General features: G+C 42.7%; 3 protein-coding genes and 1 pseudogene across 6 annotated transcripts; 3 read left to right on the top strand and 1 right to left on the bottom strand.

Moving 5' to 3' along the window:
- Nucleotides 1-7,503: 7,503 nt before the first annotated feature.
- Nucleotides 7,504-21,473, top strand: LOC118571645 (cytochrome P450 4F4). 4 transcript variants are annotated; one of them, XM_036170833.1, is made up of 14 exons: nt 7,507-7,680; nt 7,875-8,073; nt 9,745-9,889; nt 11,461-11,514; nt 11,607-11,734; nt 13,602-13,723; nt 15,721-15,728; nt 15,876-15,991; nt 17,847-17,913; nt 18,108-18,237; nt 19,963-20,096; nt 20,185-20,249; nt 20,406-20,488; nt 20,859-21,473. In XM_036170833.1, the coding sequence occupies exons 2-14, from the start codon at nt 7,876-7,878 to the stop codon at nt 21,028-21,030; spliced, it is 1,422 nt and encodes a 473-aa protein (XP_036026726.1). In that variant the 5' UTR covers nt 7,507-7,680; nt 7,875; the 3' UTR covers nt 21,031-21,473. The 4 variants fall into 4 exon arrangements, with proteins under 4 accessions (XP_036026728.1, XP_036026726.1, XP_036026725.1 ...); XM_036170832.1 differs by having other exon boundaries at nt 15,721-15,991; XM_036170834.1 differs by lacking the exon at nt 7,875-8,073 and having other exon boundaries at nt 7,508-7,680; nt 15,721-15,991.
- A 7,362-nt stretch (nt 21,474-28,835) lies between these two features.
- On the top strand, nt 28,836-29,412 carry LOC118571463 (annotated as a pseudogene).
- A 23,248-nt stretch (nt 29,413-52,660) lies between these two features.
- LOC118572028 (40S ribosomal protein S20-like) lies at nt 52,661-52,918 on the top strand. The gene has a single exon (XM_036171433.1). The coding sequence runs from the start codon at nt 52,661-52,663 to the stop codon at nt 52,916-52,918; it is 258 nt and encodes an 85-aa protein (XP_036027326.1).
- Nucleotides 52,919-58,876: 5,958 nt separating this feature from the next.
- On the bottom strand, nt 58,877-59,827 carry LOC118572010 (olfactory receptor 10H2-like). Its single transcript, XM_036171410.1, has one exon. The coding sequence runs from the start codon at nt 59,825-59,827 to the stop codon at nt 58,877-58,879; it is 951 nt and encodes a 316-aa protein (XP_036027303.1).
- Nucleotides 59,828-72,089: the final 12,262 nt, after the last annotated feature.

Raw genomic sequence — 72,089 nt, forward strand, 5'->3', positions numbered from 1 at the left:
GTTCAAACTACTCCACTCTCTGGCACTTACAGGCATATGGCCATAGAATAACACAAAATGCATTTTGTCCAACTTTAAAGTCATCATAGTCTTTAACAGTCTTAAATTCAAATCCAGAGTCCCTCTGAGACTCAGGGCAATCTCTTAATAGCAACCCCTTGGAAAATCAAAAGGCAAACCATATACTTCTGATACAGAAGGGCACAGAATACACCCCACCATTCCAAAAGAGAAAAATAGTGGCATAGTGAGGAACACTGGATCGAAGGAAGATGGAAACCCAGCAGAATAAACCCCAAGTCCTGTAGCTCCGTGTCCAGTGTCAAAGGACGTAGACAGCTGTTCAGACCTTCCATTCTTTCCAGCTCTGTTGACTTCGGCACACTTCTCTCTTGGCCTGGTTCTCTCACTGTCTGCAGCCTTCATTGGCAGGTAACCCATGGCTGTGGCATCTCCAACATTCTGGGGTTTCCAACACAATCCAGGTTTCATTTTCAGAGCTTCACTCAATGGCCTCTCAGGGCTTCCAAGAAGAGACTCCTTGCTACATGCCTGGCTTCAGTGGTTTTCCACAACCATGGAGGAAGATTTCACAAGCCCCTTAGTCCTGCATCTTTCTGGACTCTGCCTGCTTGGGATGGAAACTGCCCCAGCCCCTCATTGAATTACATTTGCATAAACTTTGATTTCTGGTTATTTTTTAGGTGGAGGAAATCCCTTGGGCCTTTCTTTTTTACACTGTAGGATTAGCTGTGTGGAGTCTTGCCCCGGGACACTACTTCCTGTACTCCATTCAGCATCAGGCCTTTCTTTTAACTTCTCATCTCTTTGAGCACTAGTCTTGGCTCCGATATTATATTTCCTGGAGCTCCTTTCCTCCTCCAATTGTACGTTCTGTATTTCTTTTGCCCTGTTTGCTCTTTTTCATTATAGACCTACGTAAGAATGATCATTAATAACTAAGTGACTTAGCCAACATTAGGCTATCTTGAAATTTCCTCTGTCAATGAAATTAGTTCAAAATTTTTCTATTTAGCATCAAGCAGATTCTTAGACAAGGGCAAAAAGCAGCCACATTCTTTTCCAAGGTCTCATAAGAATGGTCTCTAAGCCAGTTGCTGATATTGCTCCCCTCTGAAACCCTTCTAGCCAGGCTTTCTAGTCCACATTGTTCTCAGTGCTCCTGTCTTCCATGCTTCTACTAAAATGACCTATTAAGCCCTGCTTAAAGTATTCAACCACTTTTCTATTCTAAAGTCCCAAAGTATTTTATATTCCTAAAAACAAAACAAACAAAAACAAAAAACCAGGCCTGTCATAGCAATACACCATTCCTGGCACTAACTTTTGTTTTAGTTACTTTTCAGTTGTGAAGAGACACTATGACCAAGATAAGTTATAGAAGAAAGAGTTTCTTGGGGTTTATAGTTTCAAAAGTTAAGTCCATGACCATCACAGGGAGAACATGGCAGTAGGCACTCATGGCACCAGAGCAATAGTTGAGAGCTTATTTCTGATCCACAAGCAAGAGGAGGCAGATAGAGGGAGAGCTAAGTGAGAATGGTATGGACTTTTGAAACTCAAAGATCCTCCCTTAGTAACACACCTATTCCAACAAGGCCACACCTCTAAATCCTTCCCAAACAGTTCCACTAACTGGAAGCCAAGTATTTAAATACATCGAGCCTGTGGGGGCCGTTCTCATTCAAACCAACACAGTGGGGGAGGGATGATCATTTTCTCTGTTGGTCTCAACTTTGGATTCCCAACCCATACTTCTGCTGTTCTCTCCAGCATCTTCTCTACTACTGCCTACTCATCATGTGGGTGTCGTCCACTGTGCCCTAAAGTTTCTTTGGCTTGGACCTTCTATCTCTGGATCTGAAACACTCAGAGCACTTTTGTGGGGGCTGCACTTGGTCCACACTGTTGGGAGCGGTGTGAAGCACCATGTGCCAGCAGCTTGACTCCTTCTTTGCAGAGAAACTCCTATATCAGCTTTGCAACATTTCTTTCAGCTCTTACTTGAATAAGCTTATTGTGTTTTTAATCTTTTTTCCCCCCATCTGCCCTCACAGACAACAGCTCTTAATCCCTTTGAATCAGTTTACCCTTTCGAGTAGTCTTGTAGGACATGGTCATCTGAGCAAACAGCTACTACATTCATTAGCTCTGTTGTGCCTTCTAGCAAGTGGCCATCACAATGGAGCTGTGACTGTAGACATTCCATCCTACGATGGATGGCAGGGTGGGAGGGTTACTGGACCTCACTGAGGTTCCAGCCACTCCTCCTAGCACTTGTAAGCTATTCTGCCTAATTGGAAGAGGTGCTGGAGTGTACAGACTGGGGGAGGTTAACAGAAGAAGTCCACCTGTGCAGCTATGGAATATTCATCAGGGTTCTCTAAAGGAACAGAACTGATAGAAAATATGTATTAATATATATTTGTATGCATATATTTAAAAGGGGATTTATTAGAGTGCCTTACAGGCAGTCCAACAACGGCTGTATAGAGTAGTTGCTCAGTCCCTAAGGCCGTATGTCTCAGCAATCCTAATCCGGTGCTGGAGTCCTGGAGGATCCTAGGGAACTTCCAGTCTCCAGCCTGCACTGGACTCCTGAAGAAGGTTCTCAAACTGTAGCAGGAATCTTAGGTCTTATTAATAAGATCAAACCTGAGGCCAGTTATTGGGGTGAATGCTGGAAGATCAGAGAAGCAGAACAAACCACAGCTACCTAACCTCGCCACTTCCTCAGCTGGTCCTGTTTCCTCAGACTGCATGCTTCTGTGTCCTCATCCCGATCGATCTCAGCTGAACTGTGCTGCTCCAAAGCCTAAAAGCTTAACCAGCCAAATGCTTCTAACTTAGTTCCTGGTTCTCACACCTTATATACCTTTCTGCTTTCTGCTATCACTCCCTGGATTTCTGGGATTAAAGGCGTGTGTCACCATGCCTGGCTCATTCTAATGTGGCCTTGAACTCAGATCCAGAGGGATTTCTTTCTCTGGAATGCTAGGATTAAAGGCGTGTGCTATCACCACCTATCCTCATGTTTAATATTTTAGCCGTCCTGCTCTGACCCCAGGTAAGTTTATTTTGGGGAACACACAATATTTCGGGGAGCACAATACCACCACATCGAACCAGCGGAGGGGCGCCTCAGCAGCAGGACAGAGGAACTTGCCAGCACGAGTGAGGGCAAGCAGGCAAACAGCAAGAGCTTCCTTCTTCCTTGTCCTTTCATGTGGGCTGCCACCACAAGGTGTGGCTCAGATTCAGGGTGGGTTCTGACCTCAAATGATCCAGTCAAGAAAAATCCCCGACGGGCTGCCCAGCTGCTTGGATTTTAGTTGATTCCAGATGTCAAGTCCAGATGACAACCGACATTAACCATCACACGGAGAAGCAGCTGCAGAGTCACCCACAGTTCTGTGGGCAGCCCAATAAACTCCATGGTTCCTGGAGGGAACTTTGGTGGAATTGTGCTCTGGGTTCTTTATAATGTGGGGGTAGGTGTTTACACATCCTTGGACAACAAATAGAATATCCCTAAAAAAAAAAAAAAAAAAAAAAAGGAAAGGAAATCCTTCCTCTAGTTTTTCTCTCTTACCAGCTAATCTATTCTTTGCAAACTGCTTCATTTCATATTGTTATTTGGGGCCTTAAATGTCTCATTTCCTGCTTGGAACAAACAAACAAGCTTTGAAATTTTGCCTAGGATCAGGATGAGAAATGAGGGTGAATCTGTGAGTCTGAGCATGGAGGATGCTCCCCCTACTGGGCAGTCTGAGGACAGCAGGCTCCTAGGTCAGTTCAACCTCCGAGGATGTGTGAACACCTTACTAGATCTGAGCTTGGATGGGCACTGTGCAAACTTCAACACACTGCCTTAACTCCTGCTCCCCTTCCCATCCCACTTCCCCACTGCATCGCTGGTTTCCAGGGATTATCTTTTAACAGCTTGTGGTTAAAGCCTTGTCTAAGGGTCACCTCCAAAACCAGCATTTGAACTGCACTTGTTTCCATAATGGTCTGCGTATGTGGACTCTAAAGCAGGGCAAACATGGTAACTGGCTCAGGCATACATCTGAGGCATAGGATCATACCCTTAGGCTCTGAGAAGGCAGCTTGCTTGCTCAATGTCACACAACTGGTGAGTGGCAGAAGCCAGGCTTTTATAGGTTTACCCCAAGCCAGGTGTTCATAGCTTTTTCAAAAGGCTGCTAAGGTCAGAGGATGCTCAATGGGTGTTTATAGCTACCAAGTTCCCTGACGGGTGTGTGAAAGGAATCCAGAATCCTAGCTGGTAGTGCTGTGCCCAGGTCGCAAGACTCCCAAGCAAGACCGTCACAGAGCCATTATCCGATGCAAGCACTCAGAGGTTTTTATTAACAACACAAGCAAGCTTGGTGTCCAACTTCTGGTCAGTTGAGCCCATTACTCCCCATAACTTGTCTTGCCAAATCCAAGATACATAGATTTATTGTCCCAGCCTTAAGTTCAACTTCTGATCACTTCTAGAACGGCTGGTCAGCAAATACCTTTGGAGGAGGGGAGGGGGAAATGTCTTTCAAGATGGCTACTGATTTTCCCCTTTCAGTAGCCATGTCCTCATTCCATCACAAAGTAGTGATGGCAAATCCACACTGGCTGGTGCCTGTACACTGGGGGTGAGTGTTGCTTTAATTCTTGCTCAATATTGTGTATGTAATATTCATACCAACCCTCTATTTCCTCTGATGAATATGAAAAACTACAGCACAGTGATTTATAGAGAAGTGACCTAAGTCACAGCTGGTACTGACAGGTGTCATGCGGTCTGTTCTCATAGGTCACACATACGGAGTCCTATTGTGTATCAAGCATGGCACGCAACAGTTTCCTCTTTTACATATGAATGATAGTTGTACAGAATAGAAAATGTTGTTTAAAGTGCTATCTACCCTTCATATAAGAAACAGGTCTGAGGAATGATTCAGTGGGTGCATGAAATCTACTTCTAGGTGGAGACATGCGCTTGTCTCTTCCTTTAAGGGTTAATCCAGTCGGGCACGGCAGAAATCTGGCTAGAGACTCACCCATAAGAAAGTGAACTTATCTTAAGATAGTGTACTTTTCCTTCCCAGAATGCCCAGGCGCTAGTGCAATGCCCAGGGACCTCCATGGGGTTCATTGGCTCTGCTCACTTTTCTGAGTCAGTAACTTTTTCTTCTGCATACTGGTAAGAGCCCGACTATGCCTCTTTAACTTCCTGATGCTCTGGACGTCTTTACTCCTTTTCTCAAGTTCCTTCTTCATTGTGTGACTGCCTGCCTCCATGTGGCTGACCTTCCTTCATGCCAGGTTGGCTTTTCCGTTTTCCTTTGAGATCGACAGCTAATGGGCCCTGGAGATTTCCTTTGAGACTCTAAGAAATTATCCTGAATCTTCTGCTTGAGTCTGTAATTTGTCCTTGAGTTCCTATTTATTAGTCACTTTTCTGTTGCTGTGCTAAAGGCAACTCATAGAAGAAAGAGTTTATTTTGGGTTATGGTTCCAGAGGGATAGAATCCATAGTGGCAGGTGGGCGTGACGGCTGGAGTAGAAAACCAAGAGCTCACGTCTCGAACTATAAGCACCAGAGAAACCAAACTGCAAGCAGTGTGAGGCCTTAAATTCTCAAAGCCCATCCCCAGTGACATACTTCCTCCAGCAAGTCCACACCTCCTAACCCTCCCCAAACAGTGCCATCAAGGACAAAGTGCTCAAATGCTTGAGACTATGGGAGACATTTCTCACTCAAATAACCACACTTTCATTATTGTAACTAAAAACCGCATGGCAGGGGACAATTTTTCTGTTATCATATGATGACTCTTCAGAAACTCCAGTAATGCTTCTTCCTTGACTTTTAAATCTTTAATTAGCAAACAAACCAACATAACAAAACAAACAAACAAACAAAAAAGCCAAAAGCAAACAAATAAAACCCTAGAGGGTATTACATTTGCTTGCAAACATAAGGACCTGGGTTCAAATGCCCAGAACCCATACAAAGTCAGGCACAATGGCACACAAATCTATAATGTTTGTACTCTTGTAGAAAGGAAGGTAGAGATGGAAGAATCCCTGGGATCTTATGACTCATTTAGCCTGGAGCACACAGCTGCAAAATCAACAAGAGACCCTCAAAAAAGGTGGAAGGTGAGGACTGATACCCAAAGGCTGTCCTCTGACCCGTGCCTGGTACTCCTCTGCATGGATCCATCTGCTCAGGGTTCCCCTTGGCTTCACCGTCACCTGCCTGCACGCCCCCTCCCCCACTCCCCCTCATATCCAGATCAACCTAAGCGTTGTTCTTTCAACTGGGCTGCTGATTCCTAGAATCTGACCTGGGGAATAATCACAGGGCTTCATTCTTTGCTCCTGCTCCAAAGAATCGCGTCTCTATCCAGACTCTGCTTCAGAGTAGGACTTGAATTTTGCCATACTGTGTCATTGGTAGGCAGAGGTAATCCTGGAGCCTCCCAGTTTTGTGCCATGAAAGACCTCATCAGAGAAGTTTCTTTGTACCATGGACAGCACTTCACACAGACTCACAGCTGTTCAAGTGCAGAGAATAAACGGGACAACTATGTCATAACCACGCCCCACAAGACTCACAGATCCTTGAGGAATTTGGAGCAAAATGACAATAAGAGCCAGAAGTCTGGGAGAACAGGACCAAACTGTGCCTTCTACACGCATGGGTACACAGCAGCTGCAGCTGCCTGCCCAAGACCTGCTCCAGATCAAGGCAGTCAGCATTCCAGCACTGGGGGAGGATCACGGAGCCCCAATCCCTGGCTGAGGAGCTGTTGGCAGCTGATGGGGGGAGGTCAATTTTCTTTAGGGGATCTGGTGCCTGGTAGGCCTTCTACCTATTTGAATCAGGAAGTAATTAAAAAAAAAAAGGAGGTGGGGGTGAGGGGGTAGGAAGCTGATCTGCAAGGAATTAAGTGTCAGAGTAGAGGTGAATCTGATCAAAATACATTTTTATGCATGTAAAAATTCTCAACAAATTAATACAAAGTATTATGTATGCATTTTTAAAAAAGGGATGGTGTAAGCTGTCAGTGCAGTTCCAAGCAGAAGACTTGAGATGGTCTGTGACGAGCCTGGCCTGGCTCCATTCCCCTGGCACCTGAACTCCTGTTAATGATTTTTCTAGATACACTTTATTCTTGGAAGAGTAGGGGCAGCTAAAAATGTGGGGCTCAGACTTACCTCTGCTCACCTTAGAATCTTGCTCACCCCCAAATCTCACCCTCCCCCACCGTGTGAGAAGGGCCAAGTCCTAAGGATCTGGCATCCATGCTGTTTTTCCCTGAATTAATTCCACTCTGTAGCCTGCTGACCAACCCCCCTCCTCTTGGCCATCAGCCCAGGAGGGGAGGCGGCAGATGAGCCAGTGAAGGATTGGCTGGCACAGAGCCTGGCCTCCCATCACCTCCTCCAGGGCAGAAGCTAGGAGCAAAGAGGCTAGCTCTAGAGGAGGGAGAACTGTGGGAACACACTGTTCCCGAGAGGAGGTGCCAGGCTAAGGGAGGTGGAGTTGTAGGGTCCTGTACAGGGTTAGAGAGAGCTCTGAGCTCCTAGGTACTCCTTAGGTAGCCAGCTGTCTGAAGCCCAAAAGCCAGTGAACCTGTTCACTTCCAGGTAACAGCCTCTGGCAGCCTCACTCTGATTCAGATATTTGGGGACTCCTGTCTCTCCTCTTGTTCTCACTGCCTCTCTCCTCCCCGTGGACCAATTCTCCTGCCTTCACTCTCGCTACCCCTGTCCACTGTCCCCGCGGACCCCATCCCTCTTGCCAGACTCTGGATCTCCCTCTCTGTCCATCTGCCCCACAGAATGCCACAGTTGGATCTGTCCTGGTTGGGATGGAGCCTGGAGGCATCCTCACTGTGGCTGCTTGTGCTGCTCATCGGAGCTTCCTGGCTCTTGGCCCGGGTCCTGACTCAGACCTACACCTTCTATGGCACATATCAACATCTTTGTGGTTTCCCTCAGCCCACCAAACGGAATTGGTTCTTGGGTCACCTGGGCATGGTGAGTGTGGCAGCAGATTGTGGATCTCCTATTGGGGAGTGAACGCACCAGGAATGGGGTTCAGGGGGAGAGTGGCCTGAGCCCTCCAGTATCCTTCTCTAGCTTTTCTCTTCTTCCTGTCTGCCATCCTTCGTTAGCTCTGGGTTCATTTCTGCTCTTTCTTAAACACTGGTGGACACTGAGGGGCTCCCAGGGTGGATCATACAGAGGGAGGACCCGTGGTGTTCCCACATTGTCTGCTGGTGGACTTGGGGCCTCCTGAGAAGCCCTGTCCAAGGTCAGTGCCATTATTTCTGTCAGTCCATCCCTGGGTTTCTGTGTTTCACCTAGGGTGATCTTTGATATTCCTCTCCCACCACACATGGAGCAGGAGAGTCATGGACTGTCTTCCTGCCTCTGGTTCCCGAAGCATCTTTCTTTTTTAATGTCTGCAGTTCTCCCCTCAGATGGACTAGTGAGTCCTGTTGCCCAAGTGAGATGAAAGCTGTCCACTCCCCTCCCACAAGCTTTCCTTTGACCCCACCCCTTGGACACTGACCAAGCCTCTTCTCTCCTTTAGGTGCTTGGTCTTGGTTGCTTCATTTGCAAATAGCAAAGCTCACAACATACATACATGTTAGTGACATCACTCACAGGATGATGTCAAAATACTAAGCATAGGAATTCTTCAGGTCCATGATGATCTTACAGGACCAGGGTCACACACATATGCAGTGTGTCAGTGATAAGAACATCATTATGCAGCATGATTTTATTCATATAGTTATGTAAATGTATTTATGTGGATATATAGATATATACATAATTGATATGCAAGCTCTATACAACATATTATGTATATATCATTACAACACATATCACTATATACATATATATACATATATACATATATATACACATATATACACATATACATATATATATCCACATGAGAGTGAGGGTAGAGAGAGGGGGGTATATTATGTTACCATCATTGGTTTCTATAATTATGGATTCTGAGCATGCTACAATATGTCATCTACAAAGTGGGGGACTGGGAAGCCAGGCTGTAATAAATTCAATCCGAGAGACCAAAAGCTTGGCATCCTGTGTATGGGGGATCCTTGAGGGAGGAGCCATCCTGTGGGATGAGGTAGAGTCCAAAGGTCAAGGACCTGTACGGTGATGTCTGTGGGTAAAAGAAGAAGGGTTCACCAGTCTGGAAATGAGAATGAATTTTCCCTTCCTCTATCTATTGTTCTACACCAGCAGTTCTCAACCTGTGGATTGAGATCCCCTTGGGGGAGTCACATATCAGATATCCTGAATATCAGATATTTACATTATGAATCATAACACTAGCAAAATTACAGTTATGAAGTAGCAACGAAAACAATTTTATGGTTGGGGTCACCACAACATGAAGAACTGTATGAAAGGATCACAACATTGGCAAGGTTGAGAACCGTTGATCTATATGGTCTTCAGTTGGATGGATGGTGCCACTCACCCTGTGGAGGGTGGGTCATCCTGACCAAGAATATTGATTCACACAGCAATACCTTCTGGAAACGCCATCACAGAGGTATTCGGAAGCCATGTTGTCTCAGCTGCCTGAGGATCTCATAAGCATAATGCAGTTGATTCCTGACAAACCATCCCAGGAAGTGACTGCTTCTGTCTTGCTTATAGATCGCTCCCACCGAGCAGGGTCTGAAGGAGGTGACTAAGCTGGTGGCCACCTACCCCCAGGGCTTCAGGACATGGATGGGTCCCATCCTCCCCATCATCACTCTGTGTCACCCAGACATCATCCGATCTGTCCTCAATGCCTCAGGTACTTGGGGGAAGCTGGCAGTGGTGTGGCTATGGGAAAGGGAGGGCTTCTAGTCTTCACATCATGCTTCTGTGTGATTCCTGAGTAGCTCCGTCATTCTTTCTCTTGGCTTTCTCTACTTTACACTGAAGCTGTCAGGATGAAGCCCAGGCAAGGCTCAGCACAGAGGATGGATAGAATTCTCAGGGCTCATTCTAGCCCCTGTCTTGGTAATTTTTTTCTTGGAAAGGCTAGAGAATGTGGGACCCCTTTCTTCTCATCTCCATTCAGAGCTAAGAGGAAGGTATCCTGTGCACCCACGGCATGGTGTGCACCACTGGAGGTGTATGCTGCTGGTGGCTGGAGACCACATCTTCCACCAAACCTCAAAGAGGCTCCTGTTTTCTGATCCAGGTGGACATTGGACTAGACTGTCTGCCCACTGCTAAGATCTCCATGCTGCCTCCAGTGGGTGCACATGACCAGAGTGCAGGCAGATGGGCTCTGGTGATTCCCTGCCTCTGCCTCACCTCTATTTCAATATGAGACTTGACTGATGTGGCCGTCTCCTGATTACACCTGGTGGAGCAGTTCTTTTGTTGCTATTGTTAGCACAAATTAAATGAGGGGAAGACTGATTTTGATTTGTGGATCAGAGTCCATCATGATAAAAGAGAGAGAGACACATAACCATGGAAAGAAGAAGGGAGGAAACGGGGAAGAATATGTTTCCAAGGGATTACTCCAATGACCTTCTCCAGTTAAGCTCCACTTCCTAAGATTTCTAGAATCTCCCAAAATACAGGCAGCATCTGAGGACTAAATCTTTCAAAATACAAGCTGGTTGGGGTGTTTCTTACTGTCCCAGGTATGAACCAAGTGTAATCATGAATATGGCCCTATCTGGGGCTCACACAGAGCTGTGGACACTTGGAGAACATCTGTTTCTTGCCTGAGCAGTTGTTTGAAATTACCATTTTTTCCCTGTTGAAAACACCAAAGTGTTTGGGAGGTTATTTGGCATTTGTCACCTAGAGTCCCATTGAAATAGAAATATGGCTGAGATTTCTTGGTTGAGGCAGGTCTGATGTCTGATTGTACCACACCAGTGCCATATCTATGAAACTATTGTGACTATTTTAAAATCTTGTCTGGGACCTGCCTGTGGAGCACACTGAGATGTATCAGACCATCTCTATCCATTTCACAGCAGATGGGGTCATTTAGGGCAGGTCATGTGTATTTCAGCCATGTTAGCCCATATTATCCCATATATGTCCACGACTATGTCAGGAGATGTTACAGCATGCTGGGGTGGACAGCTATGCTAGGTCTGTAGAACATTGTGCTGCTCTTGAAGGGCAGACTTGATAGACTATGTTGAAGCCAACTGAAGGGATGGTGAATTGAGTTGATGCTGTCTTATCTTGTATCCCGTTTCCTCCATCTCTTCTCTGCTTCCTATGTCCGTTTCTCTAACCCTGTCATTCTGGGCTTGGGGCAGACTTGCACACAATTCGCTGAGGCCCCCACACTCTGCAAGTTCATTTCCTAGTTTCTCCATGGCCCCTGATCATCCTTGTTCATGCCAGCTGCGGTTGCCCTAAAGGAAGTAATCTTCTACACTTTCCTGAAACCCTGGCTGGGTGAGTAGCTACAGATGAAGGGCCTAGGAATATCCTTGGGGGTGGGGGTGGGGGATATGCTACCACTGCTCACTGCCATGTTGCCCTACCAGGGGACGGGCTCTTGCTGAGTGCTGGTGACAAGTGGAGCCGCCACCGTCGCATGCTGACACCCGCCTTCCATTTCAACATCCTGAAGCCCTATATGAAGATTTTCAATGACAGCACCAACATCATGCATGTGAGTCCCTGGAACCCAGCTTCTCAGGAAAAGGGCCTCAGATAGATGTGGTCCGTACTCTAAAGGGTGGTGCTGGGACCATGTTTTATTTTAGTTTCCTCTCCATTTTATGTTCAAGATGATCCTATAGCGCCATATCTTCCCACATGGTGAGTGCTTATAAAGAGTTAGTTTCTATTTTTAGAGATGGTTGCCTTGGAAACTAGATGCTAACTTGATGAGGATTACATAGACACTGGCGATAAGGAGCAGGGCCCTGCCATACTCACCAGTTTGGAAACAATGAGGTCTGATGTTGCTGATAAGGGTGTAGGTCAGGGGGCTGGTTCTTCTGGACAGGGTTTGGGTCACTCATGGCATATGATAAGCCATGGGTCAGCTTTCCTGATACCAGCATAATTTTCTGATGTTTGGGACTTGATCAATTTCAAGCTAATTTAGTGTGGTCTCAGAAGGACAGTCTGGACTCTTCTCTAAGGTTCTCTCTCTTCAGAAGGCATCCCAGGTTTCCTCCTGTGGTACACAGTTCTGTAGGAGAGAATCTGGAAGTCAGCTGAAGCTTGGGTTTCACTGAAGTTATAGCTCCTTCCGTTTTCCTAGCCTGTATTAGTCCAAGTCATAAATCTAACACAAAGGCAAAGGGTGATAGAATAAGCTCAACATTGCTGAGAACTCACATCACACGGATTGAGGAACAAGACAGGCACAGGGCAGGGTGTCATGGGAAGGGCCACCAGTTTTCTTTTCTGCTTGTTAGCTAACTGCTCAGCTTGTTTACCTGTGGATTCTGCCATACCACACAGATTCCGTGTTCAAATACAAAAGGCAGTCGGTTTCTCATTGTGCACCATTTTGGCTTCTGTTCTTTCTTGAAAGCTTCTAAATTCCATGGGGCATCACAGGTGGGTTTCAACAGATGCAACCCCTGACCAACATTATGTTGCTTAGTTTTAGGGAATTTGCTTTTATAACAAGGTGGAAATGAGTCCAGTATTTGCCCAAGGAGAGTCATCACTGGATCTCTCAAGGGTTTCTGCAAGTATCTATGAAATAGTCCAGGTTAAGAACATTGGAATGAGCTGGGAGGTGGTGGCGCACGCCTTTAATCCCAGCATTCAGGAGGCAGAGGCAGGCAGATCTCTGAATTCAAGGCCAGCCCGGTCTATAAAAAAGTTCCAGGAGAGCCAGTTCTTTTACACAGAGAAACCCTGTCTTGAAAAATCAAAAAGAAGAAGAAGAAAATAAGAAAAGAGTATACGATTTATGTTTGGAATACTTAGTAAGGGTGCTTAGAAAACATGGAGGTCAGCCATGCTTGACATAGAGATCGCTTTGAGTCCAACTTATGATACTCAAGGAATAATACCATTTGCTGCATTCATAACATGTTCTGGAACTGGGGGGCACGGCCCAATTCCATAATTTATGCTGCAAATTTTATTTTTAACAAACCTGTGAGATAGAGGTTTTTTTCCTTGTTAGGGATGAACCTGAAGTTTGGAAGCATAAAGGAAATGTCCCCCTCTATCCAGGTAGTAATTGATCTAGAAATAGTGGCACATAGACTCCATCGTGGTTTATCGGACACAGTCAAGACATGGCATGTGAGACAGAGGGCAATGAGCCGACTGAGGATTCACAGAGCATGGAGTCAGAGATGAGGCTTAAACACAGGGCCCTGATCTTCAGCTCTGAATCTTCATCTACCTAACAGTATTGCTCCCACTCAAGTCCAGTTATTCTTGGGGTCAAGTGTCTGGGGCAGAGACTTGGGAGGCTGATTTAGGGTATCCATTCCTGTGGCTGTGACTGGGCAGAGTCTCAAGGATCTGAGACCTGGTTATGACACTGCTTCTTTTCTGTAAAGGCCAAATGGCAGCGCCTGGCCTCAGGGGGCAGCGCCTGTCTGGACATGTTTGAGAACATCAGCCTGATGACCTTGGACAGTCTGCAGAAATGCGTCTTCAGCTTCGACAGCAACTGCCAGGAGTGAGTTCCCCCCACTGCCTGAGAACCTGGATTATGGACCTCAGAGAGGAGGAGTGGTGGCTGGTCAGTAGGAAAAGAGGGGCTCCCCAGAGGAGGAGACTTAGAACGAGATTCGGGGACCAGATTTAAATCATGTAAATCTGGCCTGGAGAAGGCGCCTTAGATGTGAGATCCCCAGGTTGACACTTCTGAATTAGGTCCTTTTTCCGTTGTTGCAACAAAATAACTGGTAAAAGCAACGTGAGGAAGGGTTTATTTGGCTCACAGTTGGAGAGAAGGAAGGCCAGGCACAGCAGGCTGGCTACACTGTGTCTGTAGTCGGGAAGCAAAAAGGAATGAACATTTATGCTCAACTAGTTTTCTCTTTTTGTGTGGTCTGAAACCCCCTTTGCATTGTAGATATGAAAAGGTCAGAGAGCAGTAGCCACCCCGTATTCTGAATGCTATGCTGTCTTGAAATTTTCTTCGCACAAAAGGTCTAATGCCTTATGACATGGGGAGAAAGAAACCAAATTTGTTGCCAGAAAAGTATCAAGTATGGGCTAGTTCCTGACACAGCGCTCTCTACCCCCCCCCCAAAAAAAAAACCCCCCCCACACCATCTAGGTCTCCATTAACTGCATTTCTTTTTGATATTCTACCAAACTCCCATCAGAATTTTCCTTTAAGATCCTCTTATAGAATTTAAGGGCTTTTCTGGCTCATTATTTTAGATTTTTTTCTATGTTCCTTCTACAAATAAGTTTCAAAGGCCTAAGAACCATGTATTCAGGATTATTACAGTTATGACCCCACTTCTGGTATCAATTTACATATTACTTGTGTTTCTTGTTGACACAACAAAAAATAAAGAAGGAGGGATTTGTTTTGGGTTAATGTTGAGGGGAAGTACACCAATGTGGGGAAGTCACAGGTGTAGGAGTGTGAGACTGATGGTCACATTACATCCACAGTCAGGAAGCAGAGAGCAACAAGCGGTTATGCTCAACTAACTTTTTCCTTTTTGTGTCATCTGAAAGCCCCAGGCATGGCATAGTGTTCCCTTATTAAGGTGGGTAGTACCACTTCAATTAACCCAATCTAGAGACTCCAGATATGCTCAGAAATTTGTCTACAAGGTGATTCTAGATCTTGTCAAGTTGACAATCAGTATACACCAACACAGTGACTAAACCATAAGGACATGAAAGCCAGACCAAGGTTGGAACTTTCTCCTATAGTCTCTTCCAAGGGTATTTGTTCTTGTAGCCACTTCTGCTTCTGTGACAACATTTCTGAAGGTATTGACTTAATCAGAAGATGTGTTTATTGTGCCTCATAGTTTCAGAGACTTTTGTTGATGGTTCTTTGACTTTGTTGTTTTGGTGGGAGCATGTGTTAGGGAAAATGTTTACTTCACGACAGTTGGGAAATAAAGAGAGACAGGAAAGGGTCAGGGTACTACCATCCTCTCCAAGGCACACTTAAAATGGCCTAGCGAGCCTCTATTAAGCCCTATCTCTTAATGATTCTGTCACTTTCTAATAGCCTCAGAGATGGCCATTTGGGGGACGACCCCAAACCACAGTAAATGGACATGATCTTATCAAGAGCTTTGTAGACACTGACTGACTTGTCAAAACAAGGTTGAATTGTCACTGAATGCAGGGACCCTGTGGAAGAGACTGGGTAACTGGAAGAAAATGATATCTTAACTAGTGGAAAGTGTTGGGAAGCAGGTGGGTCAGAACCAAGGTTAGGGCAAGAGAGAAAAAGGATGCACGATATCTGTGTTGCACTCCGGATGCCTTGAGACACTGAGGCTCATGAGGATGGGATACAGAGAAATAAGAGTCCTGAGTCAAATCTCACAACTAATGGCAGCCATGTATTTGTGTGGTTGTTTCTGACTACTGTGTATCCTGTTGGCAAGGAATTCCCATTTGTTGCTGAGAGGTGCTTCTTGGGCATCAGTTACATTGAGTTGTTTGGCTTCTCTTCATGCTTGACTCATGCAGGAAGCCCAGTGAGTATATTTCTGCCATCCTGGAACTCAGTGCTTTAGTGTCCAAACGGTACCAGCAGCTGCTTCTGCACATAGACTCACTTTATCAGCTCACCCCTAACGGGATGCGATTCCATAAGGCCTGCCGCCTGGTGCATGACTTCACAGACGCCGTCATCCAGGATCGACGACGTACTCTTCCCAGTAAGGATGCTGATGATGTCCTCAAGGCCAAGGCCAAGTCTAAGACTTTGGACTTCATTGATGTGCTGCTGCTGACCAAGGTGGGTTCTCAAGAGGTAGAATGGAGTTGTTTAAACTTAATTCACTGAGCGTGATGGTGCAGGAAGATCATTGTGAGCTTGAGGCCAGCCTAGTATATATATATATTGAATTCCAGGCCAGTCAGGGCTACATGGTAAAACCCTATGTCAAAATAATTGTTAATTAACTTATTGAATAGCTATTTTTGTATTTGCAAGGGTAATTTTTATATAGAGTCTCACTAAGCAGTCCTGGATGACTTTAATCTCATGTTCTTTCTGCACTCACCTTGCACATTCTGGAATTACAGATGTATGCTACATCACTTAGGTCTAGTTGGCATTTTAGAGATTAGTCTCATCGTGTTTCTAGTGAATGGTTTCTCCTGTCCCAAATTTCCAAGTCGTGGGACTATATGCTTGTACCACATTCTTGGCTTTAAGTGGTAGGATGAATAATGGAGTCAAATATGGGAACAAAAGACAGTTCAGATTTGGGCATTGGTGGAGAGATACCTACAGGCCACGGAAGGCATGTGAGGAAAAGAAAGACAAGCCAGAAGGAAATGTTAGAGAGAGAACACCAGAGTCCAGTCAGCACATCCCTGCTAGATCTGAAACCAAAGGATCTAAGGCTTCACTCTATTTGTAACTTAATATGTTGTTGAGAAATACACAGATATCTATATCTGTATATGTGCCTAGAACTGTGCACTTGCATGACCAGGGCAGCCCACCAGTCCTCCTCAACAATACCAGCAGCAAGACTATCCTCCCTTCTCAGTGATGTCATGATTTTATTTGTGTGTCCAGATAAACCAGATAGGTTTGCCATCACAGGAGAAAGACCCATACATTATGAGTCTTGCAAGTTTCACGGAAGAGTTGGCACATCTGTGTCTTCTTTGTTTCAGGGAGTATAAATAGATGGAAAAGAAGAGAGAGCTAGACAGCAGGAAGTGAATGGGAAAAGGAAGTGGAGATAAGAAGAGGAGGGGGAGTTTAGGGAAGAAGTAATGCTGGGAGAGTAAGGGAATAAGAGACAAATGAGCAGGATAGGATATTTTTAATTAGTTCTTGAGTGTGCAAACTAACTTGTTTCATTAGGGCATTTTCATGAACATAAAATTTTGCACTTTGAGAGAGGACTTTATTCTGGAATGTAAGCCAGTTTTTTTCCAACCACAGGTAAATTCTACAGGTATGCAAGCCTAAGAGCCTCCAGAGGAGATAAGATATATTTTCTGTGTGTAGCACCCCAAAATGGAACAAACAAAGGCAGTAGGAATTGGGGTGCAGGATAAAACAGTCAGGGGGGGGGGAAACACATGAAAAATATTTGAAAGTGAAAAAGAGAAAGAGAAGTCTCGTCACTGGTCATATGTAGGAGACATCATCTGTGTTCACACGTTGTCCGACCCTTCCTGTCCCAAAGTGTGCAGCACTGTCCTTGCTGACAAGGTAGACACTATTCCTATCAAACAGTCATGGAAGAATTGACAGAAAGTGTTCCACTCTCCTCCTAGGAGAAGATACAGTGTCTTGAGGGTAATGTTTATTCTCCAGTGTCAAAGGAATGCTGCTGTGCAATCATCCTATATGCAGGATTCCTTGTCCCTTTGTTTCCTAGAAATCACCTATCATAGAGAAACTGGAAAATAGCCAGGGGTCACCATTTCCTCCAACTGGGAAAACCAAATGAACAAACAAACAAACAAACACAGGAGGCAGGACAATAAAGAACTGTACCCAGGGGAAGGGACTGGTGATAATGATCAAGAGAGATGCGGTGGGCTTGGTGTATGGATCTAAGAGAGCTGTCAGGTTAGGCATAGACTCAGAACTGTTGTGATTTGGTCTCTTGCCTTGTCTCAAGGATGAAGATGGAAAGGAGCTGTCAGATGAGGACATCAGAGCAGAGGCTGACACCTTCATGTTTGAGGGTGAGGGTCCCAGTGTGGGACTACAGAGGGAGCAGAAGTCTCCATTTCGGGGACATGTTGTATGGACCCTGAAATCCCACTATCATCCATCTTCCCCTTTCCTCGTTCTTTCTGGGGTCCTTCCTGTCTGGCTGCTGCCCACTTTGTGGTGCTGAAGTAGCTCTGAGATCCAAGTCCACCTGTCTGCCCCTCAGGCCATGACACCACAGCCAGTGGGCTCTCCTGGACCCTGTACAACCTGGCGAGACACCCGGAATATCAGGAGCGCTGCCGGCAGGAGGTGCAGGAGCTGCTGAGGGGCCGAAAGTCTCCAGAGATTGAGTGGTGAGCGCAGGTCCTGGTGTGTTACTAGGCCCTTCTCCTGGCTCCGCTCCTCGGGTGGTGGAGGGGCTCTTTTTGTTGATTCTTCCATATTGCTCGGTGAGTATAGAATCTACCTCATTACAAAAGGAAGTTTTGTGCTTTGGGACAGAAAGATTTAAATTTCTGAGAGAGTTCCTGACAATATATCAGTGTGTAAGGGGAGATGATGTCACTTTGCAGATATTCATTGTATATAAACTTTCCTTCCTCTTTTTTCCTTGTCTCATGTAACATTTGTTTTCAATGTCTCCCTTCCCTGACTGTTTGCTGTTTTGTTCCCTATTTCCTGCCAAAATAGGAATTCATAAGTGACACATGGGGGCAAAAGTCACTGTCAGTGTGCTGTACAATCTGTTGCATCATCCATGCATCCATTCAGCAAATACTCCCATAATGCCTTCCCATGGCAATTTTACGGGCAGCTCCCCTGTGCTAAGGGTGCAGCTGAGGGAAGTGATGTTAGGAGATCCAAGCCTGGTGGGAGAACAGTCCTGCATCAGGACACTCCCAGGACACCCTGGCAGGGGTGAGGTTTAGAGCAAGAGAAGCAAGGCTGGGGTAAAGGATGTGTTTCAATCTAGAACCCTGAATGAGGATAAGGAGATATCTGGTTGGGGCTGAGGTCAGGGCCGTAGATCCAAGGGAGGAGAAGAAGAGGTAGAAAAGGACAGAGACAAGAGGAGTGGCGGTGTCTCACTTTTCTTGGGGAGATGTGAACAAATGTCTGTTTGCCTTCCTGGACAACAGACCAAAGAAATGAATCCATGAAAGGCTAATTTAGTGAAACAGTGAGTTTATTAGAATTTCTCACATCTGTATGGAGGAGGGGTTATTTACAGCTGTATCACTGAAAATGCCATGCTAATGTAGATCTCAAAAAAGCTACATCCCTGGAGCTCCTAGAGAGTATCTGTTATTACCTTTTTATTTAGCCTTGAGGATCTCTTAGGTTTCAGGAATTTCCTAAGACTTGTGAGTTGTTCACACTTTGAGCTGTATCAGTTTTGTGGACCTCCTGAGTCTTTTGGAGCTCCCCCTAACACAGAATGTTTTAGTCTGGACATATTTGTTACACAACGAGGTGGAGGGGAGTAGGAAAGAGGAGAAATATTGAAGAAAAGTTATGTGAGAAAAGGAGAGGGAGAGTGTAGGAGAAAGAAGGAAGAGTGATGAGGACAAGGAAGAGGAGAAAAAAGAAGTAGGAGAATGAAAGGAGGGAGGAGGAAAAAGGGAAGCTATGAAAAGAGAGAGGACAGAGAGTTTGCAGGTGAGGGGGCAGGGTGGGAACAGAGATAAAAAAGAAGACAGTGTGGAGGGAAGGGACAGAGGATAGGAGGACGCCAGGGAGGGAAGGAGAGACTCAAACAGAGGCAGCAGAAACAGAGAAGGGTGGTAAAGAATGTCAAACACCGTGTCTTTGTTGTCTCTTACTTAGTTCGTTTTGATGTTGCCCTTACCAAAGGATTTCTTTTTTAAGCAATTTTGAGTTCCTTTTTATGGTTGACATTTATATGTGTTTACTTCAGAAAAAGCGTCTAAAGATACCTGGCTAAATTCTCTCCAGTATTTTCCTACTTCTCTTCTTTCCATGGGGATGTTTTAACACCGTGGGGAAAGGTTATGTGGGCAACACAGGGGCTGGCAGCCTCTGTTTTGTTCCTGGATAATTGTGTGGTGGTTCCTCAGGGACGACCTGGCCCAGCTGCCCTTCCTGACCATGTGCATCAAGGAGAGTCTGCGGCTGCATCCCCCGGTCACAGTGATCTCCCGCTGCTGCACCCAGGACATTTCCCTCCCAGATGGCCGGGTCATCCCTAAAGGTGCCACAGGACAGGGAAGGAGGGTCCTGGGCACACAGCAAGTTTTATTCAGCAGCAGGCTTACATTCCTGGTCCCACTTCACCACAGGTGTCATCTGTATCATCAATATTTTCGCGACCCATCACAACCCAACTGTGTGGCCTGACCCTGAGGTGCTGTAACCGCTCTCCCCCATTCTTTTTCATCATCACAATGATCCTAGCAGAAGGAGCAGGTTTTGACTGGGGAAATCAGACCTTCCCTTCCCTACCACACGCAGGGCCCTGTCTCTGGCTGTGCTGCAAGATGCCACTCACTGTCTTTTTCAGGTCTATGACCCCTTCCGCTTTGACCCAGAGAACATCAAGGACAGATCACCTCTGGCTTTTATTCCCTTCTCCGCTGGGCCCAGGTGAGGCCAGAGGGCTTGAGGTGATGAGGCAAAGGTTTAGGAAAGATGGAGAGATGGTGGGAAGTTGGGACAGTCAGGATCTGGGTCTCCCTCCTGCAGGTTAAGCAAAGATGTGCAGGACCGGGGTTGGGAAAGTCCAAGAACTACAAACCTGTGCTCATGAGCCTCCCAGCCAGGCTCTGAGGTCTGACTGAGGTTCATGGGATACAGAATGTGGATGTAGATGGGATTCCGAATAAATTAGTTCCCCTTGGGTGCCCCTCCAGCTGGCTGACCAGGTGGGGAAGGTACCTAGGCAAGGTTTCAGTGATAGGTGGGTCCTGAATGGGATATAGAACACAGTCACAGTCCCCACCCCACCCCCCTGCAGGAACTGCATAGGACAGACTTTCGCCATGAACGAGATGAAGGTGGCGCTGGCGCTCACCCTGCTGCGCTTCCGCGTCCTGCCGGACCACAAGGAGCCGCGCCGGAAGCCGGAGCTGATCCTGCGCGCAGAGGGCGGGCTGTGGCTGCGGGTGGAGCCGCTGAGCGCACAGTGACCCCTGCACTTGGGCGGACCGTCGCACCCATGCGCCTACCTCGGCAGAGCCCAGAATAAACAGAGCTGTGCGGAAGGCTCCCCAATACCAGCAGGAGGCGCTGGAGGATAAGGAGGAATCAGCAATTGGGGTTTGGGAGCCAGATGGGGCTGAAGTCCTTGGGCGAAGATCATTGACTTCCTCTGACTGTTCACAGTTCCCTGCATTGTCCCTCAGCCTAGCAGGACTTACTCTCCTGGATAATAGAGAGCTAAGGGGAAGTGTCTGGACGGGATAGAGGCCAGGTTCGAGCTCAGGAGACATTTTAAATTGAGGTACATTTCCATTGCCTTGATCTCCGTTCTAACCTCAAAATTTTATTCATATTGGGATTCTTCAGCGTTTCTGTGAAAACTAAATTTCTAGGTTTATTAAACCAGGCATTTGTTATCGGGTTTTATTTATTTGTTTGTTTGTTTTTGTTTTTTGAATAGGAGTCTCACTACACTACCCTGGGACTTTCAGATTCCTACTCCTTTTTTGTTTGTCTTTGACTGTTAATACCTCATTTTATTTTTTCCTATAATTTCCTCTGGGTATTTTAATTTTTCTTTTATCTTTTATTGACAATAGATTTTTTTCCCCACACAATATATTCTGATTATGGTTTCCCTTCCCCCTATTCCTCCCCATCTTCCCTCCCATCCAGTTACATACCCTTTCTATCTCTGAAAACAAATGGGCATATAATAATAAAATAAAATAAATTAAATAAGATTAAATAAAATCAAATCAGAATAGGACAAACAACCAAATAAGAAAAAGAATAAAAGAAACAGCACAAGAAACACATATGCAGACACACAGACACACACAGACACACACACACACACACACACACACACACACACACACACACACACACACACACGAATCCCATGAAAACATAAACTCAGAAGCCATAATATTTATACAAAGGACCTGTAAGGTGAAAAATGCTCTGACTTAACATTGTGGGACAAAGAACTTCCAAATATTCTGGGGGGTTTCTTTGGTATTGGCCATGTACTGCTGAACCTGAGGCTTGCCTTTAAGAGGAGTTTGTTTCCCCAGTGAATCTAAACTCCTAGTCTCCAAGGGAACTCTGTCCTAGCCTTCGAAACAGTTGGAACTATAACTTTTTTTTTTTTTTTCTTGAGACAGGGTTTCTCTGTGTTGCTTTGCGCCTTTCCTGGATCACTCTGTAGACCAGGCTGGCCTTGAACTCACAAAGATCCACCTGCCTCTACCTCCTGAGTGCTGGGATTAAAGGCATGAGCCACCACTGCCTGGCCTGGAACTATAACTTATAGGACACTGTATTGGGCTAGCCCTAACTGCTATGCATCATTGAGGACAAAGGGCTTGGGGAGATAAGTGGTTGCTTTGAGACTTTTTCTGGGGGAGAGTCACCCCAGGTAGAGCACCAGAGACAGACCAATGAACCTGCACAAGCCTAGCATTGTAAGCTTGTTGACACTACTACACAGTGTAGACAAAGGGTTCCTTACAGAAGCATAGATAACTCAAAGGCAGCTACATCACAGAAAAGCTCTCCTAACATTGGACAACTTATGAAAGCTGCATCTTGGCACTCCCTGAATGATTTATAAAGTCTTAAGTCTCTCTCTGGCACTCCTTACTACTTATACAATCTTGTGAATCTTGTAAGTTTCAGGGATTTCCTGAGATTTGTAGGTGTTTACTTTCTGAACCATGTAAGTTTTGTTTTCTTCTTAAGTCTTAAGCCTTGCTCTAGACTCTAATGTTTTGGTTTGAAGGAAATTGCTATCCAACAGTAGTACATGCCGTGGGAAACAGTTTTCAGTGCTATGTTTATACCTAGGCTGCTCCCTCTGCGGCTATTGAGGTCTTAAGACCTTCAGGTCAGAGTATCAAAAATTATTATGGTCCAGCCATAATAATCTTCCCAGAGGCCCAGGAGAAGCTATGAACAGTGTGAATGATTTTCAGGAAAAAGAATCTGAGTACATCAAGCTCTTAGTCCATAGATTTATTCTTCTCCATCTCCTCTAAGTCTCTCAGTTATAAACCCAAGTAATAATCCTCCCCATCAAGCCAGGTCACCAGGCTTGAATTCTTACAGGGTCATAAAGGCAAATCAAAGTTTTCCTCAGGCAGTGACTTTCTTTTACATGCTTTCTCCTATAACCCCAAAAGGGAGTGGCTAAGGAGAAGGTCAACAGAGAGCTAAGATGAGTTAATATATCAAAAAGGGAATATATGTGCTCAATCTTCATTCCTAGGTAAAATGTTAGGAGTCTATAATATAAGTATAAATACCACCAAGGATGTATAAGAAAGGAGGGTCTGAGCTTAATTTGTACAAGAAATAAAGATATGCACCTAGCTGTCCCCTAGGTGGTGTCTCTGGAAGGGTGTTTACCTTAAGTCAGGAGACTGTTTGCCATTACAGCCTAGGATACTTGAGAAGTATATCAGATAAATACACTGTTAGGGGTTCTTGGAAGTATACATTGAAAACAAAAAATCATTGCAGGAACTGGCTAATATATATATAAAAGCTAAAATATCACCAAGACTCCTTAAGTCATGGCTTGACCTTTGGAGAAGTCCTTGACCTTTCCAAGTAGCAGCTTTTGTGACAGTAGCTGGATTCCATTCCATTTTCCTGTGACTTGCAGCAACAGAGTTCAAATCTTCCAGGTGACAACATATTGGTGGATAATTGGGATTATTGTTAGCTATAATAAGGAAGACAGTTCAGTGGTTAAACATACTGACTGCTGAGGGGGTTCCCGCAAGTGTCCAGGCAAGGACTCAAACTGGTGAAGAACTGAGAATGAAAACTCAGTTTACCTTGGCTTTATCAACCTGGATCAGACTTGGGAAGTCTGATGCCAGGCGCTGCTTCATTTGAACACAGTGCAATTCAGGAAAAAGTTTCCAGGCCATAATCATTCCCATTCCAGGTTTCCAGGCAACGGTTATTCCAATTCCAGGTGCACAATAAAGCTTAAGGTATGACTACATAAAAACTCCTTTACAAAGTACATATGACCATGAGGATGGGTTCTATAGCTAAAAGGCCTAGAAGCCAGTCTAGTCTCTGACCGATAGATAGCATAAAGGTCAGCAAGCTATAAAATAGATGTGGCATCTCCCCTGAGGATGGGTTTAAATGGGAACTAAAGATAACAGTCTAGGGAGGGAGAGTCTGGGATAAACATTCTGGAGAATTTGGATGAGGTCTGCCTGTATAGCAAAAGGTCACCAGGTCATTAACAAAATCCACGCCAACTTTCTGGGTGGAAAAATGGGTATTTTATATCCTCCAATGAGAAGAGACCCCATATATTTAACATTCGTGGTTTCCTAGTGGTCTGTGAGCAAAAGACCTTTGTGCCCCCAACAAACTGCTATTGCAGAGTGCCCAGGTTTGGTTTCCAGCACTCACATAACAGATCATAACTCTCTATGATTCCAGTTCCAAGGAATCTGACTCTTCTGGGCTCTGAAGGCACTACATGCATGTGATGCACATACATATCTCAACCCAGTCTAGACACCAAACAGGATTTCATGTGTGTTAATGGAATCCAACTGACTCATGGAGAAGTATGTACTAGGCATTGACTAAGCCATTCATCTGTAATAATAATGCTCATTTCCACTTATCTCCTACATAGCTAAGTGCCACACCATGCTCTTGTCCCTCCACTGAATTGGGTGGTCAATTGCTATTATCTTCACTTTACCGACTAGGGCCTCAATGCCTTAGCTACTTGTGAGTTAACTGACCAAGACCTTAACAATGGTTCTTGTGGGTGTTAGCCATGAGCTATCAGCCAGTGTACTCAACTCTTCCAGTGGACAATGCCCCTTGCCCTAGATATTCAGTTGCCTAAGTTTCCCTAAGGGACCACCTTTCTTAACAGTCTTACCTATGACCCTTACGTTTCCTAACTGAATCTATCATTTCCCCATCCCATGACTCTTCATGATGGCACCATCCAATACTACCATTTTGGGTACCACTCATTTCATATACCTACTTCCTACATTCTAAATCCTTCTCACTTCTTCTTCTCATCTGCTGCCAGATAATTCAACTTTGGGGTCAGTTTCTTCCCTCACAGGCTTATCCCTTAGCTGTTGCTGTGTTGTCTTGTTAATCCCCAAGATGGTGAGGATAAAGAACATTGACCCAAATTATCATGACCAAGCAAGCAATTAATTAAAGCAAGCATTTTTACTCGTGTATACAGGCTGCCTTCCCCTAAGACAGAGTTCAAGAGATCAGCATTGGACATAGGCAAGATAATATTTTTATAGCTTAGGGATAGCGGGTTTCCAAATGGGGGATTTGGCAGGCAAATAGACAGGTTACAATAGTATAACAAGTTACTAATAATGACCTTCTGAAACAAAGACATGATTACAAGATGGTTATAAGGTAGTCATAACAATGGGTGGTCATAATAACCCTTTGAAACAAAGACATGGCTGCCATTTCCTGAACAGGCAGTACAGGACCTGTAGTTAAGGCTATAGATGGAGCAGAGCCCAATCTTTGAGAAGCAGAGATTTAATCATAAACAGGAATGAACCTAGTTTGTCTTTACTATAGGATGGCTTTCAAATCAAAGATGGAGGCAGGCTGGTTCATTGGTCTTCCTAATACACACATCCTTAATTGAAGAATTGCAGTGTAGGTATTACATTTAGGGAAGGTTTGTCCTCTAATTAGACTGTCTTGTCTTATCACAGATTAATAACCTCACTTCAGTATTGCAGCTCTCTTGAGGTATTTGTGATTGCTTTTCTTTTGATCTTTTGCTCATACGTCCCTCACTATTCACATCAGCTGTGGCGGGGGGGGTGGGGGGGGGGGGGGGGGTGGGGGTGGGACAAAGAGCATAAGACAATTTCTAAGATATAGACATTTCAGCAGAGTGTTTGGCATATTTTTTTTTCTAGAACACCTTCAATATCTCAAAGGACAGTGGGCAGATCATCACTTGGAATCCTCATAGTGACAATGCCATGTCTGGTTTTTTGGTTTTCTTTTCCTTTAATGACTCATTGAGTTTTATTAGGATTGCTTTTGTGAGCATGGGTATGGAGTCATTTATTTATTAGAGCATGGCTAGCTATTCATTGGCTACACTACCAGAAAAAAATGCTCTTGAATGCTGTGTGCTGCAGCCTTTAGTATAGGAATCCTACTTGTTGTAAATCACTAATCTGATTATTGAAGTAATGCCTAACTATTGATCTGTGTTTAAGAACCTGAAGATAACGCAGGATGTGGCTCAGTAGTAAAGTGTTTGCCAAATTCTGTGTTCTGAGTTCCATCTCTAACACCGTAAAATAAAAGAAAAACATACAAACACTTCTCAGCCAGGTCTCTGTTTTAACAAAAAAGCCCCAAGAGAATCCAGCTGAAGTGATGCCATGGCACTCATGTGCCAGGCAGTTACCATGTTTTGTAAGAACCTGCCATCTCCAGCCCTGCTTGGAAACTTTCCATGCCCATCAGTCAAAACCCCTGGGCTTCTGCCCTGGAGGACACATCAGAAATGAACAAAGTTCAATTGTTTCCACTGGCTTTAAACAGCCAAATGAGACATCTTCTTGCAAACTGCTAAACTTCCCTGCCATAACAGTCCCCAGGAAACCAATTCCAGGCTTTGCCAGAGCTCACTGCAGGGGGATTTTCAGTGACACTTGGGGCCTCATTAAAAGTTGACAGGCAATTCCAGTCTCCACTTCATTTGCACAAATTGCAGAGCCTCTGAGGACCAGCCACAGAGATGCAGGCATCTGAGGCTGAAGCATACACAGCCCCAGGCTAAGATGGAGAAACCACCCTGGAGCAATGATGGTCCCCAGGTGGTTTTTCTGCTTAGTTTCAAGCCTAAACTTGAGTGTCTGTTTAGCAGGCAAGACCTACAGTTTAGTACTGGTGATGGCCCTCTGTTTCCCCAGGACACAAAAGTCCCAGAGACCCAAGCAGCCAACTGCTGCAGAAAGCACTGTGACTCTCTGCCATGCAGAGCATGACCTCCATGAGCAACCCATGCTCCTGGCACACAGGGCTGTCCTGCAGGGCTCTGACACCTCTTCCTCCACTGTGGTGCCCAACACCTTATCATGTACATGACTCATTCAGCAATATCCTTCTTACCCAACTAATCCCACAGCCCTAAGGGGACAGGAACACATTGGGCTTCTTCAAAGATGTGCTCTCTCTGCCTCTGTAGATACTGTGCTCAGCAACTATTTGGGGGCAAACAAGCAAAAGGCTGGAGAGTTCTTCTCTAGTAGGTGGGAGGCTCTGGGTTGAATCCCAGGCATGGCAAAACAGCACATAACAAAGTAAAACAAAAACCCTACAAAGTGGGCTGCCCAGAAGACAAAGGAGGTAAAGCATTTGCTGCCTAAAGACACGGGTTCTGACCTGAGTTCAATCCCAGGTAACCATCTGCTGGAAGGAGAGACGCAAACCCTGTAAGTTGCCCTCTGACCTTCACACACATGTGGCATGGGCACCGCCCCTCCCCACATACTTGCACACACTCAACACATAAAATAAATGCATGAATAAATAAACTAATAAATGTAATGCAATTTAAAAGAAAAGAAAAACAGCAAACAGGGTCTAGAGAGATAACGAGGGGGTTAGGAGAACATATTGGTCTTGAAGATGACTCAAGTTTGGTCATGAACCCATAGAGAGTAGCTTACAACTGCCTGTAACTCCAGTTCCAGGGGGATTCCAAGCCTCACATTTCCACAGATGCTGGCACACATAGGAACATACCTGCCCCCAGACACAAACACGTAGCTAAAATTAAAAATAAATCCTTGTTTTAAAAAAACAGCAAACAAATTACTTTTCCATTCAACCTGGGGTGGCTGGACACTGTGAATTACAAAATCCCTATAAAATACAGATTACTGTTTCTTAAGTTTCCTGAGATGCATTTTTCAGGCATGGGTGGCATCATTTTGAGCCTTCCTGTCCTGTGCATCATCATATCATCATCCTCAGTATCCTGCATACAGATGGTTATGGGCTGGGGCTGCTGGGGTGATGGGGAAAGTCCTTCCTATGTGGAGCCTTGTCTGTCTTCTTAAGCATCTTAAGCCACTGTACATCCTGCTGCTAAGCTGCCTGTCCTAACGACCTTTTCTTTCCTTGGATGTGAAATTACTGACCCGAGGTCTTTGTATGTGTGGGTCCCTCTAGTCAGTGAACCCTTTGCTCTCTCACTGCCTGTATTAATTATTTTCCTCATCACTGGGACAGAATACCCAAACAAAGTCAGTTGAGGGAGGAAGGGATGGTTTTGGATCACATTTTGAAGGGAATTCTCTCCCAGTTGGGAAGGCATGATGGCTGGAACTTGAGGCGGCTAGTCACATTGCATTTAACATCAGGAATCCTAGAACTGTGATCGTCTGTGCTCAGCTTTCTTTCTTATTTGTGTGAGTCTAGGACCCCAGCCCATGGGGTGGTACCACCCACATCACAGAAATGCTCCAGTGCCTGTTTTCCTGGGGATACACAATCCCCCTAATTGAACAAGGTTAGTTATCACAAAGTCTTGGAATGGAATTCCTCAGCTGAAGTGCCATCTTTCATTCCATGTCTTTCCTGTTTAGCTTGCCCTGGTCTCTCAGGATGGAGTTTCTTAGCTAGTTCTCTGCTCCATACCCCAACTGGCTGAGTCCAGTTAGTGCAGCCTGTTGGAATATTGACTGCTCTTATTGACTTGATCTTGTGCTCTGACCACTACATGGCTATCTGTCACCCACTGTGCTATGATGTACTCATGAGCCTCCCTGACTGTGCCCTCTTAGTGGCTGCAGCCTGGGCTGGTGGCTCAGCAGGTGCATTGGTGGTTAGCAACCCCATTTTTCACTTGCCTTTCTGTGGACCCAATCAGATGCAACATTTCTTGTGCCATGTGTCCCCTATGTTGAATTTAGCCTGTGGAAGTAATGTGCCAGCTGTGACTCTGGGCGTGGGTCTGGGGTGTATGAGAATCCTGCCTGGCTGTTGATTCTTCACCCTCCTCTCATATACCTTCATCATGGCTGCCATCTTGAAGATACCATCAGCTGAGGGTTGGCACAAAGCTTTCTCTACTGTGCATCCCACCTCACAGTGGTGATTGTGCACTATGGCTTTGCCTCCGTCATCTACCTCAAGCCCAAGGGTCCCCACCTTGAGGAAGGAGACACTCTCATGGCTACCACCTACATGTCCTCACCCCCTTCCTCAGCCCCATCATCTTCAGTCTCAGGAACAAGGAGCTGAAGAGTGCCATAAAGAAGGCCTTCTTCAGGAAATTCTGTTCCTCAAACACCTAAGTGGTCAGTACAGGATGATTGACAGGTGTGGCACAAGGATGGCCATGTCTATCATATTATAGATGCTCAGTCAATGTGTAGAACTTTATTTTTCTTCCTCCTTTGACTTATGAGTTCTCATTTAAGTATTTACTGAGATGTAAGATGTTCATTGGAGTACAGTTCATGCTGTGCAGTTTACCCATCACAGTGCACATTTTAATGGTTTTAGTATGTTTGAAACTAGGCAACCATGAACACACTGAAATTTAGAAAAAGTTTCATCACTCAAGAAAGAAAATTCTCTTGCCATTTGCTCAATTTCTTTTTGATGTGTGTGTGTATCTGAGTGTGTGTATGTTTGTGTGTGTATAGATGATCATGCATGTGTGCATATGTGTATGCAGGTGCTTGTGAACTATACGGAGTGTTTGTGAAGACCAGGTGTTAAAATGAAGTGTCTTGCTCAATCTCTTCTACCTTTACTTTTTGTTACTTTTTATTATTTTTAACTGAAAATATATTTTATTGCAATATTCTAATTATAGTTTTCCTTCCTATGACTCCTCCCAGATACTCCCTACTTCCCCACCCATGAAAATTGATACCCTTTCTTTCTCTTTCTCATTAGAATAAAAATTGGCATCTAAAATAATAATAATAGTAATAAAATAAAATTAGATAAAACCAAAACAAACAGAACAATAAAATAAACAAAATATGTCAAGAAGAAAAAGAGCCAAAGAAAAAGCTCAAGAAGCACATATAATCCTATAGACACACACACACACACACACACACACACACACACACACACACACACTTACATGAACAGAAATCCTGTAAAAACAAAAGCAGCACCATAATATACATGCAAAGGACCTGTAGGTTAAAAAAAAAAATAAAGCCCTGACAAAACATTATGAGATAAAGAACCTCCAAAAATATCATTGAGTTCATTTTGCATTATCAAGGGGCTTGCCCTTAAGAGTGGTTTGTATTCCTGCAGAAGAAAACTAACTTTTCATTTGCAAGAAGTTCTCAATTGGAAACACCTTCTGGATTAGGGATGTGATTCTGTGACCACTTCCTCTCTCAATGCTGGGATGCTATCAGGCCCAGACCTGCATGGGCTCTGTGCCTGCTGCCACAGTCTCTGAGTTCATATATGCATCTGTCTCATTGTTTTTAGAAGACCTCATCTCCTGGGTGGCCTCCATCCCTTCAGGCTCTTTAGTTTTTCCTCCTCCACTTACACAAAGTTCCTTGAACCCTGAGGGGAGGGACTTGATGGAGATATCCCTTTTAGGGCTGAGTGTTCCAAGACCTCTTACTCTCAGTGCAATGCCTGGCTATAGGTCTCTGTATTTGTTCCTATCTGTCATAGAAGGAAGCTTCTCTGATGGTGACTGAGCAAGGCACTGAATATAGCAGAATTCTGAGAAGCAAAAGGCTGAGTCAGAATGCTGCCAGTCTCTGCCATGAGAAGCAAGATGTAAAGACACATGGCTAGGTATAGATTTATAGAAATGGGTTCATTTAAGATGTAAGATCTAGCTAGCAAGAAACCTGAGCCATTACGCCATATAGTTTGTAATTAATTAAGCCTCTGAGTGTTTATTTGGGTCTGAGTGGCTGCAGGTGCAGGAGGGACTGGAGAAAACTTCAGCTACAATTAGGAGTCATTTTATTGTTATGTTCCTTTAGCAACAGGGTAGTATTTGGTTTTCTCCTAGGTCCCTGGCCTATCTAGTCTTAGATTCTTGGCTACTCAAGCAGTGTCAGAGATGGGTTCCATCTCATGGAGTTGGCTTCAAATCAGATCAGATATTGGTTGGTTACTTTCACAAGCTTTGTGCCACTATTTCACTAGCACGTTGTATTGAAAATAGAAAAAATAGAACATTTTTTTCTCATGTAATATTTCCAGATTAAAGTTTCCCTTTCCTCTCCTCCCAGTTCTTCCCCATGTCCCCTCTCATTCAGATCCATTCCCTTTCTGTCTCTCATTACAAAATAAAACAGGCTTCAAAGGGATTATAATATGATATGATATGATAAAAAACTAATGCATCAGAATAGAACAATACAAACAGAGGAAAAGAGCCCAAGAAAAGGCACAAGAAACAGATATAGACTCAGAGACCCACTCAATTGCACACTCAAGAATTTAATAAAGACATAAAACTGGAAGCCATACTACATGAACAAAGAACCAATTAAAATACATAAAATATGTATATAAATTAAAATTTAAATTTTTTAAAATTTTTATTTAGTCATCTCTCATATAATACATCCTGATCACAGCTTCCCTTCCCTCCACTCCTCCCAGTCTCCCTCCACCTTTTCTCTCCCCCAGATCCAACCCCTTCCCCCTAGAAAAGAGCAGAAAACCTCCCAGGAACATCAACCAACCAAACACAGCACATAAGACCAGCCACAAACCCTCACATCAAGGCTGGGCAAGGCAACCCTGCTGTGGGATGTATGCTGTAAAAATGTGTTGCTATGATTGATTGAGAAATAAACGCTGATTGGCTGGTAGCCAGGCAGGAAGTATAGGTGGGACCAGCAGAGAGGAGAATTGGGGGAACAGAAAGGCAGAGTCGAAGAGACGCCAACCTGCCATTCAGGGAGCAACATGTAAAGGCAACAGGTAAAGCCATGCAACATGTGGTGACATATAGATTAACAGAAATGGGCTGAGTTAAGTGTAAGAAAGGCCTGAGCTAATGGCCCAGCAGTTTAATTAATATAAGTTTCTGAGTAATTATTTTATAAATGGTTGTGGGGTCTGTGGTGCTAGACAAGACTGGAGACAACTCCAGCAACACAACCCAGCAGGAGGAAAAGGGTCTTAAGAGCAGGCAAAAGAGTCAGAGACACCCCCACTCTGACTCTCAAGAGTGCCCCCAAACAGCAGACCAACCACCATAATATACATGCCGAGGACCTTGTGCTGACTTGTGCAGGCTCCGCTGTTGCCGCTTCAGTCTCTGTGAGACACTGTGAGCCTGCTTAGTTGATTGTGTGGGCCATGTTCTCCCAGTGTCTTCAACCTCTCTCACCCCACAATTCCCCTTTCCCATGGGGTTTCCCAAGCTCTGAGGGAGGGACCTGATGGAGACCTCCAACCTGGGCCCTCTCTCCACCTAATGTTTGGCTGTGGGCCTCTCCATCTGTTCCCATCCAACTACCAGAGGCTGCCTCTCTGATGACAACTGGACTAGGAACTGATCTATGAATGTAGCAGAACACAACTGGGAATCATTTCACTGATTTTTTTCTTTTTTTCTAGTCATGTTTGGTTCTAACCTAGGTCTCTGGGCTATCTAGCCTCTGGTTCCTGGTCATCCCAGCAGTGCCGGGCATGGGCTCACTCTCGTGGCATAGACCTCAAATTAGACCAGTCATTGGTTGGTCACTCCCTCAAGCCCTGAGCCACCACTGCCCCAGCACATCTTGCAGGCAGCACAGACTGTAGGTTGCAGGTTTTGTGGCTTGGTTGGTGTCTCAGTCCCACCACTAGAAGCCTTGCCTGGTTATGGAAGATGGCCAGTTCAGGCTTCATATCCTCTATTACTAGGAGTCCTTGCTAGGGTCACCCTTGTAGATTCCAGGGAGTTTCCACTGCACCAGGTTTCCACATCCCCCACCAAATGCCCGCCAGTTCCAGTCATCTCTCCCCTTACTTTCTCACTCCATCCCTCTACCACCACCTGATCCTTCCTATCCCCATCCCTACCTACTCCTTGTCCACCTGCAATATCTATTCTATTTCTCCTTCTCAGGGAGATCCAGGCATCCCTGCTAGAGTTCTCCTGTTAACTTAGCCTCTCTGGGTTTGTGAATTGTAGCATGGTTATCCTTTACTTAACAGCTTATATCCACTTATAAGTGAGTATGTATCATATTTTTCTGGGTCTGGATTAGATCATTTAGGATGAGTTTTTCTAGTTCCATCCATTTGCCTGCAAATTTTGTAATGTTATTTTTTAACTGTTGAGTAATACTCCATTGTGTAAATGTACCATATTTTCTTCATGGTTGAGGGTCATCTAGGTTGTTTCCAGTTTCTTGATGTTATGAATAAAGCCTTTATGAATATAGATTAGCAAGTGTCCTTATGGTAGTATGGAACATCTGTTGGGTATATGCCACAGAGTGGTATAGTTGAGTTTTGAGGTAAATTGATTGCCAATTTTCTAGGGAACCATGATATTGATTTTCATAGTGGTTGTACAAGTTTGCACTCCCACCAGCAATGGAGGAGTTTTCTACTTGCTCCACATCCTTGCCAGCATGAGCTGTCACTTTTTATTGATCTTAGCCATTCTGACAGGTATAAGATGGAATCTCAAAGTAATTTTGATTTGTGTTTCATTGATGGCTAAGGATGTTGAACATTTCTTTAAGTGTTTCTCAGCCACTTGAGATTCCTCTGTTGAAAATTTTTGTTTCAATCTGTACCCAATTTTATCATTGGATTATTTGGTTTGTTGAAGTCTAGTTTCTTGTGTTTTTTATATATTTTGAATATTAGCCCTCTATCAAATGTGGCATTGAGAAATTTTTTTCCCATTCTGTAAGCTTCCATTTTGTCCTATTGACAGTGTCCTTTGCCTGGTTTTATGTTGAGGTGATAAATATGGATGGTCAATGAAATCAAATAAAAGACCCAGACACAAATCCACACACCTATTGAGCCCTGATAAAGAAGCCAGAAATACACAATGGAAAAAAGTAAGCATCTTCAATAAATGATCCTGATCTAACTAGATATCTATATGTAGAAGAAAGAAAATGGGTTCTTATTTATCACCCTGAACAAAACTCAAGTCCAAGTGGATCAAAGACCTCAACATAAAGCCAGATACACTGAACCTGGTAGAAGAGAAAGTGGGTAATAGCCTTGAATGTATTGCCACAGGGGACAACTTCCTGAACAAAGAGAACACTGATAACACAGGCTCTGAGATAAAAAAATTAATTAATAAATGGTACCTCACAAAACAAAAAAGCTTCTGTAAGGCAAAGGACACTGTCAATAGGACAAAATGAAATCTTACAGAATGGACATGATCGTTGCCTGGAAACTTTCCCAGACTCTATTGTGTTTAAATATGCTGACAATAAACTACTATGCAAGTCAGAGTACAAGCTGTGGGAGTCTGCTTTCTCCTCCCACCTTGTAGACTCCAGGAATCATATTCAGGTCATCAGTCTCGACAAGTTTCCTTTTCTGCTAAACCTTCTTGCTGGCCTCCTCTACCTTTTCTTTTGAGGCAGGGTCTCTCACTCTTGAGCTCATCAATTCAGTGAGATGGCTGTGAGCAAGCTCCAGAGAGCCACCTTTCCCTGCCTACTCACAGCACTGTTGTTACAAAAGCACCATTACACACAGATGTCTTGTTTTGTTTTTGTTTTTATTTGCTTGTTTTTAAAATGGTTACTCAGTATAGACCTTAGCTCTCCATACTTGCATAATAAGCACTTTATTAACGGATCCATGACCCACAACCCCCCTTTTTTTCATCCTCTATTTCTCCCAACTTACTTCTCTTCCTATAGCTTTGCTTGTCCTTGGCATTTGTAGGGCCATAAAGGAATCACAGTCTTTCCCACCTGCTTATTTTCTGAGCATAATGTCTTAAAGGTTCTTCTGTATTGTACTTTGTACCCTTTGATTGTTAAGTCATATTCTATTGCATCTTTTTTAATTTATTCACTTTTGAACATTTCAGAATTTGTAAGTTTTCACTCTTTTGGATTAATGCTGCTGTTAGTGACCATATACACATCTCCTCCTTCTTTTTCAGCTGTATCTCTAGGAGTGGAATTATTGTGTCAATGGTACCTCTAACATTTTAGTAATGGCCAGGCTGTTTCCACTACTTTACATTCCTTCTAGCAGGAGTAGGGATTAAATTTCTCCATAACCTTTCTAATCCTTGTTATTACCTCTTCTTCTTTTTTGAGCCAGGGTCTTGCTATGTAGTCTAGGCTGTTTTCAAATTCAAGGTATTCTTCTTGACCCAGACTCCCAGGTGCTATGATTACAGGCATGACTCATGATGTCTAGGTCTTTCTTTTTTATTATAGCCATTTTTTTTTTAATATTTTTGGTTGTGAGCCTAGTCTTTAATGGCTGAGCTATCCCTCCAGCCCTTATAGCCATTTTTTTTATGGCTATGTAACAGTACCTCCTTGTAGTTGTGATATGCATTTCCCTAATGAATTTACCATGTACCTTAGAGAAATATCCACTGAGATGTTTTATCCATTTTAATTGGCTCATATTTTTGCTCTTGAGATACAAGAATGCTTCTATTTCTGACTTTCAACTCTGTTACCAGATATTTGGTATTCAAATGTTGTTCACATTCCATGTGTTGTCTTTTTATGTTTTGGGGGTGCCTTATTGCCAATTTTAATATTTTGTCTGGGGATATATTTCAACTGGTAGAGTATTTGTCTAACATTCACAGAGCCCTGGGTTCAATTCCCAATACTACATAAACTGAGTATCACCATGCAAACCTGTTATCCCTGCACTTGGTAGGTAGAGGAAGGAGATTAGCTGTTCAAGGTTATCCTTGGCCACATATGAGTTTGAAGCCAGCCTGGGCTATATATATATATGTCTCAAAAATAGGGACTGGATGGTCAGATGACTCCTTTGTTAAAACTACTTGCTGCACCTGAGTTGGATATCGAGAACCCATGTAAAGGTGGAAGGAGAGATCCAACTCCTCAAAGCTGTCCTCTGAGCTCCACATGTACACCATGACATGAGTGGTCACAGACTCATCATTGCATACACATGTAAGTAAAAATAAAATAAATCAGGGCTTGAGAGATGTCTCAGAGGTTAAGAGCACTGACTGTTCTTCTAGAGGACCCAGGTTCAATTCTGAGCACCCACATGGCAGCTCACAACTGTCTATTAACTTCAGTTCCAGGGGACCTAACACCCTTAAACATACTTATGTGCAAGCAAAACAACAATGTACATAAAATAAAATTACATAAATTACAAATAATAGATAAATAAATAAGTGAAACAAATCTTTAAAAAATTAAACTATAGAAAGAAAAATTGAAAATAATTCCATTTTCTGATGAGTGAATGAATTGACCATTCTCAAAAAAGGACACATACAAATGGACAGCAGGCACATGAGAAAATGGTCAACAATGTTAATAATCAGAGATGTATTAATTGTCCTGACTTGATCATATGCAAAGTATACACATACTGAAATACCACACAGCACCCCAGAAATATGTGTAATTACCTGTTGATTGAAATATACAAAAATAAAATTACAAAACAGAGAAATCTTAAACTTCAAATAATAACCAAAATGTGCACAGGCTAGAAGTGTCACTTAGGACCAGGACATTGTCCCAATATGTGGAGTGTGACTGCCAGTACTGCAAGAAAAAATATGTATTTCACAGTAAAAAATTATTTAATAATTAATAGATGGAAGAATACATTCATAAATATATAAATGACTAACATACTGAAGTCAGGGACCATGATTAAGAATGTTGTCTTTCTTTAAAACTGCGGCTGCCTTTTAAGTAGTGACTGTCCTAATCAACCATAACTCGGCTCACTACTTGGGGCAGTTCAGCTGCAAGGCTCACAGCCTGAGGGAATTCTGCTCCCTCAGGCACTGAGTCTTTCAAAGCTACAAAGGGAACTTACCTAAATCTTTGTCCCTCTAAAGAACTCAAGATTCAAAGGTTTAGGGGGAATTCTGCTCCTCGGAGAGGCTGAAGAGTAAGTAGCTCCCCTCCTCCCCTTGCTTGAGTCTCCCAAAAAGCCATTCATCCTCCTCCCAGACCCCACTTAAAAGCCCTTTTCTATCTGGTCCCTTCCTACCATTTCTTGTCAGCTAGTTGCTAACTCAGCCTCCTGACTGCAGGTTAATTTTATTAAACCAAACAAATGTAATACATGTTTGTATCATTAAGAAGATTTTCCAGAGCATAAACAAAGTAATACACCTTAAAACAATATTCTACCACCTTTCTTTTTTTGACTAAACAAAAAATGAAAGATTTTAACTTTAACATAGTAAGACATTGTAAGAACAATTATCAAGTAAAGATTACATTCACAATGTAACATATTAAGACATTGTAAGAACAATTATCAAGTAAATGTAATTCACAATGTAATGGATTCCAGTTCATTTGTGTCTGGCAAATTAAAAGAAAACATTCCATTATCTATCCTATCTCAGTGGATCTATAGCTTTATACCTAATTTACTCTCTATCATAATTAAGAAAACTGCAACTGTAACTATCTGTCTTCAACTCCATCAAAGACCCCAGAAGGAAATATTATTTGAGTAAACAAAAAGTGCACTACAAACAACTTCCAAAACTCTGGTAATGACAGAGACATCTGACTGCCTTGACAATCAAAGTTCTTTCTGCAACACTGGGACATTCATCCTCAGCCTAAAGGCCTAGAGTATCTGGCAGACTTCTCAGTGAAGCAGGATTTTTGAAAAACTGTCTTGCCTTGTATTGGCAAAGTTTATCAGTCATTTTCCTCTGTGTCTTGCAGAATACCTGATAAACTCTTCTGTGAAGCATGAATTTTTGAGGGCCGTCCTGCCTTGTTTTGGCAAAGTTCAGCAGTTTTGTTTTGTTTTTTCCTGTGTGTCCTACATGTCCAATCTGCACAGCAAATTGTCAGCAGTCAAAGGCAAGAACAGTTTCTTTGCCCAGTGGCTAACCTTGCCACTATGAAAGCAAATTCCATAAAGAGTTTCTTCAATGCCCATCATCTTCTCTGAAATAAATGGTGCTTCCAGGAGCAGATGTGTCTCATTGTCATGCCAAACTTTAAGTTAATAAAACATTTTAAATGCCATATTCTATAGGTCTTTGAAGTATTTGAAGACCATATATCTAAAATATATCTATTTAACCTAGAAAACATACCTATCTACAAATTTGATTGTTTTAAATGACTAACTACTGACCTATGTTTCTTGATTGTCCTATATAGTTTATAATAATAGCTTTCAAAAACTAGAACATTACCTTACATTTTTAAATGAACTGCATAGGTACAATATCTTAAACAAGAGTAAAAGCATATATACAATTTGTGGTAACAAAAAACAACCTTAAATTTGTATCAATGTAAAATACCTTTAGATAAGAGTAGGAACATATATACAGTGTAAGAAAAAGAATTTTAGGGGTTGGGGGTTTATCCCAGTGGTAGAGCACTCACCTAGCAAGCCAAGGCCCTGGGTTTGAGCCTCAGCTCCCCCCCCCAAAAAAAAAAGAAAAAGAAAAATAATTTTAATTTATATCAATATACAAAAGTCCTTTAAACATTCATGCAGGCAGGCCTGACTACCACCCCACCAGACCCTATAAGCCCCATTCCACTTCCCAAACCCACACATCCTCCAAGATCAAAGCTGCTCTCTGAGATACAGACTCTGCCATCTCTGATTGGACTAATAGCCCCAGTTGAAGGCCAGCAGGCAAGACTCCTTAGGGCAGCTGGCCTTCCAACCACCACCCACCACTGGACCCTGCAATCTACAAGCCCCACTCTGTCCCCTAAACTCACCCATCCATCCCAAACCCCAGCAGCTTCCTGAGACACAAACATTGCCAGTGCCAATTCAATCAAGAGTGGCTCCCTGAGGAAATACTGTAGCTGGAGATTTTTTCAGTCCTGCTTGGCCCATGGTCAGGACAAATCTTTCTCACCTGCCAGACCCCCAGCTGCTCAAACCCAACCAAGTAAACACACAAAGACTTATATTGCTTACAAACTGTATGGCCACAACAGGTTTCTTGTTATCTAGTTTTTATATCTTAAGTTAAGCCATCTATATTAGTCTACAAGTTACCACATGGCTTGTGGCTTACCAGTACTTTACATCTCGCTGAGTGTCTCTCTGCTCAGCCTTCTACTTCCCAGAATTCTCCTCTCCTTGTCCCGCCTATACTTCCTGCCTGGCAACTGGCCAATCAGTGTTTTATTTATTAACCAATCAGAGCAAAACATTTAACATACAGAACATCCCACAACACAATACACTCTTTGCACTGATTAGAGGAAGAAATGGGTAGATGCCAGTGCAAGAATACATTCAATAACATAAGGAGCAATGTGGCACCACCAGAACCTAATGGTTCTACTACAACAAGACCTGAACATCCCAGTGCAGAAGAAGCAGAAGAAAATAACCTTAAAAATGACATTATAAAGATGATAAAGAAAATGAAAAATTCTTTTAAAGAAACTGAGGAAAAGACAAACAAAAAATTGGAAAAAAAATCAATATATTCCTTAAAGAAAGTAAAGAAAATCAAGAAAAGGCAAACAAATTGGAGAAGGAAACAGTTCAAGAGTTGAAAACCAAACTAGAGGCAATAAAGAAGACACAAACTGAGGAAATGCTGCAAATGGAAAATCTGAATTAATGAACTACAGATACAGCCATAACCAATAGAATGTTAGAGATGGAAGCGAGAATCTCTGACATTGAAGAGATGATAGAGGAAATAGATTTGTCAGTCAAAGAAAACATTCAAACCAACAAAGTCACATCACAAAATGTCCAGGAAATTGGGGTCAACATGAAAAGGCCAAACCTAAGAATTATAGGGATAGAAGAAGGAGAAGAATACCAGCTCAAAGGCACAGAGAATATATTCAACAAAATAATAGAAGAAAACTTTCCCAACCTAAGAAATGCTTATGAAGATATAAGACTTTTACAGAACACCAAATATAATGGAACCCCCAAATAAGTCCCCTCAGCATATAATAACCAAACCACTAAAAGACAAAATATTAAGAACTGCAAAGGAAAAAGGCAAAGTAACATATAAAGGCAGACCATCAGAATAACACCCAACTTCTCAATAAAGCCAGAAGTTTCTGGACAGACATTATGCAGACACTAAGAGACCATGGGTGCCAGCCCAAACTACTATATTCAGAAAAACTCTCAATCACCATAGACAGAGTAAACAAGATATTCCATGATAAAATCAAATTTAAACAATACCTATCCATAAATCCAGCACTATAGAAAGGACTAGAAGGAAAAAATCCAACCAAAGAAAGTTAGATTCACTCATAAAAACACAGGCAATAGATAATCCCACACTAACAAATCCCAAAGAAGGGAAACATACAATACTACCACCAAAAAATAACAGGAATTAACAATCACTGGTTATTAATATCCCTTAATATCAATGGACTCAATTTGCCTATAAAAAAGACATAGGCTAACAGAATGGATATGAAAACAGGACCCATCCTTCTGTTGCATACAAGAAACACACCTCAACTACAAAGACAGACACTACCTCAAAGTAAAGGGCTGTGAAAAGTCTTTCCAATCAAATGGACTTAAGAAGCAAGCTGGTGTAGCTATCCTAATATCTAACAAAATAGGCCAAATTAAAATTAATCAAAAAAGATCAAGAACATTACATATCAATCACAGGAAAAATCCACCAAGATGAGGTCTCAATTCTGAGCATTTATGCTCCACATACGAGGGCACCCCCATTTGTAAAGGAAACATTAATAAAGCTTAATTCAAACATCAAGCCCTACACATTAACAATGGGAAACTTCAACACTCCACTCTCATGAATGGACAGGTCTTCCAGACAGAAACTTAACAGAGAAATAAGGGAACCAATAGACATTATTAATCAAATGAACTTAATAGACATCTACAGAACATTCCACCTAAACACAAAAGAATATACCTTCTTCTCAGCACCCCATGGAACCTTCTCTAAAATTGACCACATACTCAGTCACAAAACAAATATCAATAGATACAAAAAAATTGGAATAACATCTGTATTTTATCAGACTACCATGTCTTAAAGTTAGAATTCAACAACAACACAAATTACAGAAAGACTACAAACTCACAGAAACTGAATAATGCTCAACTGAATCATCACCAGGTCAAGAAAGAAATAAAGAAATTAATGACTTCTTAGAATTCAATAAAAGTGAATCCACAACATACCCAAACTTATGGGACACTATGAAAGCAGTACTAAGTGGAAAGTGCATACCTCTAAATGCCTACATAAAGTTGGAGAAAGCTCTAGACCAAAAAGAAGCAAACTCACCCAGGAGGAGTAGATGCCAGGAAGTAATCAAATTTAGGGCTGAAATCAATAAAATAGAAAAATGAGAACAGTACAAAGAATCAGTGAAACAAGATTTGGTTCTTTGAGAAAATCAACAAGATAGACAAATAACCAAAAGGCAGAGAGAGAATATACAAATTAACAAAATCAGAAATGCAAAGGGAGACATAACATCAGGTTATACTTCAAAAACCTGTACTCCACAAAATTAGGAAATCTAAAAGAAATGGACAATTTTCTGGATAGGTACCACATACCCAAATTAAATCAAGAACAGATAAACAATTTAAATAGAGCTATAACTCCTATGGAAATAGAAGCAGTCATTAAAAGTCTTTCAACCTAAAAAAGCCCAGAGACAGATGATTTTACTGCAGAATTCTACCAGAATTTCAAAGAAGAGCCAATACCAATTCTCCCCAAATTGTTCCACACAACACAAATAGAAGGAACATTGCCAAACTCTTTCTATGAGGCTACAATTACCCAGATACCCAAGCCACACAAAGATGCAACCAAGAAAGAATTACAGACCAATCTGCCTCATGAACATTGATGCAAAAATACTTAATAAAATACTGGCAAACTGAATCCAACAACACATTAAAAAAAATCATCCACCATGATCAAGTAGGCTTCATCCCAGAGATGCAAAGATGGTTCAATATATAAAAGTCTGTCGATGTAATCCATCATATAGGTAAACTGAAAGAAAAAAAATCACATGATCATCTCATTAGATGCTGAAAAAGCCTTTAACAAAACCCAGCATTCCTTTATGATAAAGGTCTTGGAGAGATCAGGAATATAAGGAACATAACTAAACTTAATAAAGGCAATTTACAGCAAGCCAACAGCCAACATCAAATTAAATGGAGAGAAACTCGATGCAATTCCACTAAAATCAGGAACAAGACTATCCACTCTTCTCATATCTATTCAATATAGTACTTGAAGTTCTAGCTAGAGTAATAAGACAACAAAAGGAGATCAAGAGGATACAGATTGGAAAGGAAGAAGTAAAACTTTCACTATTTGTACACAATAGTGTGCACAGTAGATTATTTTATAGTATACATAAGTGACCCCAAAAATTCTACCAGGGAACTCCTACAACTGACAAACACCTTCAGTAAGGTGGCAGGATACAAGACTAACAAAAAAAAAAAAAGTCAGTAGCCCCTCCCCCTATATATAAATGATAAACGGGCTGAGAAAGAAATCAGAGAAACATCACCCTTTACAATAGCCACAAATAATATAAAATACCTTGGGGTAACTCTAACCAAACAAGTGCAAAACTTGTATGTCAAGAACTTTAAGTGCTTGAAGAAATTTAAGAAGACATCAGAAAATGGAAAGCTCTCCCATGCTCATGGGTAGGCAGAACTAACATAATAAAAAAGGCAATCTTACCAAAAGCAATCTACAGAGTTGATGTAATCCCCATCAAAATCCCAACACAATTTTTCACAGACCTCAAAAGAACAATACTCCACTTCATATGGAAAAACAAAAACCTAGGATATCTAAAACAATTACTTAAAATAAAGGAACTTCTGGAGGCATCACCATCCCTGACTTGAAGCTCTACTAAAAACAGGTATTGGTATTGGCATAAAACCCAACATTTTGACTAGTGGAATCGAAGTAAAGATCTGGACATTAATCCACATACCTATGAACACCTGATTTTTGATAAATTTACAATGGAATAAAGGAAGCATGTTCAACAAATGGTGCTGGCATAACTGGAGGTCAACACGTAGAAGATTGCAAATAGATTTATATCTATCACCATGCACAAAAGTCAAATCCAAGTCGATCAAAGACCATAACATAAATCCAGCTACACTGAATCTGATAGAAGAGAAAGTAGAATGTAGCCTAGAATTCATTGGCACAGGAGACCATTTCCTAAATATAACACCAGTCACACAGACACTGAGAGCAACAATTAATAAATGGGACCTCTTGAAACTGAGAAGCTTCTGTAAGGTGAAGGACACATTAAATAAGACAAAATGGCAGCCTGTAGAATGGGAAAAGATCTTCACCAACCCCACATCTGACAGAGGGCTGATCTCCAAAATACATAAGGAATTCCAGAAACTGGACAGCAAAATACCATATGATCCAATTAAAAAGTGGGCTACAGATCTAAACAGAGAATTCTCAGCAGAAGAATCTCAAATGGCTGAAATACATTTAAGGAATGGCTCAACATCCTTAGCCATCAGGAAAATGCAAGTCAAAATGACTCTGAGATACCATCTTACACCTGTCAGAATGGCAAAAATCAAAAACACTGATGACAGCTTATGTTGGAAAGGATATGGAGCAAGGGGAACAGTCCTCCACTGTTGGTAAGAGTGCAAACTTGTACAGCCACTTTGCAAATCAGTACAGCAACTTCTCAGAAAAGTAGGAATCAATCTACTTCAAGACCCATGGATACCACTCTTGGACTTACACCCAAGGGATGCTCAATCATAACACAGGGCTCATCTATGTTCATAGCATCATTATTCATAATAGCAGCCAGAACCTGGAAACAACCTAGATGCCCCTCAACTGAAGAATGAATAAAGAAAATGTGATACATATACACAATTGAATATTAGTCAGCTATAAAAACACAATGACATCATGAAATTTGCAGGCAAATGGATGGAACTAGAAAATATCATCTTGAGTGAGGTAACTCAGACTCAGAAAGACAAAGATGGTATGTACTCACTCATGAGTTGATACTAGATGTAAACCAAAGGATAATCAGACCACAACCCACAGCTCCAGAAAAGCTAGGAAACAAGTAGGACCCTAAGAGGAAAGTATTGATCACTTTGGGAAGAAGAAACAGAGGAGACACCCACAAGTAAACTGGGGATTGGGGGGGGCAAGAGGGGATAGGATGGGGGATGAGAACATGAGGGAACGAGAGGGAATGGTATGGTCGAGCTGGGTGAGGAACAGAGTGAGAAAGCAATGAAAGAGATATCTTGATAGAGGAAGACATTATGAAGTAAGGGAGAAACCTGGAATTTCCTAGGGAAATTCCCAGGAACCCACAAGGATGACCCCAGATTAGACTACTAGCAATAGTGGAGAGGGTACCTACCCTGGTAATACCCTAACTGTCATCATAGAGCCTTCATCTAGTAACTGATGGAAGCAGATACAGAGATCTACAATTAAGCACCAGGAGCCCAAGTCGAAGAGAGGGAAGAGGCACTATATGAGCAAGGGGTATCAAGATCATTATGGAGAAATCTTCAGAGATAACTGAACCAAGCTCATTGGAACTCACAAACTTTAGACTGACAGCAGTGGAACCTGCATGGGACCAGACTAGACCCTCTGCATACGGGAGACAGTTGTGTAGCTGGGTCTGTTTGAGGGGCCCCTGGCAGTGTGATTAGGATCTATCCTCGGTGCATGAGCTTGTTTTCTGGATCCCATTACCTATGGTCAGACACCTTGCTTACCCTTGATGTAAGTGGGGAGGGGCTTGATCCTACCTCAACTGAATGTACCAGGCTTTGCTGTCTCCCTCCCGCCATGGGATGGCTTACCCTTTTGGAGGAGGGGATGCAGGGTAGATCAGAGGAAAAGGAGAGGGGAGTGGGAGGAGGGATAAGAGGGGGATCTGTGGTTGGTATGTAAAATGAACAATTTAAAAAAAAAACAAAAACAGGAAAAAATTCCTTAAACAAAAATAGAAATATATATATCTATATAGTGTGTTGTGAAAAATTACCTTAAATTTGTATCAATATACAAAAGTCCTAACAAATACAAAATATTTGAGATCAATAGTTATCCCTTAGTTTATAGTCGATTCAATACTCTATTATTTACAGTAGATTCAACAATCTCCCCTTCCATCCTATCATTCCTATATCCCTCCTCCTTCTTTTTCTTTCCCCTTTTTCTTTCTGTTTTTCAAAGAGATCCCTGAATCTAATATCATTTGCATAATTTCCTCCCATGCCAATACTAGTAACAATTAATGAACAACCCTGATAAATGATGGCAAGCATCCACAACTCACCAAATGACCAAATATCACTCTCCCCACCTCTTAGTAATGTAGGTGTTGTATCTCCAAAATTATTTCCTGTTGCCTGGGGGTGATGATACTTTAAAAAAACTGAAATGTTAGCCAAGTCCTGAGAAAACCAGATGCAACATTCATTGTCCAGTCTTGGTGTAAAGCTTATTTGAAATTCTGGTTAAAGTATCCTATGAGGCTGGACCCTCTCAGCAAACAACTTTAGGGTCATCCTAAGCAGTTTGTAGTCCTATACTGATCTTTGGGTGGTGCTTGCTCCCTTAATGGCATCACCACAGTCCCTATACAATCACTGTTGTAGGGCCCCATCTTCTATTAGAGACATCAAAGGTCACTGTTATGAATGGTTATGGTTCACTGTTGAAAACATAAACATTTTAAATGTCATGTACAGAATGATCTTATAAATTTAGACCTAATATTTATGTATATAAAAAGCTTTAAATAGTTAAAATAAAGCCAAAGCATTATGAGATTATTGGCAATAGAAAAGATCCTAAATTTTGGTTTTCTTCTGTCTCACATCAAGTGGATCTTCTGACATAAGACAGAGAGTTTGGGTTTTCCTAACAAACATGCTTGGGTTTAGAGAAGGAGAGAGCCATGCTCCAACCATAAAGCCAGCTTTAAATCTTAATTAAATTGGGACTACAACAAGACCATTTGCCTTTTATAGTTGTAATGGACAACAAAAACAAACATTTAGGAAGACTTAAAAAATTTTATCCTGTTGGAAGTATACTATATCATTAGGCCAATTTGACTCTTAACTGTCTCCTATAATCAGGAAGGTTCTCCTGTTCAATCTAATCCATATCAATCTTGATAGTATCCATAGTTTTTCTTCTCTTGTGGAAACAAAAGCAAAAACCTCTCCTCCAATGTAACACATATCCTGGTTTCAATTCTGAGTTTAATACAGCTTTAAATATATAGGTTGATTTAATTCAGTAGTTTTTTTTCTATTATCCAATGTCTCTCTACAGCTATTGTTCCTTTTTCATTAGCATTTAAGAAATTTAAAGTCAATAAAGCATTGTGTAACCTATCTCTGAGTGTCTTTATTCCTCCCTTCCGTTAATTAATCATTTCTTTCAAAGTTCAATTAGACCGTTCTATAACTGCTTGTCCTGTAGGACTGTGTAGTATACCTGAAATATGCTTTATGCTATAATATGCAAAAATTCTTTTATTTTACTAGACACATATGGTGGAACATTGTCAGTCCTAATTTGTACAGGTATTTCCATAATATCTGTGACTTCTAATAGATGTGTAATATAGAATCAGCCTTTTCAGAACTTAAAGCTATTGACCATTGAAATCCTGAATATGTATCTATGGTATGGTGTATGTAATTTAATTTTCCAAATTATACAAAATGAAACACATCCATTTGCCAAATTGTATTTCTTTGAGTACCCTTTGGGTTATTTCCTACAGGTAGTGGAGTTTGGTTATACAGGGAACAAGCAGGACAATTTCTTTGGCTTGTTGCCAAGTAATGGAAAATCCCTTTTTAAACTCCTGCTATTAACCTAGTGTTTTTTTAAATGAAACTCTGAGTGAGGCCTCCAGTACATTTCCTATTAATAACTGATCAAATTTCATCATTACCTTGTGCTAGAGGGTGTTGCAGACCTGTATGGGGTCTGATATGTGTTTTATATATGGGATGATTCCTATTCCTCACTATTTTCTGTAATTGTATAAATAATCAAGTTAGGGGTTGGGGATTTAGCTCAGTGGTAGAGCACTTGCTAAGGCCCTGGGTTCGGTCCTCAGCCCTGGTAATAAACAAACAAACAAACAAATAAATAAATAACCAAGTTAATTCTGACTTATCAGGAATAAGTTCAGAATTTTTAATATGTAAGATACTTTTTCTGCATATTGAGAGTCAATAATTATATTAAGAGGTTCTGAAAAATCTAATAATATGAGAGTAGCATATAATTCTGATTTTTGAACTGAATCATAAGGGCTTTGAGACACTTTACTTATTTTCCTGACTTATATAGAACCTGCCTTTTCTGATTTATTTGCATCAGTATAGAATGTAGGGGCTAGAGAAATTGGGATATCTTTTACTATATGAGTTAAAATCTGATTAGTTTTTTAATAAACTGAAATCTCTTGCTTTTATTTTTAATTGTTACTTATCTCTCTCAAAAAAATTGCTGCAAGCTCTTTGCCAATGTTAATTTTCTGCTTATGGTGAAACAATTTCAGCATTAGTAAAAGGTACTATAATTTCTGCTGAGTCCATTCTTGTCAATTTTCCTTTTAGAATAAACTCAGAAAACTTTTTCATGTATATATTTAGTTTTTCACTCTGTGTGGTAAAAATAACCACTCTAAAATAATATCTTCCCTCTGTATTAAAATCCTTATAGGCAATTGCATAGAGAATAAAATAACCAAGATGCAATCAAGCTCCAGATCCAAATGACCCACATATGCATCCTGTAATTTTTTTTTCCACCAAAGCCAATTCTCTCTGAGATTCAACTGATAATTAATTTTCTTGGACTATTTAAGTCCTTGTCTAAGGTTTGAAACAAATTACTTAGTTCTTGAGTTGTTGCTCCAATAGTAGGCTGTAGATAGGTAATGTCTCCCAGCAATTTCTGAAAGTCATTAAGAGTCCACAATTGATCTTTCCTGATTTGTACCTTTTGAAGTTGAATTTTTGTAAACCTACTTTATATTCTAAGTAGTTAATAGAATCTCCTCTTTGTATTTTTTTTTTCAGAAGCAATTTATAAACTCCAGCAAGGCAAGATTTGCTTTGCTTCTTCAAACATTTTTTCTAAAGTATCTGCATTTGAATCTAATTAAAGCTAATAAGATATTGTCCATATAATGGTAAATTATAGATTTGAGGAAATTGCTTATGTATGATTTCCAATGGCTATCATACAAAATATTGGCACAGGGTGGGTCTGTTCAACATCCCTTGTAGGAGAACCTTCCATTGATATCTCCTAACAGACGGGGAAATATTATGAGTAGGCACTGTAAAGGCAAATTTTTCTCTATCTTGTTATTGTAATGGTATAGTAAAAAAGCAGTCTTTTAAACCATCACTATAATAGGTTATCTTTTAGGTAATAAAGAAGGCAAGGGAATTCTAAAGTGTAAAATGTTCATTGGTTGAATCACCTTATTTATGGTTCTTAGATCTGTTAACATTCTCCATTTTCCAGATTTCTTTCTTTTCTTTTTCTTTCTTTCTTTCTTTCTTTCTTTCTTTCTTTCTTTCTTTCTTTCTTTCTTTTTGGTTTTTCAAGACAGGGTTTCTCTGTGTAGCTTTGTGCCTTTCCTGGAACTCACTCTGTAGACCAGGCTGGCCTCGAACTCACAGAGATCCACCTGGCTCTGCCTCCCAAGTGCTGGGATTAAAGGCATGTGCCACCACTGCCCGGAAAGATTTCTTTTTAATAACAGATACAGGAGAATTCTAAGGACTGGTTTATCCTTCAGTATGTTGATCATTTAACTGCTTCTTTACTAGCTGTTCTAAGGCCTTTAATTTTTCTGATGTCAAAGGCCATTGTTGCACCCAAACAGGATCGTCAGTCAACCATTTTAAAGGTAGGGCTGTTGGTATCTTTAAAATACCAACAGCTTTTGTGCTCTGCTTAAGTACAGCTTGAATGGTCTGTTACTGTCCTTGATAGCATCTTTTGATATTTCTCTCAGAAGTATTCCATATTTTACAATTTGTTTCTGAGATTGGGGGAATGTTAATCTGTGTTTTCCATTGCTGCAATAAATCACATTCCCATAAATTTATTGTTATGTTAGCCACATATGGTTTTGATTTTTCTCTCTGTCCTTCTGGTCCTATGCATTCAACCCATCTTGCACTTTATTTTACTTGGGATAAACTGATAATCCCTAAAAGTTGAACATTTGCTACCTGAAGAGGCCAACCTGGATGCCATGATTTTGGTGTAATTATTGTTACATCTGCACCTGTGTCTACCAAATCTTCAAGTTCTATGCAATTTATTTGTATTTTTAACTTTGGTCTTTGATCATTTATAGAAGTTTGCCAAAATATTTGCCTTATGGTTGGTTTCTCCTGAAAATTTTGTTTTATTTTCTAAAGCTGTTCTCAATCCAGAGCCATATGGTTTTTAACAACAGGTGTTATCTCACGTAATGGTTTTGTGGAGGGTTTTCCCCAATTCTGGCAGGGAATGATTGAACTGCATTTGATATTGGAGCCTGTGAGAGGCCCCACAGAATGTTTCCCAATGGCAAAGAGAACCTTGCCAGTTCCCTGTTGCTATACATTTATTAGTCCAATGCTGGCGTTTGCCACACCTTCTGCATACTTCAAAAGGCTGGAGCCTTCTGTTTGAATTATTTCTGTAATAATATTTGTTTCTAGTAGCAATTTGCCTACACCCTCTTTTCAGATGACCTTGTCTACTGCAATCAAAATGCCTAACATTTTTATTTTTCTTCATATTTTTAGAAAGCAATGCTCTTATCCAAGTATCATTATTAAAAGTATGGGAGCCAATGTCAACTGTATTTCTGATCCATTCTTCTATGGGTCCTAATCTTGCATTTAAAGCCTTAATCACCCTTTTGTATTCTGCATTAGCATTTTCAAAAGCCAAAGATTCAATTAATATTTATCTAGTGTGTGAATCAGATATCATTATCTTCACAGCTGACGTTAATCTGTGTAAAAAGAATCAGTGATAGCTTCTTTTGAGCTTTGTATAATTTTGGTAAGTGATTTAGTCCTCTTTCCTGATTCTTTAACCCTGTCCCAGCATACTGACCCTCTCCAAGAATTTGGTCTTGGAAAAATCTCATAACCTCTATCCTGTCCTCACTGTTCCAGGGTCCTGGCTTCCTCTCTCCACCAAGTTTGTCATTGTAATTGAGGACTAGCTTCTAATATCACCAAAACTAAATCCTTCCAGTCTTGTGGAATAATTCTATTTGTAGTTGCACATAAATTTAACATCTGTCTTACAAAAGGTGAATGCAGGGGTTGGGGATTTAGCTCAGGGGTAGAGTGCTTGCCTAGCAAGCGCAAGGCCCTGGGTTCAATCCTCAGCTCCACAAAAAAAAAAAAAAAAAAAGGTGAATGCATACCATATGAAACTACTGCTGCCTTAAATCTCTTTAAGTCTAAAATATCTACAGGATTCCAATTAACTCTGTGTAGCCTTAGGGATGCCTATTATCTGGTGGTTGTTGTTGAACAGCAACTTGATATATTAAAGTTGGTGTTATAACAATCGTAGGCTGTTCCTCCCCAGTTTCAAAATACAATGGTGTTGCAAATTCTGCTCCAAATACCTCTGCCTGTGTCTGAGCATTTTTCTTTTTTTCATTAGTATATCTTTCCAAGGTCTGTATCCCATTAATCCACTTGTCATATTTAGCACAAAAACCACCAAGGCTATTATTGATAAAATATTAATTACCATACTGATATTGTGTACTATTGATATTTTATCAGATTTAGTTAAATAATCTTTCCATATTCTGATTCTTACTTTAAGCCTTCTAAGGTAGCAGTATACAATGTCCTAGCACCCTGCATTGTTATAATTTCCCATTCTTGATGTAGAAAAAACATTTCTTTTCAATATTATTTAATTATCTCCTACTCTCCTAAAGGATTTCCCAAGTCTCTCACCAATTCTGTTGACTTCTCTGGGCATCTGCAGCTGACTGCTAATGTAGAGATGTCCAGATAGCAGGTGCAGCACATCCAGGGGTCAAGAAACCCAGATGGCAATGCAGCAGTGCCAGCTGGCCTGACTCCTCCTTCTGAGTGGTTCTTTAAAACAGTTGCTGCCTTTTAAGTAGTGGCTGTCCTAATCAACCATGACTCATCTGCCACCAGGAACAGTTGGGCTGCAAGGCCCACAGCCTGAGGGAATTCTGCTCCCTCAGCCACTGACTCTTTCAAAGCTACAAAGGTAATTTACATAAATCTCTGTCCCTCTAAAGAACTCAGGATTCAGATGTTGAGGGGGAATTCTGCTCCTCAGAGAGGCTGAATAGCAAGTAGCTCACCTCCCCTCTTTGCTCAAGTCTCCCCAAAAGCCATCTCTCCTTCTCCCAGCCCCCATTTAAAAGCCCTTCTCCATTTTGTTCCTCCCTACCACTTCCTGTCATCTAGTTGCTGACTCAGTCTCCTGACTGAAGGTTAATTTTATTTAATCAAACAAATGTAATACATCTTCAAACAAGTTTTCCAGCGCATAAACAAAAGTAACATATCTTAAAACAATATTCTATCACACAGCAATCAACATAAGAGTTGGGATGTATCTCACATAGAGATGGCTTTCTTAGTATGCACAGGACCCAGTGCCAGAAAGAAAATGAGAGAGAGGGAGAGAGAGACAGACAGATAGACAGAGGGAGAAAGAGAGAAAAAAACTAAAAAAAAAAAAAAATCACGCAGCAAAACAGACTTCCGAGCTTTCTGAGGTGTGGTGGTGCATGTGTTGGAGCTTTCTGAGGTGTGGTGGTCCATGTGTTGGAGCTTTCCGAGGTGTGGTGGTGCATGTGTTGTTGGAGCTTTCTGAGGTGTGGTGGTCCATGTATTGGAGCTTTCTGAGGTGTGGTGGTGCATGTGTTGGAGCTTTCTGAGGTGTGGTGGTGCATGTGTTGTTGGAGCTTTCTGAGGTGTGGTGATGCATGTGTTGGAGCTTTCTGAGGTGTGGTGATGCATGTGTTGGAGCTTTCTGAGGTGTGGTGGTGCATGTGTTGGAGCTTTCTGAGGTGTGGTGGTGCATGTGTTGGAGCTTTCTGAGGTGTGATGGTGCATGTGTTGGAGCTTTCTGAGGTGTGGTGGTGCATGTGTTGGAGCTTCGTTTGGTTTGCTCCCATCCTGATTCACTGCTCTTCACTCCTGCTGAGGAACAGCCAGTCAGGAAGTAGTGCTGCAGCCATGGCTTTTAAAGATACCAGAAAGACACCCATGGAACTTGAGATGGTGATTCACCAAATTTGAATCATGCCCACCAGCCACATTGTGAAGTTGCTGGATGTGTGTGCTGACTTGACCAGAGGTGCAAAAGAAAAGAACCTGAAAGTAAAAAGACCGGTGCACATGCACTCCTGGACACTGAGAATCACTACAAGAAAAATACCTTGTGGTGAAAGTTCCAAGATGTGGGATCATTTCCAAACAAAAATCCACAAGTGGCTCATTGACTTACCCAGTCCTTCCGAGATTGTTAAACAAAGTACTTCCATTAGTATTGAGCCATGAATGGAGTTTGAAGTCACTATTGCAGATGCCTAAGCCAACTATTTTAATAAATCGACTTAATTGATAGTAAAACATTACTGGTTAGTGGCTCTGGTTACTGGCAGATAAGTCACAGACCACTCCAGAACCCAATGTTAGTTTTTAGAGCTTTATTAGGAGGAAAAGGGGGAGAGAGAGCCAGGCCTGGGGGGAGGGAGCAGAGTGGAAACAGAGAGAGAGAACAGAGAGAAAACATACACACAGAGAGAGAGAGAGAGAGAGAGAGAGAGAGAGAGAGAGAGAGAGAGAGAGAGTGGGGGGTCCATGTCTGGCTCTTTCAGGTGCAGATTGCATGACCATGTAGTTGCCAGCACCTGCTGATGATGTAAGACACCAGACCCAGAGGAGTGAGGGCAGGATCCTAACATTAATCAATTTAAAAAAACCCAGACCTCTAAATATTTAATGTCATAAGATCTATTTTTTCATTTGAAAAAATAACACAACATAATGCCTGACCAGGAGATCTGAACTTTCCTAAGACTTTACAAAGACTGAATGTCACTTTGAAGATACTCTTAGTAGTACTACTAGTCTCCTGAACAACAACATGTGGAGTATTTCTTTACACTGTGTGAATACAGGTGACTGTGATTGGCTTAATAAAGAAGCTGACTGGCCAATAGTTGGACAGGACAAGGGGAGGGCCAAACAGAGAATGCTGGGAAGAAGGGCAGAGTCAGAGGAGTATGGAGGAGATGCAAAGAGAAGCAAGATGTCATGCCATACTGAGAAAAGGTACCCAGTCACATGGCAAAGCATAGATAGGAAATATGGGTTAATTCAAAATGTGGGAGTTAGCTAGTAACAAGCCTGAGCTATTGGCTGAACATTTGTAAATTAATATCAAGTCTCAGTGTCAGTTATTTGGGAACTGGTAGGCAGGAAATAAACATTCACCTACAACAGGAGAGATATCTGGGGTAAATTTCCAAATAGACAAAGTGTCCTAAACATGGATCTCCATAAATTGTTGGGTTCTTGTGAGTCAGGACTGACCTGAGGTGAGAATTAATTAAGATGCATTCCCAGGAAATAAACTTGGTAGTGAAGTGATGGAGTAGAACAATAAAGAAAGGTGGACAATTTGATGGTGTATTCCTGTAATCCTGGAACTCTGGAGGCCAAAATGTGGAGCAATGGAAGTTTGAGATCTGTGTCTCAAATTATGAGGCCAATCTCAGAAGAAGAAACATAGGAGATGGAAGAGGAGAAGAGAATGAGGAAGAGGAGAAGTGAAAACAAAAGGAAAAGGAAGAGATGAAGAAGGAGCAATGAGGAGAGAGCAAGAGAGAAGGCTGTATTGGGTACCCTTCCCTTGTGACAAGAACAATGTATGGGAGGAATGGAAGACCAGCTTAGTTCTTGATGGAAGGAGTGTGTGGCAGAGGCTAATAGTGTCATTATGCCCTGGGAAGTAGAAAGCAACATAAGAAGTAGGTAGAGATAATACACCCTTGGTGACCTGCTTCTTCCAGCTAGGTCCTGCCTCTGAAAGGTTTTAGAACCTTCCAAAATAAAGCCACCAGCTGGGAGCCAAGCATTCAAAGCATGAAAGTGCCTGTGGGAGACATTTTGGATTCAAACTGTAGCAGAAGAAAAACTCGGGGTCATAATAGGCAAGATCCTTGAAGCCTCATGTAGACTGAGAAACTCAGGATAGAAAAGTTGGCTTCGCAGAGAACACCTGTGGAAACTTCTGGTAAGGAGATCAACAAACCACTCCCTGCTGGTGTCTGCCACTTAGAGACAGGAGGGGAGCTGACCTCCCAATGGAATCTTCCATCCCAACAGTCCCCCTTTCTATTCTGTAAAACCACAAGCCCCCTGCACCTCTTAAACATAGTCCCTACTCTGGCAGAAATACTGGTGTCCTTCAGCTGTTCTGATTAAAGGAACAGTTGTGCTTCTGCAGATGCAGTCTTCCTTTAGATTTCAGGCTGCCTCCATCAGTCCCCATCTAATAGTGCTTAAAGAAGGATTTTGGTCTGAGCCCTCCAGGACTCCTAAAAATACTGAAGACCACACCTCACAGTTGTTTCAACTAGAGGCGAGAAAGAAAGAAGGGGTGGGGTACATGTCCTCCCCAGGTTATCAGTCATTGGTTAGTAACTGTTTCCAAGGAAAATGTGAGCTTCCTGGCACTCCTGGCCTTCAGAGGCCAAGTCATGTAGATTCCAGTAGGCCAGAGAGACCATGGTAGGTGCTAGAGGCTGCAGCCACTTATCAGTGTCTTAGACAAAATGAGAAGTCACCAAAAAAAAGTCTGAGATGAAGTATGTTTCCTTCCATTTTTCTTTCTAAAGGAAGATATAGATATAAAGTATTCTTCGTAAAAAATCTCATGAAATGAAGCCTGATGTTGCTGTTCAGGGAGGTCCTAGAATCCTTAGGAGGTAGAGATTGGCTGGAGGAAGTAGGTTACATCACAGTCAGAGAAGGGGTTAGGGAGTTGGAGGTGGGGGCAAGTGTATTTATCTTTTCCCAAGTCTCTTTCCTCTCTTCTCCATCTCTAAAACCTAACAGAGGAACACAGAGAGAAAGGTAGATAGATAGATGATAGATACATAGATAGACAGATGATAGACAGATAGATGATAAATGCATAGATGATAGATACATAGATGATAGACAGATACATAGATAGATACATAGACAGGTGGTAGATAGATAGATGATAAATACATACATGATAGATACATAGATGATAGATAGATACATAGATAGATGATAGATACATAGCTAGATGATAGATATATAGATACATAGATAGATGATAGATACATAGCTAGATGACAGGTGATAGATAGATAGATAGATAGATAGATACATACATACATACATACATACATACGTAGCTGGAGACCTTCTCTCCAGCCCCCACCAAGCCCTGTTAGTCCAACAACCCACTTATAAAATAAACACACAGACATTTATATTATTTAAACTGCTTGGCCATTAGCTCAGGCCTACCGTTGTCTAGCTCTTACTCTTATATTTAGCCCATTTCTATTAATCTATATTTTGCCACGTGGCTCGTGGCTTACCAGTACCTTATATCTTTCTTGTCATGGAGGCGGCTGGCAGCTCTCTCTACCCAGCCTTCCATTTCCCACAATTCTCCTCCTTCTCCTGCCTACCCTATCCTTCCTGCCTGGCTACTGGCCAATTAGCACTTTATTTGTTTTAACCAATCAGAGCAACACATTTGACATACAGAACATCCCACAGCATATATACATAGATGATAGTTGTGCTTGAGCTATATTAAGGTTATTAACAGTCATAGCAAGGTTCCAAAGAAAGGCTTCAGTCCCACCAGACAGAGCAAGGCATCTCTGCTCAAAGGTTTCTGAAGAGGGGATAACCCTACAATGTGAGGCAGCAGACTTAATAAGTTAATAAGCAGTCTATACTAAGTGCCTGCTGTCAGCTTACTTGTGCCTACTGCATGGCACCAAGAAGGAGAGAAAGATCACGTGTGTGTGTGTGTGTGTGTGTGTGTGTGTGTGTGTGTGTGTGTGTGTCTTAATGTGTAGTTCTGACTGGCCTGGAACTCTCTATGTAGACCAGGCTTTAAACTCGCAGAGATTCCCCTGCTTCCACCTCTGACTGCTGGGATTAAAGGCGTGTGCCATTAAGGCAACATTGTAAAAAAAGTTTTAAAAAAGAAAATAAAAAGAAATAGAAGTGGTCTCTTACTACTATTCAAAGGGTAGTTAATGGACTGCTTTGCTCTCAGCCAATTTGAAAGAGCGTTGAGTTTATGTCCTGATATCCCAGTACCCCACAGGCTTACAAAAGCCTTTTAAGATTTAAGGGAAATTCTGATTTCTCCAGGAAGGGCAAGTTGCTGACTAACAAAATTCCTGGCAGAAAAACTTAAAAGAAGGAGAGGTTGAGTTTTGATTGGCTACAAAGGTTTCAATTTGTAGTCTTAGGCTCTTTGGATTCTGAGACCACAGTGAAGGAAAAAAAAAACTGTGACAGATTCTTACCTCATGTTAGGTGAGGAGATATTGGTAGAGGACAGAGAGTGGAAAAAAGAGGAGGAAGGAGGGAGGAGAGAGATTGACTGCTCTTTCATAGATCAGACTGCACGTACATCCTCTACCCTCTCAACCTCCTCTTTCAGCAGCTGTTACAAAGACCTGACAGGCACCCTACTGTGCCCCACCATGCACCCACCTCCACCCGCACCAGAAACCTGGAGCAACTGAAGGCCCTGCCTTTGCTAGCATCAATGGAGAGTGGGGCAGACACTTTGGTATAGTCTGGGAGTTCCTAAACTGTTAGATATACCATCTGACACAACCTCACTTCTAGATGTATAGCCAAGAAAAAGAAAAACATTCAGGGAAAACAAAACAAAACAAAACAAAACAAAACCACTTGCACATGGCCATACACAGCAACATTAATCAAAGCAGAAAAAAAATTAGAGATGCTGAAATGTTCATTAATAGTTAGTGTATGACTTTCTGAATGGAGGAAGAGAGGATGGGGTAGACAGGAGGTGGGGGAGGGAAGGGGAGGAGAGGAGGGAGGAGAAACTGTGGTTGGTATGTAAAATAAATGAAAAAATTGTTAAAATAGTTAATTAATGAATAAAATATACTATAGCAGTGCAACATGAGTTACGAGTTAGCCGTTAACAGGGCAAAGAGCTGACACAGGAGAACCTTGAAATAGTATGCTGGGGAAATAAGCGGATTGAAAAGACTGTGATTCCTTTTATAGCCTCACATCTGTGAAATGCCCAAGAAATTTATATGGAGTGTGGGTTCTTGGTATGCACAACTGGAGGGTAAGGAAGTTGGAAGAAACAGAGAATGAAGAAAAAGATGGGAATCTTGAGAGATGGATCAGTCAGTAAAGTCCTTATTGTGCAAGCACCCATGTGAAAAACTGGGTGCAGTGGTACTCCATTGTAACCCCAGTGTTGTGGGTGGGCAGAGAATGTAGACTTCAGGGGTTTGCCGGCGGACAACCCAGCTGATTTGATAATCTCATCTCCACAAGAGCGTAACTTTCATCTTACAAAGTGAGTTCCAGGACAGCCAGAGCTGTTACACAGAGAAACCCTGTCTTGAACTTCCCCCAAAACAAAACAAAACAAAACAAAACTGGGTTCCTATCTCAATCTGACTTCACCTTATTTTAAACAACAAGAACAAAAAAAAGTTATTATTGTTTTTGAGACAGGCGCTTTCTGTTATGTACCTCTAGTTGTCCTGGAACTCTCTCTGTAGACTAAGCTGGCCTCAAACTCATAGAGATCCACCTGCCTCTGTCTCCTGAGTGCTGGGGTTAAAGGCATGTGCTACCATGCCAGGCTAGATACCATTTTAACCACTGGCTCTCACAGACACTGAAACACATGCATGTACATCCACACACAAATATGTGCACACATAAAACAAATGAACATACACATAGAAAAAGAACTGAAAAACAACTGTTAACCATATAATTGTTTTTCTTTTAAAAATATTTATTTTTATTTTTATCTATATTTGCATGTATGAATATGCATCTATATGAGTATATGCCAGTGCCTGAGGAGGCTAGAAGAGTCTGGAGTACCAGGCAGTTGTGGGCCATTTGACAGCGGGAACACAACTCGGGTACTCTGGAAGGGCAGCAAGTGCTCCTAACCACTGGGCCATCTCTCCATCCCAATTTTCTCATTAAGTGATGAACATTTTCCTCAAATTAATTGTATTGATGGTTGCCTAGTTCCAAGCATACTAAAACAGTGATGGGTAAGCTACACAGTATATGAACTATATACCAACGAAGATCTTACCTCCCAGTAAATACTTAATGAGAGCCCATAAGTCAAAGAGAAGTTCTGTGCATTTACTGGGCATCTATAAAGTAATGTCCCACCCCTGCCAATCATCCTGTACTGACCACTTAGGTGTTTGAGGAACAGAATTTCCTGAAGAAGGCCTTCTTCATGGCACTCTTCAGCTCCTTGTTCCTGAGACTGAAGATGATGGGGCTGAGGAAGGGGGTGAGGACTGTGTAGGTGGTGGCCATGAGAGTGTCTCCTTCCTCAAGGTGGGGGCCCTTGGGCTTGAGGTAGATGACGGAGGCAAAGCCATAGTGCACAATCACCACTGTGAGGTGGGATGCACAAGTGGAGAAAGCCTTGTGCCGGCCCTCTGCTGATGGTATCTTCAAGATGGCTGCCACAATGAAGGCATAGGAGAGGAGGATGAGGAGAAAGCATCCCAGGAGGGCTGTGATGCACACCATCCCTACACCCAGAGCCACAGCTGGCACGTTACTGCCACAGGCCAGCTTCAACATAGGGGGCACGTGACATAAGAAATGTTGGATCTGATTGGGTCCACAGAAAGGGAGGTGGAAAATGGAGGTTGTCACTACCAGCCCAACAGCTGAGCCTCCAGCCCAGGACCCAGCCACCAAGAGGGCACAGCCCCGGGGGCTCATGAGCACATTGTAGCGCAGTGGGTGACAGATTGCCACATAGCGGTCATAGCCCATGATGGTGAGCAGCAAGGAGTGGGTGAAGCCAAACATGAAGGAGAAGAACATCTGGTTGGCACAGGCCAGGAAGGCGATGGAACGATGGGTGGAGAGCAGGTCAACCAGCATACGTGGGATGAAGGACAAAGTATAGAGGATCTCAGAGATGGAGAGAGCACACAGGAAGAGGTACATAGGCGTGTGGAGGCTCCGTTCACTCCAGATCGTGGCCATGATGAGCAGATTGCCCAGCAGTGTGAAGAGGTACATGAGCAGGATCACCACAAAGAAGACGGGCATGAGCTGCTGTGGGAAGTTGGAGAAGCCAATGAAGATGAATTCAGACACTGAGGTGTAGTTCTGTCTTAGCATCTTGGTTGCACCTGATAGAGTAGGAATTAAAGCAGATGTTTAGAAGCATGTCATTCCCAAGCACTGTCTGGGCAGGTTTCCTGTTGAAAGTGACATACCTGTCCAAGTGATCAGTTAAAAGGATGGGTTGCTGCATGTGCATGTCTATACTCTCAGAACTTGGGAGGTGGAGGCAGTAAACTCATAAGTTCAACGGTAGCCTAAGCTGCATAACAAGACCCTGGAATATAAAATAGATAATTAATGTGTTCAGATTTAAATAACATCACACAGTTTAAATGACCAGTGCAGATAGGTCCTGGCACACTGATAATTTAAAGAGACAATCTGAATAATTATTATTTACACTCTTTCTGGTGTTACTGTTATCAGTCCCACACCGCTCCATCCCTCCAGGCTTTCCTGCCTCCACGCACATCAGGCTCTCCATTCTTCTCCCCATTGTCACACACTGAGATCCTTCAAGGACTAAGGGCCGGCTCCTTCTGGCTGGCAGCTTTACTGGGAAGTCACCCTCCACTGAGACATGGAAAAGGGATGCAGGCTCTGCTTGGTTGCGCCACTTCCCTAGCTGTGTGACACGGGGCTGACTGCTCTCATCTCTGAGATGCATAGCAATGAGCAATAACCTGTGTGCAGTGTGCTGTGGGTCGTGTAATGGAGGTGATGAGATCTAAGTACCAGACTGTGGTGTGGGTGTGACACTCAGGACACTCTCAGTGACAGCAGCACCATGGAGCTGTATCCTCTGACACTGGCTTCTTGCCAGTGCTCTTCCCTCTGTCTGTGGCTTCTGTTTCCTTATGCTTTCAGAGACAGAGTCTCACCATCCATGGAATTTGGCATCTAGCCCAAGCAGACTCGAAACTCCAGATCGCTCTCACAGATGTCCATTACCTCCCTACAGCCAAGCTAGTCTGTGCTTCTCCTCCTTCTCCCTGATACCTACCAGCATCCCCCCCCCCCCCCCCCCTGCATCACCAACCTGCTTGGTGCAGAACAGGAGGATGCTAGCTAGCCTCATGGTTCTCTCTTCTCAGTCCGAGTGGCAGCTGGTCACATCTGCCCCAGTTTTCAGGGGGTGGGGGTGGGGCTCTCCTTCTCTGTGTCCTAACAGGATCCTAAGTCTCTGCTGTGGGGTTTTCCTGGCTGGTTCTTCATGCTGCTAACAGTCCTGACAAAAAGCACAGTTATTTTAAACTGCAAAGCGAAGCAGCAGGTGAATGGGTTAAAAAGGCGGCCCATTTGAACAGTGCAGTCCAATAACGGAATACAGTACAAATCCTGAGGCAACATGAGGACCCTAGAAACTGGGGACCGAGTGAAGGAAGCCAGGCAGGGAGGGACATGTAATGTGTGCTCTATTTGTTTGGAATATTCTAACCAGGTAAGTCCACAGGGGGTGAAGACAGATTAGTGCCAGGAAATGGGGGTAAAGTAGAATGGGGAGTGATTGCTCATGGGTTTTAGACTGTCAGAATTGAATCTTTAACATCTCTGCTGTTTAATGGCTCTTTTTGTTTTGAATATGACATTTTCTCTTGTATTAGTAAAAACAATCTTGGGAATAATAAATGTCATAGTTATATATCGTTGTGAATGCTAATTAAATGCTTCCTTGTAAACGAAGTGAATGACTTATGGAATACTGAATCCAAAGACTAGAATACACGGTACAACGTGACCAAGCTGGAAAATGTGATGTTAAGTGAAAGAACACAGAAACAAAGCCCGTGTGAGTTCTGGCTCTGTCCCTTGGACATGCCCTTCACAGGTAGTCCACAGAGATGGAAAGCAGATTCCATAGCTGCAGGGACAGAGGAAGGAAGACACTGCTGCTGCTGGTACCTCAGGGGTGATGCAAAGGTTTAAAACCAGATGGAGATGATGGCTGCCAAACACAGAGAGTGCAGTACAAACCTCAGGGTGGTTGTGCTTAGAAAGGCGAACTGTACATTATATGACGTTTACTTCACTTTTTACAAAAGCAAAGTAGGAATCTGGCTTATACCTGAAATTTCAGCACTTGGCGTGGGAGGGTGGAGACAGGAGGAAATTCAAGTCCTTCCTAGACTACATACTCTGGAAAGGTGGGGGAGTAAGGAGCTTCTGAGGAGAGAAATGGGAGAGAACCAGAGAGACGGAGGACAAGCTAGAGATAGAAGAAAATGAGCGAGAAAATAGGGAGAATGAAAGACATGGAGGCAAAAATAGGAGAGAAACAGAACAAGAGAGATGGAGAGAGAATGAAGGGGGGATTAAACAGAGGAGAGAAAAAGAGAGACCCGAACCCAGTCTCGGTGGGTGGTCGGGGTGGGAGGACTCTCAGCAAGCACTTTTCAGAGTTGTGCAGCCTCGGAGCACGGTTCTTTCCCACACACACCCGCACCCACTTCCCACAAACTGGGCTGTAGACTATGTTAGTAAACTGAGTGCGCTCACAGGGCTCGCGTGCACAGGAGCTACATTCAAACCCGAGCGCTTACACAAAGAGCAAGATCCCGCCTGCCGAGATACACGCACACCTGCACAGTGTCAGGCCCGGTAGGCACTTGGCGCTGCACTTAGGCACTCTGGGCTGCAACACAGCGGATGGTAGCTTAAAGTCCTCTAGTGCAAGAGTTATGCTGCCACTCGTGAGGAGAAGCTCGAGGTTATCCAGGGCGCAGGATCCTGGAATGAGGAACCACACCTTTGGATGGACCTCATCTTCCTACTGGGTCCAAGGCTCATACCCAACAGTCCCTGTCTCCCCAACCCACACCGTTCTTGCTTCGGCTCTTGCAGGAGGGCAGCCTGGAAGTCACACACTGACCTCTGCTGGCGATAGCAGGGGCAGCATTGAGGGGTAGCAGAGGAGATGCTACCCCGGCAGGTTGAAGGCAGAGCCCTGGCTTTATCCTTGTACTCTCCAGAAATTTCTCACAGAACACTCTCTAGAGATCCTGGGGCAGAATGCCCTCTGGGCCTTCTTGGGTACTCTGGAGGTGATCAGAGGCCTCTAGAGCCTTCTTGGTGCCAGGCTTTGCTAGGATCAGATCACAGCAACACAAATGGCCCTGGAACCACCCCTTGAAGGCCCTTGGTGCCAGGTCAGACCCCACAAAGATGACAAGTTACCTTGGGCACAGAGTGATGATGCTGGTGGGTGGTCTGGACCACAGGAGAAACAGAAAGGGGGGACTTAGAAAGGGAAGTCAGCTTATACTGCAGTAAGTAACCCTACACCCATTCACATGCAAGAGGCCTAAATTACACCCAGTCGGCTATTTTAAAACCATAAAAGACTTGAAAGTAGGAGGGGATGGATTTGGAAGAAATAGTTCTGAGTGAGTTGGAAGAGGACAGGAGAAAGAAGAAATGTGGACAAATAGGATACATTACAAGTGTGTGAAGTTGTTGAAGAATACATTTCAAAATGGTTTTAAAAGAAAATGCAGTTTCTAAACTGAGGCCTAGTTCAAAGTACTAAGTTCTACACAAATGTTAATTGGTGATAAAATGCTGTGTGAGAGAGAGGGAGAGGAAGGGAGGCAGGGAGGGGAGAGAGAGAGAGAGAGAGAGAGAGAGAGAGAGAGAGAGAGAGAACACAGCAGGTGATTTGGGCCAATCCTGAAGCCTTGAGTTTGGTCCCTAGGACCCACAAACTGGAAGGGGATTATTGACTTAGCCAAGTTGTCCTCTGACATCACAGATGTGCCATGGTACCTACTGTTGTACCCAGAGCCCCCCAAAGACCACCAAGAGAGAAAATCTGATGCAAAAGCAAAGCGTCTTTTTAACTGTTGCAAACCCCAGACCTCTCTGTCCATCTGATGCAGTTACAGTTATCCATTTTGGGCAGGCCAGGACAAGTCCCAGGCTTTGTCCTTGAGCTGCTGTGGAGACTGGCTGGTCTGGCACATACTGACTGTGGGGGTTGGCTCAGTGGCCCAGGCTTGGTGCGTCCTATCTCCCTGTCCCTGCTGGCAGGGACATCAGTGATTGTCTTTTGTTCAGGGTCCCTCCCAGAAACTGCTTGCTTAGTCTGAGGAAACTGAAACTGAGGCCTGATCTCTGAGAGAAGATTGAGCAGCCCGTTATGGCATCTGCTTGGTCCTTTCACCTATCTATGTGTAGACATACACAACAGCAACAACAACACCACACACACTACTAGCTAATTCTAGAAAAAAAGCTTCATCTAGCTTTCTGAACATTATTTTGAGATTGAGTTCTCTATCAGTTGTCTACAGTGAACCATGACCACACCTAACAGTGATTTGAAGTCTCCAAAAAGCTGATGGGGCCCCACAATGATGATTCTATCAGGATGATGATAACACCACTAAGCTGACAAATAGCACCCAAAGATCAGCTTTAAATTACAAACTACTCAGGACACTTCAAGATTGCTAGCTGAAATTATCTAGCCTCACAGACTACTCTAGCCAGGACTTGAGACAAGCCTGCACTTTCCCATTGTGCAGAGACTGGACAACAAGTGACACAGTTACCTCTCCCGGGACTTGACAATTAAACCAAAATTTTTCTTTTCAGGATCCCCTAAAGATGCCTTCACCCTCAGACAGCAGGAAGTAACTGTAAGAACATGATGCCCACATTCCCAAGAGATGGGGTGGGTGGTTTTTAGTCATTCAATGCGTTATGAATAATTGTCATTATTTAGAATTGTTGGTTACAAGTTGTTAGTTGTTAGTGGTCAGGGAAAAAGCTAAACAAAGGAAATTAGATTCAGGGTTTTTGTTTAAAAAAAGAAGAAAAAATAGGATATAGATATAAGCTAAAAGGTAGATTATTCAATCTACTCTCAAAAAAGATACAGAAATGATGGACAAAGGGTAGATTATTGAATCTACTCTGAAAAGAAAAAAATGGGAAGATATAGATAAGATAAGATAAAAAGTAGATTATTGAATCTACTTTTAGAAAGAAACTATTAGTTTTAAATATTTTACATTGGATTGGATTTTTGTATATTGTATACAAATTATATATATTGATACAAATTTGAGGTTGAGTTTGTTAGAAAATACTGTACATATATTTCTAATCTTGTTCAAGGTATTGTACCTATACAGTTCATTTAACAATGTAAGGCAATTTGCTAATCCTTGAAAGTTATTACTACCAACTAATTAGGATACAAATAAATGCAAATTAGTATTTAGATTTTTTTTTTTTTAATGACAATGAGATACGTCTGCTCCTGGAAGCACCAATCTACTTCAGAGAAGGTGATGGGCATCAAAGAAACTCCAGGCAGAGTTTACTTTCTTTGTGGCAAGTTAGCTACTAGGCAAGAAAACAAACTTGTCTTAAGTGCTGACAGTATGCTGTCCAAGATGGACAAGCAGGACACAAAAGGAAGAACTGTTGATCCTCGCCAAGACAAGGTAGAAAGGTCCTTTAGAGAATCCTGCTTCACAAATGAGTTTGTCAGATATGCTAGACCTGTAGGGTGAAGATGGATGTCTCAATGTTACAGAGAAATCTTGGGTGACTGTCCAGGCAGCCAGCTGTTTCTGTCATTTCTCACACTTTTTGGAAGTTGCTTGTTTACACTTCCTGCTTACTTCAGTAATATTATTTCCTTCTCTGGTCTCTGAGGGAGTTGAAGATTAGATAGTTATAGTTTTCCTTGTTAACAAATTCAGAAAAGAAACACACTAAAGAGGTTTAAATGTATAAGTTTGAAAGACATCAAAAGATAGTTTTTGGTTGGTAATACAAGTTAGGATAAAAAGTAAACTAAGTACAACATTTTGGACTCACCAAAATAAGATAAATAGTGAAGTATTTTCTCTGAATTTGTCAAATGTTAATGGACTGGATTTTGTTAATGTAATTCTTGAATGAATATATTATATATATATATACTTATTGTACATAGTTTTTCTTATATTAGTTATAACCTTTTATTTTTTTAGACAAAAAAAAAAAAAAAGAGAAATGTTGTGATATATTGTATACCCTAATAAATTTGCCTGAGGATCAGAGGACAGAGCCAGCCATTAAATCAGGCAGTAGTGGCACACACCTTTAATCCCAGCACTTGATATCTCATGCCTTTACACACACACACACACACACCTATAATCTCAGGAAGTGATATGGCCAGGCAGAGAAAGGTATATAAGGTATGAGGAAACAGGAACCCATTGTCTTTAGGCTGAAGATTTTGTAGAGATAAGAAGTAGTGGCTGTCTGTTCTGATTTTCTGATCTTTCAGCTTTCACCCTGATATCTGGCTCTGAGTGTTTTTTTATTAAAAGACCATCTAAGATTCAAACAACATTCTCTCACACACACCATGAAATGTAAATTTAAAAATTAAAAAGAAATAAATTATTAAAAAGACTAGTTTCCTTTTCTCCTTTCTCTCCAACACTGGGCTCCTTGACCTTCTGAAAGGGATTAGTGGAAGGTTTATGACCTCACAGCCCTAGGTGGACAGAGAAGCTCTGGACAGAGAATTGTCTGATGATACCTGTGGGCTGTTTTAGAATTCCAGACTCTTCTGATAAAAAAAATCTGCATACCTCTTTGAGAGGCATCTACCACTCTGAGACTATAGGAGAAGTAACTTTCACCCGCAAAGTCTCCTTTTCTGATCTATAAATCCCCAAGCCCTGTATTACATGATCACAGTTTCTACTCCCTGGGAGAGATTGTGGTTCTTCAGTGGCTCTGATTAAAGGAACAATTCTGCTTCTGGAGAAGTCTATCTGATTCCTCTATTGCATCCTGATGTATAAGCCTCATTTTAAGGAAAAAACCCCTCCCCTTCCTCTCTCTCTTCCGCTTTCTTTCCTCCCTATCATGAGGTGTGCACACCTCTGCTTTTCCTCTCTTCTCTTATCTCTCTTCTCTTCTCTTTTCTCTCTTCTCTTCTCTTCTCTTCTCTTCTCTTCTCTTCTCTTCTCTTCTCCCCTCCCCTCCCCTCCCCTCCTCTCCTCTCCTCTCCTCTCCTCTCCTCTCCTCTCCTCTCCTCTTCTCTCCCTCTCTCTCCATTCTGTCTTTCTGTCTCTTTATTTCCCTCTTATATTAAACTATTTCCACATGATGCAGTGCCTGCATTGTGATTGAACATCCGCAGCCACCACCGCTGTCTCACCTGCCGCCTACCGCTGCATCTGCCCAGCATGCCTGCATGTTTCCCTGCATGGGTGGGATACCCTGGCCAGCTGGGGTTCCCCTCATGCATATATTATAACACATGCTACTCATATCCTCCAAATGGCTTCTTCTAGATTTGGACAGTTTCCAATCTGGAGTCAGATGTGGGTCTCTTTGTTATAAAGTCCAGGGTTCTGCTCTAGGTAGTCTACAGGTAAGGAGTCAGACTTGGCCGATACCTACCCTTGTCAGGAGCAGAGGGGATGAAGTGGGGACACAATCTCAGTGGCGATGCTGAGGCTGTTCACGAACCAAATTGGGCAACCAGGGAGGAAAGACTGGGAGAAATGGAAAAAACAGGCCAGCCTCAGCCCTTCTGACGCTAAGGCTTGGGGTGGGCTTTCCAGATGCTCCTGGGTTTCCTGGGTTCTTAGACTAGGATGGGACTCAGTAAACAACTCCTCCTGCTTGTTCTCTGTGTCTTCACCCCCAAGGCCCCCAGCCTGGTGCAGAAAGCACCCCACCTAGAAGACTGCACGAGCCCTTGTACTTTCATTATTATTTTACAGTCCACATAGCAAGCTAGGCATGGTGGTGCACACATTTAATCCCAGCACTAAGGAGGCAGAGGCAGGTGGATCTCTGTGAGTTCAAGTCCAGCTTGGTCTACAAAGTGAGTTTCAGGACAGTCAAGGCTGTTACACAAAGGAGCCTTGTCTAAAAAACAAAACAAAACAAAAAACCAACAACAAAAATAATACAATTGGCACAACCTAGCCATAGACTGGATGTTTTAAAACAATCGAAATTTATTCTCGGTGTTTCAAAGTCCAAAAGTTCAAAATGGTGGGAGGTGCTGCCTTGCCTCTGGAGGCTTCTGAGGAAGAACATGTCCCACAATTCTCATCTGGTTTACTTTGGCTCCAGCTGTATTTGGGGATGTTCCTTAGTTTGTGGACACCTCACTGCAGTGTCTGCCTCTCTTTTCATGTCACATTGCTCTGTGTCTGTGTGTCTTTTCCATTCAGGGCCCACTCTGAACCTAGGAGAAGTTTCATCTCAACATCTTAACTAATTACAGCCCTAACACCTGCATTTACAAGTGGGGTCATCTTCTGAGGTTCCACATGGATCTGAAATTCTGGAGGACCCTATGTGACCCTCTGGAGCCCCCTTCCAGGTATTTCTGGTTCATTTTTACAGTCCACCCCACATACAATGCCAGAGACATGTGGCTAAACAAAGAACCAGATGGCATCTCTGCTTAGAATCAGCTGTGGCTCCTTTATCCCCAGACACCTCACTGCTCTCCAAGGCTCTGTGAAGCCTGGCCCTTGTTGGCTTCTTTCATTTCTACTCTCAGCTCCTTTCTTAGTCTTTAGACTAAAACGAGTCTGGAACATTTCAGTTCTTTGTGCTCTGTTCTCTCACCCCAGGTTCCTATGCATCCTCATATCTCACTCCCATCCATCTCTTCAGGTTGCATGCCACCTGTTGCAAGAAGCCTTTCGTTCGTGATTTTAGCACTCTCATTGGTCAGGTGCTTCCCTAACTCCTAGTATCCCATGGAGTCTACTGACAAATTGTGTTGTCTTACCTGGTCATGAGGCTATCTCCCACTAAACTGTGGCCTCCTGAGAGGTCTCTTGCTGTGTTCCCAATACTTCAATGGTCTCTGTACATAATAAATGCAGACCACATTAAAGAAAATAATAAACAGGGCAATGTTGGCATTGAGCCCCACCCCTCAGTCAGGAGGATGAATGGCAGGATGGATTTTGTGCTATAACTTGAAGAGTAAGCAAGAGATACTGAGCATACAGGGACAGAGAGGGTATCCCAGGGAGAGGACCCAGCAAAGACATCAGCGCTTCCGATTGGAGGATGTGATAGTTTGAATTAATTGGCTTCAATAAGCACATAGAGAGTGGCACTATTAGAAAGTGTGGCCTTGTTGAAGTGTGTCACTGTGGTGGGCAGGCTTTGAGGTCACTTATGCTCAAGCTAGTACACTTCCTGTTGCCTGTGGATGAAGATATAGAGCTCTCAGCTCCTTCTCCAGTACCATGTCTGCCTGAATGCTACTGTGCCCCACCATGATAATAATGGACTAAACCTCTGAAACTGTAAGCCACCCAATTAAATGCTTTCCATTATAAGAGTTTTCAAAGCCATGGTGTTTCTTCACAGCAATAGAAACCCTAGCTAAGACAGGGGAGCCTGGGAAATTAGCCTAAGCCAGATTGGGAAGGATTGGGAGACTCCTTAGAACACTGCTCTGGGACTGGTGGTGAGGGAGGATGGTCCACTGGAGGTAGAGGACAGGAGGAGTCTGAAAATGACAGCCTGGTTCCAGAATCCGGCCAGTATTTCCTTCTAAGCTCCAGCCTCCTGGTTGAGTAGAAGACTAAGAATTGGTCTAGGCACCCATGTACTCTCTCATGAAACACTTGTTTGACATAGCCCCCAGCCCAAACTGGGGAAGAGAGAGATAACTGGACAAAAAATGGAGCCGTGACTTAGAGAAAGGGGCTCTAATGTTGCTTCGGGTTGCCCAGAAATACCCCAAAAAGGGTCTGGAGTCACTGGGAGTGGTAAGCAAATGCATGGAGGAATCAAGGTCATGGTAAAGGTGCATTTTGCAATCTTGCCTGGTGGGGGCACTGTGAGTTGGTGTATTTGAGCTTTATTTTCTCTTTGGTAAATAAACCTAAATTATTCTTTTTAATTTTGTTTTGTTTTGTTTTGTTTTGTTTTTCAAGACTGGGTTTCTCTGTGTAGCCTTGACTGTCCTGGAACTCACTTTGTAGATCAGTCTAGCCTTGAACTCAGCCTGCCTCTGCCTTCCAAGTGCCGGGATTAAAGGCATGTGCCACTACTGCCTGGCTTTCTTTTTCAATTCTTAAAATTATGTTTATTTACATGTTCTCTCCCACCCTCATCCCCATTTGTGTATGAGATGACAACTTGCAGGAGTCATGTCTCTCTTTTCCATGTGGGTTCCTGGGATCCAACCTGAGTTGTCAGGCTTGACAACTTTACCAATGGAGCTGTCTCCTTAGCCCAGAAATTGTTAACGAAACACGTTGGTGTGGGGAATCTGGCACAGTGCATGTGGTTTCTTGGAAGGAGTTCCTCTCTCCATCCAGATATCAAACTTTCCTTGAGCTGTGGAATCTGTCCTGTCTTTCACGCTACAGATACACTAAGTACCCACAATATGTCAATCATTTTGTCTTCACTGGAGAAAACAACAGGAAAAAAGCAAAGTCACTTTGCACAACCATCTACAGCTTCATTCTGCTTTTGTTCATTGGTCTGACCCAGAGGATGCCCAATTAATAGAAGTCCTAGCCATCTTCTATCTCAGACATACCTCAGCCCCTGCTGTGCAAAGAGCCTGTGCTCAGTGCTGTAAATAGGATGTGGGTCACAGCCCGTTTTCCTGCCCTTGGGCTAGGGACTGTGTGATGGTTTCCTTTGTCTCTTCAATCTGATTTCAAACACATGTGTCTTTTTTTTTTTTTTTTTTACCTGGTGGAGTTTTAGAGAAGAAAAAAATTGGTTATAATCATCCCAGACTCTCAAGTCCTTATTGCATTTATCTTAAAATATCTGAAAGACATTGCTCTCCCTTGTTTGAAAAATTTTAAAGGTAGCAATGCATTCCAAATGTCTTTTATCACTAACACATAGTAGGTATTTCATGAGTAAAAGATGATGGGACCTGGTTGTTCATTCCTGTGATCCTAGCACTTGAGGGGCTGAGACAGTAGGTTCTTGAGTTCCAGGGCAGTCTGGGCTACACACTTAGACACTGTCTAAAAAAAATAAATACATATAGGTGCTGGGCTGTTAGCTCAGTTGGTAGGATGGTTTGGTAACATGAACAAGGCCATAGGTTCAGTCCCTAATACCACACAAACCAGTAACAGAGATGCAGGTTCACAGACATGCACACCCATACACAAATAATTAATGAATGTTGAAAAAAGAAACTTAAGAAAGCAGCCTTCAACTAAAACAAGAAGGTAGTTGCAGCAGGTTGTTGAGGAGTCCTTGGTCAATGTCTTGCTTTGCAGGTTCCTTCTTCCTCAGATAAGCAGAGGCCGGAAACCGCACGTGTGACCTGCTTCTTGATAAAGGGGAGAGAGAAATGGGGCAGCTGAAGGAGCTGTCTCAGGCGATGAAGACAAGCAGACTGGCATCTAAAGGCTAGGCAGTCACTGAGAGGAGGCGCAGCTCCAGCCACCACAGAGTCAACAGACATGACTGAATATCCGCGTTCACTGCTGACCTGGGGGCTGGGGATGTGCCGTGGGCAGAGCAGACAGGTTGCCTGCTCAGGTGGACCGATGCAGAGAAGAGAGAAGTGAGACGTGTTTGTATTTTAGACAAGAGTGAAGGAGGATGAGGAGGGAAGTTTGATGGTTGTAAGAGCAGGACTGCATCATCCTCAGAGACTAGGGCAGACAGATCAGCAAGGACGTTATGGATGAAGTGGTGAGGTATTCTGTTCCTGTGTGGTGTGATGGCTACTCTTATCATCTTGACAGGACTTAGAATCACAAAGATTATAAATCTCTGGGCCTGTCAGTTAGGGATTATCTTGATTCAGTTAACTGAAGTGACAAGGTCCATTCTAAACGTGGGTGGCTGGGGTCCTAGACTCACACAAATAAGAAAGAGAGCTGAGCACAGGGGATCACAGTTCTATGATTCTTGGTGTTGAATGCAATTGACCAGCCGCCTCAAGTTCCAGCCATCAGCCTTCCCAACTGGGAGAGAATTCCCTTCAAAATGTGATCCAAAACCATCCCTTCCTCCCTCAACTGGCTTTGTTTGGGTATTCTGTCCCAGTGATGAGGAAAATAATTAATACAGGCAGTGAGAGAGCAAAGGGTTCACTGACTAGAGGGACCCACACATACAAAGACCTCGGGTCAGAAGTAATTTCTCATCCAAGGAAAGAAAAGGTCGTTAGGACAGGCAGCTTAGCAGCAGGATGTACAGTGGCTTAAGATGTTTAAGAAGACAGACAAGGCTCCACATAGGAAGGACTTTCCCCATCACCCCAGCAGCCCCAGCCCATAACCATCTGTATGCAGGATACTAAGGATGATGATTTGATGATGCACAGCAT

Source organism: Onychomys torridus, chromosome 21 (genome assembly GCF_903995425.1).
Source record: "Onychomys torridus chromosome 21, mOncTor1.1, whole genome shotgun sequence".
NCBI classification, from domain to species: domain Eukaryota; kingdom Metazoa; phylum Chordata; class Mammalia; order Rodentia; family Cricetidae; genus Onychomys; species Onychomys torridus.

Coding starts and splice junctions, on each gene's coding strand:
- LOC118571645 (XM_036170832.1), top strand. CDS start 7,876: ATGCCACAGTTGGATCTGTCCTGGTTGGGATGGAGCCTGGAGGCATCC. Junction 9,890..11,460: donor ATCTGTCCTCAATGCCTCAG/GTACTTGGGGGA, acceptor TGTTCATGCCAG/CTGCGGTTGCCCTAAAGGAA. Junction 20,489..20,858: donor CCCTTCTCCGCTGGGCCCAG/GTGAGGCCAGAG, acceptor ACCCCCCTGCAG/GAACTGCATAGGACAGACTT.
- LOC118572010 (XM_036171410.1), bottom strand. CDS start 59,827: ATGCTAAGACAGAACTACACCTCAGTGTCTGAATTCATCTTCATTGGC.
- LOC118572028 (XM_036171433.1), top strand. CDS start 52,661: ATGCCCACCAGCCACATTGTGAAGTTGCTGGATGTGTGTGCTGACTTG.